We start from the raw sequence: 72,089 nt of genomic DNA on the forward strand, positions 1-72,089 counted from the left end.
TTATTTAATATTGTCACAGAGCTTGCTTCGTAAATTCACTTGTGGATGACCAGATCCAGTGTTATTGTTTTATTTTGACATGGGATAAGGGACACTAAGCATCGGTGAGCTATTCTGTTTGTAGTTGGCAGCAGCTGCTTGAATGCAGCCAGTGACTAGAGTTGGCTGCTACCATACAAGCTGCATCCGGACTGCCTTTGTTGTTCTCAGCAACAGTGAAGTATAATAATCATCGGGATCCCTATAAATTTGGACAGAGGATCTGATCAGCACCTTCGGAGAGAGCTGGCACACAGGAGAACATGACCAGCCACTCACAGGGAATCCATCAGCTTTTACAAGCAGAGAAACGGGCCAAAGAAAAATTAGAGGAAGCCAAGAAGAGTGAGTAAACTGGATTAACAGTGCATGAAAAATGGTTTCAATATAAAAGGAATCAAAGCACAAAAATTAGTTTATTGGAAGAAGATGTATTCAAGATGTAAATAATCAGAACATAACAATTGTACTAAAAACAAAAGAGTTGGCAAAAATGGTGCATTTAATTTCACTTCATTTAGGATCAAATTTAGGACTTGTACCTTTGTACTGGCCATAATCTGGTACCTTTTACAATGCTGCAGCCAATCCACTTGGGAGTGAAGTGAAGGGCATGTGAGAGGGGTGAACATGCCATGTCACTGATCCTGCAGAGAGCTGCACACACTGTGCTAAAGAAGGTATCGCAGACAATGAATAATTTAGGGATGAGCTCATTTTCTTTGTTAGCACTGCCACTGTTGGATAAATATGATGTGCACCTGCTGAAATTCTGCTTGCAGCAACCTTAGGTTAAGCTGCCGTATCCCACTTGGTTACAATTTACACATGGACCTGAGCCAGCATGGGATTGGAAAATCATTGGCTTCTGGATCGATATCCAGTATGGAAAACAGTATAAGCCTCAGTATTTTTCACATCTGGGGTACCCAGGTCACAAGACAGGTTTCCACACAGCACAGGCCCCAATTTAATGGTTCACAAGATCATTACAGGTGATGATTCTCACTTGGCCCTTCTGAATTCCTCCATTCAGAGAAATCCAACTCTCCCTCCATTTCAGCATCCAATTGTTCCTTAAATGATTCCAGGGGTTTCACATCCACCTACTCCATTTGGAAATCTATTCTGTGCATTTAGCCCTCTCTGTGTGAGAAGACAGTGTGGCATTTTATCCAGATTAACAAGGAAAGTGCTTTTAAAGTTCGAACCCTCTGTCATATTATTCTTTAACCTAAAAGCAGCAGGGATTTCTTCTTAAATGGTTTATGTGCCCCTAATTCAGGATACTGACTCCTGCTGAGGTTAGGGCTCTGTAGGTGCCAAGAGCCCAGCTGTACCTCGCTGAGGCAAGGCACTGAATGTTGGCAGGTTAGCTGACTATAGGGGGGAGGGGAGGAAAACACAACAGAGGCCGAACTTGCCCTCCTTAAACATCCAGGCAGCAGCATTTCCTTTTCCAGTAGGGTAGCAATCAGCAGGGAATTTCTGGCTCAGTTCCTCCAGCCAAAATTTCCCTGCTGATCGCTGTCCTGCTGGAAAATGAAATGCTGGTGCATGGATGTCGTGTGAGGCCATGATCCAGTTTGTAGCACCCTTACTGCCAGCTTGGCAGAGATCAGCCACCTCAGCAGCAACCACAAGTCAAAGCTCGGACCATCTGGTCTACATGGCTCCATTATTTGGCTGCCTTTACCAAATGAGGCTGTCAGGGGAAACACAGCGGAGATTTCCAAGTCGAGTTTTGTATAACCTCACAAAGTTATTGTGTTTTTAATCACATATACCTTTTATTTAATATTTAAATGTTGAAGATTTTTTTTTCTGAGATCCAGCTGGTTCCACCTCCCTCCAAGTCAAGCAGACTGAGAGTTGGAATGGCAAGTTATCACCTCTAGCACTGAAGCAAACCGAGTGTGAGGTCAGGCTGGAACTGCACTAAAAATATATTAAATACCAATTTCATATACATCGAGCTGTTAGTTTGTTTGTGATAGCACTATAACAGGCACTTAATGCAAATTCCAAGGAGTACTGTTTGCAGTCACAAGCATTAAAAATCTGTGTGTAAAAGTTAAAGTTCATTGCTAAGTATATTTGTCAGTGCTGAGAAACAACCCTGTGTTTCTGATCACAAAGGCCACTCTCACACAACACATTAAAAAAAAGTGGCAGCATTTGGAGGTTTGCACTCTTGTTGAAGGGAAACTAATATGGAGAGGTCATGTTTGGATAGTCCAATTCCCCTGGCAAATCTCTCCACACTTCCTCCTCACACCCCAGGTCTCTCACCCACCCAGCTCTGTGCTTGAGCCAGTTGATCCCAGGAGCTTGAATAGCTCAGGGCTCTCTTTTGCACAGTGCTGCATCCAAATAAATAATCATGTCAACATGCACAGGTGACATCAATTAAAACAATCCATGTATGTCAGATTAATACAAGAACATTTTTGTAGCAATGAAATGCACAAACATATCACAGAAAGCACATCGTGGGTCTGGATTCTTTAGTGAGATCTGTCTGACCTCCCATATGGATGTGTGGAGATGGGAAGGACAAGTCCAAAAGCCTGAACTTGAATGGGGCCATTTCAGATTAATTCCCAAACTGGATGGTTGATTGATCTGGACCACATTTACTACAAAGAGCAGGTTACCAGAGTGCAACACTTCCATGTTCTCTCATGGCTATTGGAATGTTTGCATGGCAAGCAGTGGGACTGGACTGGACCTGCAGCTCTGGCTTCATTTGAATTATATTAGATTCGAAGCTGAAATGCTAACAAGTCTTCCCCATGTGTGTCAAAAAGAGAGATCAAGGCTGTAAAAGCTTGCTGACTGTGTCTGTCAAAAAACAGGGAGTGGATCAGACAGAAAACGTGGAATGGAGAATATCTTCTTGTTCAATAATATGACATGTCTATCATTTCCACGATTTGTACAATGTTCATCTACAAAAGTTCTTTTTGAAAATTCATACGCATTGTTTTTCTTGGGATAGGTACTGTTTCCAAAGCTGGAGGTCAGCATTCTAGTGAGGGGAAAACTGCAAAAGTGGGTGTCCTGAATCAAGTACAATCTTCTTATTAACATCAGGCTGGGGAGTCTAGAACTGGAATGGGTGGGGGTTGGGGGGGGGGGGGGTTATAGCCTCAGAATAAGGGGTCAACCATTTATTTATTTATTTATTTATTTAGAGATACAGCACTGAAACAGGCCCTTCGGCCCACCGAGTTTGTGCTGACCATCAACTACCCATTTATACTAATCCTACACTAATCCCATATTCCTACCACATCCCCACCTGTCCCCTATATTTCTCTACCACCTACCTATACTAGGGGCAATATATAATGGCCAATTTACCTATCAACCTGCAAGCCTTTGGCATGTGGGAGGAAACCGGAGCACCCGGAGGAAACCCACGCAGACACAGGGAGAACTTGCAAACTCCACACAGGCAGTACCCAGAATTGAACCCGGGTCGCTGGAGCTGTGAGGCTGCGGTGCTAACCACTGCGCCACTATGCCCCCCTTGCGCCACTGTGCCGCCCTTGCACCACTGTGCCGCCCTGAGGAGAAATTTCTCAGCTCAAAGGATTGTGAATCTTTAGAATTCTCTGCCCCAGAGATGTGGATGTTCAGTCACTGAACATATTCAAGACAGAGATTGCTAGATTTTTGGATACTAAGGGAATTAAGGGATATAGGGATAGTGCGGGAAGGTAGAGTTGAGGTAGAAGATCAGCCATGAGCTCATTGAATGGCTGAGCAGGTTCAAATGACGTAATGGCCGACTCCAACTCCTGTTTCTTATGTTCCTATGTAGCAGCTTAACCACAAAATACGGCAGTAAAAGCTCACTGAACATTAATCAGGTAATAGTTTGTCAGATGTGACACCTTATCAGAATGCTTCTCAACTCACCCCCCACAGATGATCCTGAATTGCATAGTAAAGTTAGATGACAGTTTTAAATTGGATGGTGAGAACAATCTTGTTAATTCAAACTGGGCTTTGTCCCCCTGTGGAAGAAATAAGAATGTTCTAAAAAATCTTTATTTTATGACTTCCTAAAAAAAAGTCCTTCCATTATAACCAGTCCGCAACCAAGAAGTGGAAAATCGCCTTTCTTGGAGGCCCCTGTCAGTGATACTCTTGACTTAGGGCCTAGGAAGTGTATAAAAGTAGCGCACAGCATTCCCTCTCCTCCCACCCCAGGGCTAGGAAGTCATTGTTTGGAAAATGGCAGGAGCGAAGCCCCACCTTAGCCTGCTGTGGGGTATCGGACAGAAGTACTAAACTAATAAGCCACTGCAACCCCTGCCAGTTTGATGGGCTGCACACTTACCTGAAACACACTGATTCCTGCAGTGGTTTCTGACAAGCAGCCACTATTACTGCAACTGCTGTGCTGAACATATCATAAAGAAGACATAATGTTCCATCACCATCTCACGCTGCAGATTATTGCAGCTCAGAACAGCAATGAGAAATTAGAAAATAAACAGGCAACAACCTTCCATAGTTAGTACTATGAAACCTAATGAAAATCACGCACAAAAAATGGCTGGAGGTAGAATCCATGAAGAAAATCAATACATCATTGAAAAGAAATCATTCTAGATGTAAGACAACATCACTCACATGAGCCTTATTAATCAGTCCAGCTTCAATCGACGGTTTCATTTTTTGAAATCCATTGATTCCTTTTGTGTGCTTTCTGTTTATTAGATTTGTGGCACGATTGTTGTGAAACACTTTGGCATTTTCTTTGTGAACATTGCTTCTAGGGAAAGGAAGACGGCTGAAACAAGCAAAGGATGAGGCTCAAGCTGAGATAGATCAATATCGTCTGCAAAGGGAGCGAGAGTTCAGACAAAAGCAAGACTCGGTGTGTATTAATGCAAACAAGTAGGCTTCTTTTAATTGCTACTTCCTTTGTAAAACTGGGTTGAACAAACCATATTGTTAGAATCAATGGTTACAAATTAAAAGTCCCTGCACAGTGATCCTTTTTAAATAAATGCTGCAACGAGCAATGGCATATATAATACACTTCTTTACAATCATGACCCAATAACTGATTTGTGGAGTTATCCTCAGCTTCACAAGTGGAGGCATTACTGAATCTCACTGCTGGCCATGAATCACAGCCCACTTTATTTATGCCATGATTTTATTTTTCAATGATATCATAAATGTGTAAAAAAAACAAAATAGCACACTATGGCCTTTAAAATCCATAGGCTATGATCCCGATGGATACTCCAGGATTGTGCAAGTTTGTGCCCCCTAGTGCTAACCCAATTGGTTTATGTAGGATCAGTGTGCGGGCAGCTATTCTACATGGGGTCGACAGGCATCTGTGTCACTTATAAGCACATCCTTGGTGCCTGCCTGCTTTGTGGAGCTGGAAAATCCAGCACCTGCTGGCCATTTTGTGTGGCCACGTGTGTGTGTTGGAGGGTGAAATAAGTGGGGTTAGTAGAGGGGAGGGAGAGGAGATGCCAAGAAGTTCACTGTGCCCTCTCAGCCCCCTGCGCAAGGGCCCAATCCAGTGAGAATTTTTAATTAACAAGAAAATTCTTCACAGATGAGGTACATTGGGCCCCACTTATTACCATCTAGAGTATAGAATGCTTCATTTTGTTTAACGTACCAGCTTCCAGTCCCTTCTGAGACAGTGAGAATCTAGGGTGTCGCTTCCACAGGGCTCATCTTGACATCAGTGACCATTAAAGGGACAGCTGGAGTTTACAGCAGGTACAACTGGATCCCTGAGTTTTCTGTTACATTTTGCTGGAGCTATGGCAGGAATCCAGCAGGAACTCCCAAGGAAACTCAGGGCATGCGTGTATCAAAAAAAATGTCGAAAAGGACACACCCCTGATTGTCCATCGGGTAAAAACTCTGTGTGTTGCAGTATGAGGCCAAACTGTTCAAGGTAATATAAGCCAATCTATGCAGTGCTGTGGTAGGTGTGCCACACCAGGACTCCCTGGACTAAATTTTGTTGAGGTTCTGACGTCGGGAACCGTGGCGGGGTGGGGTGGGGGGGGGGGGGGGTGGTTGAGGGGGAGGTGCCGGAAGATCACATTGGCAGCAGCACACCACGGAGCCTGACGCCAGGAGTGCTGGGCCCGATCTTCCCAGCGGTGGCAAGACTCCATGGCAGCTGCCCTGCCGCTGGGTGACGGGACCCGACTTTAAATATTTAAATCAAGTAAATGAATAGAGTTAAATAAAATTGACAGCAATCTTACCGGCTGCCCAGGATATTCCATGCGGTGGCCGGCACTCACGTGCCTTCACTTTCCTGTCCAGGGAAAGGTGGCGCCACAGAGGTGGGGAAGGCGGGAGCTTAGGGTTTTTAGTGTGGGGGGGCGGGGGTGTAAAATCAGCACGTATAGTGTAGGGAAGGGGGGAAGGAGTGACTTCTGCACTTTGAACTGTTGTTGGGGGGTGTTGGTGGCAAGGTGAAATCTTCCATGTAAGTGTTTTGGGGGGGTAGAGTGAAACTATTACATGTAAGTGTTATTGGCGGGGAGGAAAGGGGCAATTTTTTTTTGCAGTGTACCGGGTGGGGGGGGGGGGGGGTGGGGGTGGGGGGGTAGGGGTTTCAATATTTAAATTTAGCGTCAGGACTGGATGCCCTTTAAAAATGGCAACAGCGCCTGCGCAGAGGCAGCTGACACCGTTGCCAGCATTGCAGAGCCTGCCCCCAGCACATGACTGGGGGGAGCAGCCCAACCGGCGTATTATCTTGAGCTGCCGTGCGCCAGACCGCGGCGGCATAGCGGCACGCAGCCCACACTTATGGGCCGCCATTTTTCTTGCCCACCGCCACTCGCAGTGGCTGGAACATTAAATCCAGCCCCCTGTCTCTGCTGGATATACAAGGCAGGCCGCCAATCAGAGTTTTCACTTTACATGGCTGCACACATGCCAAAGTACATCTGTGTAAATTCTGGGTGAGGACAGGATCAGGTTTGGCTCTGATAGAGTATTTATTATAGGGCATGTGGAGCTATCAATTGCTATTCAGGCTGAACAATGGAGCAGGCTAATTTGTGTGAGGTAACAGAGGAATTCTGACACCCCATAGCTTCTTATCCCAGTATATTCTGGAGAGGAGTAAGAGGAAGGGGCAAGTCAGATGGGGAATAAAAATTAAATGTATATGATGTTAACATAGCAATTCCAAGAAATGTTTTCAAAAAGTTTGAAGGGAAAAAACCCAGTGACGTGGCCTTCCGTTTACAATAAACATGTCTCTGTTTTATCTTAGATCATGGGATCTCAAGGTAACCTTTTAGTCAAAGTGGATGAGCAAACCAGAACAAAAATCAATGGCCTCGTAAGCAATCATGAACAGAATAGTGAGAAGGTCCTGCAAGAGCTCTTGGGGATGGTTTGTGAAATCAAACCAGAAATCCATATTAACTTTAGAGAAGCTGGCTCACATTGACTGGCAAGTCAGGGATGAATTAAACTTTATCAAACCAAAAACATGGTATCACTGAAGTTAACTAACATTAGTTAATGTATGTTTTTAATGAAAAGAAGTGTTGACTTTATCTTTTTTATTGTTATTTTTTGGGTGAGCGCCTTGGGATGTTTTCCTACATTAAAGGCAGTTCCTACCTTCACCCCTTCCCCTGCAGTTAGTCTCAGGATAAAACTTGTCTTTTAGTCGGTCTACCCCCAGGTATTTCAACTCATGCTACCTATGTTGCATTTCCTTTATCCAGTAGAAACACAAGAAGGAACATAGGAACATGCAGCCCCTTGAATCTGTTCCACCATTCAATTCGAGCATTTATATCCAGAAGGCGCCCTGAGTGGTGCTGAAAGAAATCTGCCAGCCCCAAACCTGTTGATCTTTTGTTTGGCCTTAGAGAACCTGACAGAAACCAGCAAACACATTTACGAAAGGAAAGTTTTGTTTTATGTCATTTGAGATTCAGGTTCGAGTTCTGTTTCAATTTTAAGACTGCCAGCACTAGTGTATTAAAGTTAGTAGATCACAATATTGTCTGTCTCTTACAATAGTTCACCTGTAAAACTGAATTCACTGAACAGTTTAACTAGACGTAGTTAACACGGGGAGTTACTGTTCCAATATGTCTCATCCGCATTAAAATATAAGAACTATGTGCCTCAGTCTTGTGCCTAATGATTTTGGTTCATATTTACATCCAATAAATAGTCATTTTAAAATTGTAAGTATCAATTTTTTTTTTAGGTTCGTATTCCAAAATTTAAATTTGATTCTCTTTAGTTGTTAGTATTATTGGCATGACACCAGGTTCAGTTCCCAGAATTTGTGTTATCCTCTTGCACTTAGAGCCACGCTTTCAACCAGTGACAGATTGTACATTTTCTGTGCTCTGCGTGATCACAGTTTGACGCATTTGACATCAGCATGACAGGGCCAGATTTTCATGTTTGTGGTGCTGTCTTGTTATAAGCCAATGGGCAAACTTTTAGGGAAGTCACTATATTTCAGGCTTTAAAAACATAGTATTTCAGCTAAGAACTTACAACATCTCTTTTGGTACTTTAAAAATATTTGAAGCCACTTTTATATCAGTGCTTTTCTGGTTTAGATTTCTGGGAGACCGGGGTCTCCCACAGCTCTGTTTTCCAAACTGTAGGCCCCACTTTATCGGTGGGCCAGGGAGGGGTCGGGGTGGAAATTGCGAATGGGTTCATTATATCTGTCACTGAGAAAAGGGAGCAGAAATAGCAGTTTAATTGCCATGAGGTTCATGGGCACCAACTCCTTTATGCTAAGACAGTGCCAGGATGATCAAAGTGGTTTATACCTTATCTGGCGTATTTTGAAAGACTTACGTTTACAGTCACCAGTTGCCCTGGTGACATCCTCTCAGTGGCCCAGAGATGCAATCAGCAGTTGCTGGTTTTAATTTGCTTGCATTTCAACCTCTCAGGTGACATTTTATTTCCTTGATAGCGGGGGAAAAGCTCCACTTTGATGTGAACAGGACACAAATAGCCCATCCACGTCAAACCCACGATCTACATATTAATTAGTTATAATATGGAGCAGGGGATGGACTGAGAAACTCAAGTGCTTGAGAATTGGGGTTCTGCTTTCCTGCTTATTTTTTGTCCTTTTATTTAAATATCAGAAACATAAATGCAGATGGCTACAAAAATAGCAAAAATGTAAGCCTTTGAGAATAAACCTCTTTGCCTAGCAGGTAATTCATTTTAACTGCTTGATATATTAAGACAGGCTTTTGCAATGAGTTTATTTTTGAGCTACTTGGAGGCAATGTTAAAAAATAGGATACAAATCAAAATGTCACAGCCACAACTCATTTGTGTGTTTTAGTTTCATTCTCTTAATAACCCAGCATAAAGGATACACAAGTCTGTATCGAGGAGATGGGAACCATATCAATTCTGTGCCTGGTTTATCTCCTAGCAGAACAAAGTATTAATTTGTGACCTTCCACTGGAATGCAGTGATAATTAGTGAAAATGTGTGAATTAAGTTATCTTAACAGTCTGCTAATGTTCACATTGAGCAGTAAATTACCTTGAAGCGCTTCCCAAATGCTGGTTTATTTCTGTCAGGCAAAGGTGTACTTTGAAACCCTATTATTCTTGTTTTTGTTAAAGTAATTATGTTTATTTTTGTGCATAAATCCCCAGATGACATGACTGAGGTTCAACTTCATAATAAAAAAAGAGAACATGATCTTTATGCCTCTTTTTTTTTGTAACTCGATCAAACAAGCCCCTGCAAAATCTAATTTGAAGCTATCCCTTCAAGAATTCCTCTCGCAGTGCACTAGGACGGTACTCAGTCCTGTAACAAGTGTCATCTGGCCTCACCTCCCAGAACTTTCACCTCTGAATCAGAAGGGTATGGGCCAAAGTCCCACTTCAGGACTTCAGTGCAAAATCTAGGCTGTACTGAAGAGGTGTTTCACTCTCTGAGCTGCCATCCACCAGATGAGATATTAAACTGAGGCCCCAGCTACCCAGCTCTGCGCTTCAGTTGGATGTTAAGGACCCTATGAAGATGAGCAGGCGGTTCTGCTGATGCCTTCATCAATATTCCTCCCCCTACCTTCATAATCAGAAACAGATCAACTGGCCATCAGCTGGCTGTGGGATTTTGCCATGTGCAAAAATGGCTGGCACATTTGGCTATGTAACAATCGTCACTGCCCTTCAGAGATCTTTGATAATGGGCTATATTTTAACAGTTCACCACCGTTCTCAGTGGCAGGCTTCAAAAAGTGAGCGGCGCACGCATGTGTACTGCGGAGCTGCCACGATATTTCGCGTGGCGGCTCATTAATATAGAGGGGGCTGAATGACCACCTCAATAACATAGAGGGGGCAGCCGCCCCGGCAGAGGCATCCGATACCACCCTGCAGGCCCCGGCACCATTTTTAAAGGAGTTCAAGCCCTTCACTTACATTTGAATTTTTAAAGCTCCAGGAAATAAAAATAACATTTCATTGCATCTTTGAATTCCCTCTCCCACCCTCCCAATGAGTGATCTATATATAAATTGCCCTCTCCCCCGAGAAATTTTTTTAATTCATATCCCGAACTTAATTTCCTTTGACCCTCAACCCCTTCCCACCATCCCTGCAACCAATCACATTTGGTTTTGCCGCTCCCCCCCACCCCCACCACAGCCATGAAAAATCACTCTTCCCCCCTACCCCCCCCGCCCCCCCACCAGTGTCATGCTTCGGATCTCCAAACAGAGATCCAAAGGCACGGGAGTTCCAGCCACTGGCTGGAATATCAGCCTGGTATGGCGTCGGGACAAGGAAAGTGCTTTTGCATGTATTTAAATTTATTTAAAAATGTAAATGAAGGCTCAGCTGCCGAGTGGCGGGGGGTGGGGTGGGGGTGGGGGTTGGGGGGGGGGGGGTGTGGTGCGCACTGAGGCCTTGCCGCCGCCAGCATCAAGGCCCGTGGCGGGCCTCTCCTGAAGTATTTTCCAGGCCCTCCCGCCACAACTCCTGACGTCGGAGGCTTATAAAATTCAGCCCACTGTGTCTGTAAATGCAATTCCTATCTTAATGTTGGGCTTATTAGAGATGCTATATGTATTAGGTCTCACAGCAGAACTGTCCCACCTTAAAGTGCACTTTGGTTACAACAGCAGACAGCAGTGGTCAAAAACATGACAAGTGCCAGGTTGACTGGCTCAGCCATGCTGCCTGTTGAATGTGGTTTTTAAAATACCTTCCATAAATGCATTGCCTTGTACAGGGCTGACAGCACCAGAAAGTGATTCGAAAAATACTTGAAATTAATTTTCAGGAAGGAAGCATTGCTGGCAAGACTGGCATTTATTACCCATCCCACTTGCCCTTGAGAAGATGGTGGCACACAGCCTTCTTCTTGAACTGTGGCAGTCCATGTGGTGAAGCTGCTCCCTCAGTGCTGTTAGAGTTCCAGTATTTGGACCCAGCAATTATGAAGCTGAAGAGTGAAAGAGAAGCAGTCGGCATGGTGACAGTTTCATTTTTTTGGGTAACTTCTGACTTTGTTTTCACCACAGTTTATCGTGGCAGAAAAGCAAAGTCAAAAGTTGCATCTGCTGCCACTGATTTTTTGGGAACACACCAGAGAGCTGGGATTAGTTTACATCAGCTTTTTTCTTTGCCTTTCTAATACTTGGAGTGCCAAACAGGAGTTGAACAGTACATTCATTTGGCTCCTGTTAGCTACTATGAATGAAATATTATGCTGTGCTTTTGATGTTGGAATTCTCTCAGTGCCTGCAATTATCTGTCATTTATTCCATTAAACCATCCAATTTCTAAATGTCCAAGTTTTGAGCACAAAGCAATATCACTTCAGGGACAAGTCTTATGAGGAAGTAAATCTGGATGCAATGCAGTGTACACTGGGCATGAGTTGGTTACATGATGTATCAATGCAGTAACAAAGGGATTTACTGTTAACAATACCTTACAGTTAGTGTGCACAGTAAATGAAGTCAGTCCGCTGAATTCAGACCATTGGATAAGGAGGAATCTGTATCAACATGGTTTAAATCAGTCTGAAGACTATTTTCTTCAGTTAGTTCTGCACTTCATTAGTACTTCATTACCTGTAAAGTGCTTTCGGATGTCCTGAGGCAATGAAAGGTGTGAAAAAAGGAAAGTTCTTTCTTTAACTTACCAAACTATTTTAAGATACAGATTGTAGGCTTTACATGGATGTGCAGCTCAATCCGTTGAGGAGAATTATCCAAAACTTTTTAACCAGTAACATTCTATCCGGAGAAACCAGCATTGAAAAAGAAAATGGAACCTAACCAAACAGTCATAAAGGAAGTGCTTTAATTGCTCAGATGGTTGATGTGGTAAAGTAGCTGAGGCAAACAGGCCAGAATGATCTCAAGTTGATCCACTGTCTGCTGCACTTCTGATCTTAGCCAGGCCATCAGATGAAGCTCTTGTCCTGGCTTAAGGAGGAAAACTGTAACCAAGGTCCTTGCTTTGGATGGCTACCAGCTGTCCCTGTTTAGGTGTTTGGGAAGCAGGGTACTTGTGTGTGCACAGTGGGTATGGACAGTTCCAGACTCCACTGGTATGCCAACTCTAGTCAAATAACCTGCTGCCATTCGCAGTCTGGCCTCACACGGTAAGTGGGTATCAGAGGACACCTGGTACCACTAGAGCCATGCCCAATAAATGGTCAATACACTCAGCAGAGAGGGAGGGGGAAAAACTGTAAGGAAGAGGAAATTATTTTTAAAAGCAGCCACTTAGAATCAATCTAATTAGTCGAGTGATACATAGTGATAACAGATCTTGTATGTACACCATTTTCACACAAGCTATACTAATTCTATTTACACAACACCCAGCTCCTGATAAACAAATATGAACATTTTTACACAGCAGAGAGTAAAATTATGTGCCCACACATTGAGATGCCAGCGCTGTAATATTTGTTTACTTTTTGGAACTAATATCAAGATCATTAAATGAGGCAGGTATAGAATGTGAGGATACTCATGTGGAGTATAAACACCAGCACAGAATAGCTGGGCCAAATGGCCTGTTTCTGTGCTTCTACTCAATGCAGTCATGAGTTTCCCAGTCAGTAATGTCACAGGTGAGGTACAAGGTGATGCTGTTCCTCTACCTTGTCCTAACAATCTACTATAACCCTGAGATAGAAGAGGGTCCACTGCTGCACAATATGATGCTCTTATTCCACCCCACCCACCCCCTCCAGCAGCTATCCTCATGGTTTCCCAGAGTGAGATGCCCAATTAGTGTATTGAGAAATGGAAATGCCACCCACTGTGTTGATTCCTGGTCCCTGGATGTTCTCTGTAAACACTTGTCGAGTATTTTTCACTGTTGATGGCTCAGAATGCATACAGTCACCTTCTACATCAAATCATGAATAGTGCCTGTCAGATATGTAGATTTTTTTTTTGTTGGAAAATTTCTACCAAACTAAAACAAATCAAAAACAACACAGTGGTGCCTCATTATAAGCACTGCGTGATATGCATCAGCTCTATTATAGCACACCTTACAGAGAGCATTCTGGGCAATAGAGAAATCCTCTGGAGTATTTCAGGGAAAATCTCACTGAGTAAAAAATGTTCTTTCTATGGCTCTCAAAGACAGTGAAAATGTGAGGTTCTGCTGCATATAAAACAATACAAATTTGAAATAATTGATATATAACAAACGTATGTATCCCTGGCGTTTTCTGCTGGACAGGCAAGTTCACACTGGGTCTTGTGAACCCATGATATGCCAATCAGTAAAACAACGTTTTGTTACAAGCAGGTTATTCAATCAACTCTTATATCCATATTATTGTAGTAAGTACAAAGACTAGCTATGAATTTTGAACTCAAAGCAAGTCAACAGAGAGCAAAATCAGGTGAGGTATGAAAAGGAGGCTGATCTAATCCTGTCAGTTTCCAGACATATTGGGTTAAATTTACTCCCGAAGATGACTGACATTAAGAGCTGTCCCTACTATAATAAAAATAATCACTTTTTATTTTTCAGTTATTTTCATTTCTACCCAAAGTATAATGCCCCATCCACTTTATATGCCTCAATCACCCCCTTCATGCACACCCTTAGATTGGGAGGCAGAATAGTCAGGGCTGCAGACTTTGCCTGACGTCCTATCAATGCCAGTTCATAGGCTGAAGTTGCAAATACTTCGGCAGTGAGGTGAATTTGTTTCTGTGATGGAACCTTCACATCGCCAAGAGCTGTCCATCTATCAATTAGAATATTTTCCAAAACCCATTCGCATGCAGCAGGCAGACAGTGAAGCAGAGTTAACGTTTCAGGTTAGTGACCCTTCATCAGAAAAAAGTTCTGATAAAGGGTCACAGCCCTGAAACGTTAATTCTGCTTCTCTCTCCACAGATGCTGCCAGACCTGCTGAGTATTTCCAACATTTCTTGTTTTTATTTCAGATTTCCAGCATCAGCAATATTTTGCTTTTATTACAGCAGGCAGATAGATTTGAGGAACAAACTTCGCAGAGAACCCCAAATCCCTAGCTAGGAGGGTGCTTTCCTTAACAATTCCTTCACCTTTTTAAATTGAAGCATCATGCTTTCCCCTTTTTTCTTCCTTGTGGGCGTTCACGAGCTCCAAGATATTTGGACCCCTCATTCGTTATGAAAATTAAAGATAGAACTATTAATGTCTTTGTTTCCCTTAGATAAACAGGATTGCAGAAGGTGGAACAATAAAGATATTCCTGCTGATAGCCTCCTGTCACTTCAGATGAGAACAGTCTCAAGTTACATATTGGTAATAAAAGCAATGGTGTCACAGTAAGGCCTGTTGCTAAGCAGGTGATGTAATGGTAGGCTCATCCCTATTGGTAAGTTAATTATAATTGGCTAAGTTAATGATGTCTTAAGGCTCCCTTTTTAATTGGCTATAGCTGCTACATGTTCACAGAACAAGCACAATATCTATAAAGGATAGAAGCTACTGCATTTTGATTGCTCTCAAAATCAGAATTGTCTGCAGCTGGAATGTATGCTCCTGCTTCTATTCCTTTGCCAAGTTCCATCCATCTCAGTCAAATACCCCGTTTTTAGAAATCTAAACAGAAATTATGTCTATGTAGAAGAAATGGGGGAGGGGGGGAAGGCTGGGGACAGCATTGTGGCAATCCTTTCATGTCTCTTTAATTAAAGGATTCTGGCTGCCACAGAAACACAAAGCAATGTGGTGAAGGCACTCGCAGGCTGAACTACATGGCCACATTTAAGGTAACCCAGGGTGACAAATTGTCCAACTTAACTAATTGGAATAGGGCATGCTGAGAAAAATTGACAGCTTTCACAAACTGCAGTCTAGGCATCCTGACAGTTTAGTCCAAAAGCTCAGTTTTGCCAAAAGGATTTGATATCAGACTGAAAACCACACATTTGACATTAAGAAGGTATCAATTATATTTTTATGTCTGTGCAGGTGTTAGTGATTTTTTTGTATTACGAAAGTGACACGGTTATCGAGATTAAGTGTAGGTAACAAACATTCCCAGGTCAGGCATAGTAGAGGCCAGAGGCACAAGAAAGGTCCCTGTACTCTACCCAACAACCTGCCTCAAGTCCATTATCAGAAGAGCATCTCACTGTGATTTTCCTTCCCCCATTTCTCACACCAGCAGTCTTTATGTCTCTGAGTTAATCAGCCAGCCGGTAATCCTTACAACCAATTCAGCACCCAAATTTGTACCAAAATATTAATACTTTTGCACTCTGTAGACTCAGACACTTTGCACACAGAATCCTGATAGCCTGCAGAGGAAACTTTCATCTCATCACGTTAACTCTGCTTCTCTTTTCACAGATGCTGCCAGACCTGCTGAGTGGTTCCAGCATTTCTTGTTTTTATTTCATCTCATCAGTCTGGACCTTGTTCAAAGGTGAAAAGATAATGCAACACACTAAGCCTCCCTCCTCCCACCCCCCAAAAAAGTTTAATTCTTTTTCAGCGTATAACGTATCAGAATAGGTTATAGTTAATTATCTACACAGTTAATATATGCCATCAGTCAGGAGTTATCCTAATTGCCTCATTTATAATAGTAAGGCAGATGAATTGAGGGCATTGATTAACACATGGGATTATGATATTATTGCTATCACAGAGACATGGTTGAGTGAAGGGCAGGACTGGCAGCTCAATATCCCAGGGTATAGAATCTTCAGACGTGATAGGGGAGGGGATAAAAGAGGAGGTGGTATTGCACTGTTGATTAAGGAGTCAATTACTGCAGTAAGGAGGGATGATTTAGAAGGTTCCTCTAATGAGGCCACATGGGTAGAACTTAAAAACAAAAAGGGGGCAATCACTTGGCTGGGAGTGTACTACAGGCCTCCAAACAGTCAGGGAGAGATGGAGGAGTAGATATGTAGGCAAATCTCAGAGAGGTGCAAAAATAATAGGGTAATAATAGCAGGGGATTTCAGCTTCCCCTATATTAGAGGGGATAGTATTAGCGCAAAACACTTAAAGGGGACGGAATTCTTAAAGTACGTTCAGGAGAGCTTTTTGAGCCAGCACATAGAGAGTCCTACAAGAGCAGGGGTGGTACTGGACTTAATCCCAGGGAATGCAGCCATACAAGTGGTAAAAGTGGCAGTGGGGGAGCATTTCGGGGATAGTGAACATAATTCTATAAGATTTAAGGTAGTTATGGAAAAGGACATAGAGGGACCGGAAATAAAAGTACTGAATTGGGGGAAGGCAGATTTCAATATGATAAAACAGAATCTGGCCAAAGTCAACTGGGAGCAGCCAAGTCTACATCAGACCAGTGGGAGTCATTCAGAAAGGAAATAATGAGGGTTCAGGTCCAACATGTTCCCGTAAAGGTGAAGAGTAGGACCAACAAGTCAAGGGAACCCTGGATGTCAAGGGATATAGAGGATTGGATAAGGAAAAAAAGGAGGCTTATGGCAGATTCAGAGCACTGAAAACAGCGGAGGCCCTAGAGGAGTATAGAAAGTGTAGGGGGGTACTTAAAAAAAGTAATTAGGAGAGCGAAGAGGGGACATGAAAAATCACCGGCAGACAGGATAAAGGAAAATCCCAAGGCGTTTTATAAGTATATTAGGGCAACAGGATAACCAGGGAAAGAGTGGGGACCATTAGGGATCAAAGAGGCAATCTGTGTGTGGAGCCAGAGGACATAGGTGAGGTTTCAAATGATTACTTTTTATTTGTGTTCACTATGGAGAGGGACACTGTAGGTGTAGTGATCAGGGAGGGGGATTGTGATATACTTGAACAAATTAGCATTGAAAAGGAGGAAGTATTAATGGGCTTAAAGGTGGATAAATCCCCAGGCCCAGATGAGATGTATCCCAAGCTGCTATGTGAGGCAAGGGAGGAGCTAGCAGGGGCTCTGACACAAATTTTCAAATCCTCGCTGGCCACAGGAGAGGTACCAGAGGACTAGAGGGCAGCGAATGTGGTACCATTATTTAAGAAGAGTAGCAGGAATAAACCAGGTAATTATAGGCCTGTAAGTCTAACATGAGTGGTAGGGAAATCATTGGAAAATATTCTGAGGGGCAGGATTAATCTCCACTTGGAGAGGCAGGGATTAATCAGGGATAGGCAGCATGGTTTTGTCAGGGGGAAGATCGTCACAAGGCACCAAAACAGGCCCTTCAGCCCACACTGACCATCAACCAACCTTTTATACTAATCCTACATTAATCCCATTTTCCCTCTCACATCCCCACAATTCTCCTACCACCTACCTACATTAGGGGCAATTTTATACAATGGCCAATTTACCCATCAACCCACAAGTCTTTGGCATGTGGGAAGGAAACCAGAGGACCAAGGGAAAACCCACACGAGAACTTGAAAACTCCTTACAGGCAGCACCCAGAACTGAAACTGGCTTGCTGGAGCTGTGAGGCTGCGGTGCTAACCACTGCGCCAACCTACCAAATGTGCCTAAAAAAATGTGATTGAATTTTTCAAGGAGGTAACTAGAGGTGTAGCTGAGGGTAAGGCAGTTGATGTAGTCTACATGGACATCAGTAAGGCTTTTGATAAGGTCCCGCATGAGAGATTGGTTAAGAAGGTAAGAGCCCATGGGATCCAGGGCAATTTGGTAAATTGAATTCAAAATTGGCTTAGTGGCAGGAAACAGAGGGTGATGCTCGAGGGTTGGTTTTTTGAATGGAAGCCTGTGACCAGTGGGGCACTGCAGGGATCGGTGCTGGGACCCTTGCTGCTTGTTGTGTACATTAATAATTTAGACATGAATATTGGAGGTATGATCAGTAAGTTCACAGATGACACAAAAATGGTGGTGTCATAAATAGTGAGGAGGAAAGCCTTAGATTACAGGATGATATAGTTGGGCTGGTAAGATGGGCGGAGCAGTGGCAGATGGAATTTAATCCTGAGAAGTGTGAGGTGATGCACTTTGGGAGGACTAACAAGGCAAGGGAATAAACAATGGATGGTAGGACCCTAGGGAGTACAGAAGGTCAGAGGGACCTTGGGGTTCTTGTCCATAGATCTCTGAAGACAGCAGCACAGGTAGATAAGGTGGTTAGGAAAGCATACGGGATACTTGCCTTTATTAGCCGAGGCACAGAATATAAGAGCAGGGAGGTTATTTTAGAGCTGTATAAAATGCTGGTTAGGCCACAGCTGGAGTACTGTGTACAGTTCTGGTCACCACACTATAGGGAGGATGTGATTGCACTGGAGAGGGTGCAGAGGAGATTCACCAGGATGTTGCCTGGGCTGGAACATTTCAGTTGTGAAGAGAGACTGGATTGGGTGGGGTTATTTTCCTTGGAGTGGAGAAGGCTGAGGGGGGGCCTGATTGAGGTATACAAAATTATGAGGGGCATTGATAGGATAGATAGGAAGAAACGTTTTCCTTTAGCGGAGGGGTCAATAACCAGGGGTATAGATTTATGGTAAGGGGCAGGAGGTTTGGAGGGGAGTTGAGGAAAAATGTTTTCACCCAGAGGGTGGTTGGAATCTGGAACACAATGCCTGAGAGGGTGGTAGAGGCAGGAACCCTCACAACATTTAAGAAGTATTTAGATGAGCACTTGAAATGCCATAGCATACAAGGCTACAGGCCAAGTGCGGGAAAGTGGGATTAGATTGGATGGGTGCTTGATGGTCGGTGCAGACACGTTGGGCCAAACGGCCTGTTTCTGTGCTGTATGACTCTATACAGAAATATACATCGTAACACTTATCAAAACATTTCTTGCATTAATTCAAGTATGAAATCATGCACTAACTCTTCTCATCCAGCTACATCCAATTTTAAATTAAATATGACGACACCATCTTATGGTCATCTAGAATAATACCAAAATAGAGTAACCACCAAGTGGATACAGATAAAAACAGCCAGCATCAGCTGTAGTTCATTGTTGTGCAGATTGGACAGTGCCAGAAGATCTTGCTTTAGATTTAGCCAATTGCTTGACCAGACTGCCAACTTGAATCCTGTTTTATGAAAAGCTTTTTGTACATGTTAACAAACTTACATTTTTAAAATGATTTTTATTGTTATGTTTTTCCATCGAGATTCAGTTGTTATAGGATGTTTTTGTTTGATCCTTTTTAGAAGCAACGTGATCAGAATAAATTAGCTTCTGAAACTGATGCTGTAATAATACATCCCCTGTAGAAGCTTGTCATGCTTCCTCTAACTAGCAGTATGGGTAATGCTCCTTTAACTTACCTTCCTAGCAAAAAAAATATTTTAGATTACTCAGAAACTGTGTAAGTTTCCAAGAGAAGCCAAAAGGTACAAATAAAATTTCTTTCCAGTTTGAACACTGCCTCTGCAGTGAATGTGTTGTGTTGATTCAATTGATTCGTCAAGTTGGCAAATCGTCCATGGACTTGAGTACCATCTTGGATGCCAATGGCATCTGCGCCTCAATGAACAGGAGATGCATTCACTGCATGACAGCATGGGTAGGGTGGCAGATACTACTTCAGAGCCAGCTCCATTGTGAACAATTACTAGTGCTATATTTTGCTTTCGTTTCCAAAGTCATTTAAATATTTGCAATTTTATTTTTCCATTTCTAATGACATGGGGTTAGAGCACTATGCATATACATACACACCATTACCAAAGACATGGGGAAGAATTCTTCTCATCCCCATGTATCGCGACACTATACATACATGTGATTTCCAGTATATTCATAAACAGATTTTTCTAGAACATGGTTAAATAATGATTCCCACATTATCTTAATTTCATTAATCTGTGGAATAGAGTACCACAAAATTACATTCACATGTTGGCTATGTTGGCAGATACAAATCTAGAGCATGACTAGCTTCTCTAGGGGAAACGTTACTACAGTATCAGTTTCAGAAGCTAATTTATTCTGACCACATTGCTTCTAATAGGGATCCAACAAGAACATATGATCAGCTGAATCTTGATGGAAAAAGATAACAATCAATTTCATCTTAAAAATGTAAGTTTGTTAACATGTATAAAAAGTTTTTCATCAAACAGTATTCAAGTTGGTAGTCTGGTCAAGCAATTGGCTAAATCTAAAGCAGGATCTTCTGGCACTGTCCAATCTGCAAAACAATGAATTATAGCTGATGCTGGCGCTTTTTACCTGCATCCACTTGTTGGTTACTCTATTTGACAATAAGATGGTGTCATCGCAGATTTTAATTTAAAATTTGATGTATCTGGATGAGAAGAGTTAGTGCATGATTCTTCAATTAATGCAGGAAATGGTTTGATATCAGATCTTCAAATATGTTTTCCAAATTCCACCAGTTATCTTTACTTATGCAACCCCAATTTTAATCACTCCACCATTGACAGCCATGCCTTCAGTTGCTAAATCTCTAAGTTTTGGATTTCTGTCCCTAAATCTCTCCACCTTGCGAGCACTTTTAAGACACTCCTTAAAACCTACCTCTTTGATCAAGTTTTGGTCACCTGTCCTAACATCTCCATATGTGGCTTGTTGCCAAATTTTGCTTGATAACAGTCCTGTGAAGCATCTTGGGATGTTTTACTGCATTAAAGATGCTATATAAATACAAGTGGTTGTTGTTGCATGCTACTGGAATATATTGAGATATCGAAACTTGAAGATAATGCAGCGTGCAACAGATCTAGTCACTCCTTCAAATGAATATTGAAGGTAGAGGTGCACTTCCATTCCAGATCAGGATGATAACATTTACGACATTGTCAATACAACCAGAACCAAACAGGAATATATTTTCCTGTTAATTAGCTCACTTAATTTGATAAATGACATATGGCTAATCATTGTGGATAGCTGGGAGTAGAATTTCTCTGGGAGTTTATCCAGATCATCCATCATAATGGGGTCTCTGCCAATTATCCAATGAAGTTACATTGAAAGATTGGGAGAATCCCAGTGGAAATTATGGGCACTGGTTTCCATACAGTTGATAGGACAGAGTACTCAGCTGTGCTTGAACTGCCATGCATCACAGTAATTTCACTTCGATTCATGTGATGACAAACATTTTGAAACACCACTGCTCTGTCCATATTAAACCCCTGTCGTACCTAAATGGAATTAAACATAGAAGGTCATTTTAACATAACCCGCCTGGTGGGACACTGACAGGATCGGATCAGCCACCCATATTTTCACCTTGCCTGGTTTAACTTTCCAGTGAAGACAAGGAACAATAAAATCAGGTGGGGTATTAAATGGGCAACCAATTTGAAAAGGTCAGTTTCCCATTGGGCAGATCAGGTTAGAATGACTCCCACAGAGTTTGTTTTGTCTGTGTTTCAGTTCTTAATAACTGTATTATCCCTGGTGCATAACAATAGTTCAGAACTCTTTGTATTGAACAAACAGTAGGGTGAAGTGGATTAGTCAACGTTTAACATTTCCCTTGCAATAATAAAGAAATTGAAGGTGCAATATGTAAGTCCTCTTTCCAAGTCATATTAATAATAAGTTCTGTGCAACGAGTTTTATTCCAGTGAAGTAAAATTATTGGTTATCAGTTCTTGTTTTCTTTCACCATCAATTAACATCCTCATTGATCATAAGCTGCACATTACACAACCATGCTATTGCAGGGCTACATATGTTATGAGGGGAAAAATCCCCAAAAGATTCCAAACAACAAAAGATTCTGAATGCAAAGAAAATAACACCACACGTATTTCAGTCCTTAACGTAGCCTAATTTCTTTTATCATAAAGGACAATTTAATAGATACCAATAAGAATTAAACATAATTCAATTTCTTAGAGATTTTCCAGGTTCCCTGGTAGAAATTTCTTGTTCTGAAGGTGGAGCCTGATAAAGGCATTGTTTAAAAATGTGTGTTAAATACATTGAAACACTATCACTATGCTGTTGCAAGAAAGGCTTACATTAAAATGTATACAGGTTCCTGCTATTTTCATATTCGTATGCAGCTTTGCAAGCAACTCATTAAATAAAAATCTGATAAGACTTCCTGAGGTTCAGCAGTAGGTGGCATCATGTTTCCATGAGTCGCTGTAGTACAGTAATATCATTGGATGTGGGTCAGGCATTATTTTCCCATGCTGGAAATACTTTCTGGATAAACACAGACTGCAGCATCATCTCAGCTACTGGTTACCTCCTGCCTTTATTGGTCACACGCCCTTACTCATGCTACAATTTAAACACCAACACAGAACAGTTGTCTATGTGATTCTTGCATCCTGAAGGCTATGCCAGTGGCTGTGAGGCCCTCTGGGATTTGGGGCAACTGTCTGGGAATTTCTTTCTGCTCCATTTTTATCAGTTTCTTCATGTCCCTCCAATATCTGTGATGACATGGGGTTAAAACCATACCGTGAGATATTTGTAATAAATGTGTTCATTTTAAATACCTTTGTTAAAATAGCAGGATGAAGAATTTCATACAAATGCATTAACACATTTGCTACTAAAACCTCACAGGTTATTTTAAACCCACAAAAAAATTGGAGTATTTGTATTCCGTTTACTTGAAAATCCCTTGAATTAAACCTAAATTTCAGCTGTTTCAAAGATGACCATCACTGAACAATGAACTAGGCCACATCTCCAAAATTCTAGTCTAGTGCATGATACATCGATGGATCAAGGCACCTAACATATGTCTGCAGAATGGTCACAGTCACTGCTGTCAATCTTGTTACACATGCTCATTTATCATCACTCTTTTCTGCAACTCTGATACCTATCTTCTCTGTTGTTGTAATTTCTGACACACTGTTATTAGGCCTCTCTTTCTTCCTATCTTTCTTTAACTTTCTTCATTCCCTATTCTCAGTGACGTTCCTGTAGTAAATCTTTATTTCCACTTCTCTTCTCACTGTCCTACTGACAATGTTGCTGCAGTGAATTCATACGGTTTATAGTTTCCTCACTCAGCTCAGAAATGGACCAACTGTAGATCTTCCCGAACCTTTTTCTATTCATTCATGGTATGTGGGAATTGCTGGCAAGGCCAGCATTTATTGTCATTGAGAAGGTGGTGTTAAGCCACTTTTTTGAACTAGTGCAGTCCATGTGGTGTCGGTACACCCACAGAGTGCTGTTAGAGAGGGAGTTCCAGGATTTTGATCCAGTGACAGTGACTTGTTCCAAGTCAGGATGGTGTGTGGCTTGAAGGGGAATGTGGAGGTGGTGGTGTTCCCATATGTCTGTGCCATTGGCACAGGTGGTAGAGATTGAGAGTTTAGAAGCTGCTGTCAAAGAAGGTTTGGCAAGTTGCTGCAGTGCATCTTATAACATTTGTCAATGACCATCTCCAACAAGAGAATCCAAGCATCTCCTTTTGACATGCAATAGCATGACCATCGCTGAAGCCCCCACCATCAACATCATGGGGTTATTATTGACCAAAAAATTAACTGGACCAGCCATATAAATAGTGTGGCAACACGAGCAGGTCAGAGGTTGGGAATTCTACAGTGATCAACTCACCTCCTGACTCTCCAAAGTAAGTCCAACATCTATAAGGCACATATCAGGAGTGTGATAGAATACGCTCCACTTGCCTGGGTAAGTACAGCTTCAACAACCCTCATGAAGCTCGACACCATCGAGGACAAAGCAGCCCACTTGATTGGCACCCTATGCACCAACTTAAACATTCACTCCCTCCACCCCCAGTACACAGATGCACTGCAGCAATTCGCCAAGGCTCCTTTGACAGCATCTTCCAAACCTGTGACTTCTACCACCTAGAAGAACAAGGACAACAGGCACATGGGAACACCACTACCAGCCACACACCGTCCTGATCTGGAAATATATTGTTGTTCCTTTACTGTAGCTGGGTCAAAATCCTGGAACTCCCTCCTTAATGGCACTGGGATGAACATACACCAGCTGGACTGCAGCGATACAAGAACGCGGCTAATCACCATCTTTTCCATCTTCTCAAGGGCAATTAGTGATGGGCAAAAAATGCCAACCTCTCCAACAACGCTCACATCCCAAGAATAAATAAAAAAGGTACACACTGCAGCCATGGTGTGCCTGTGGTGGAGGTAGGGAATATTTAAGGTGGTGGGGTGGGTGTCAATCAGGCAGGTTGCTTTGCCTGGATGGTGTTGAACTTCTTGAGCGCTGTTTTCAAGCTTTGTGAAAAAAAAGACTGTTACTAAACAGGAGAATTATCTTCTAAAATGGTCTGTCATAAACTGCAGGTATGGATTGGTCGTTGCTGATCCCATCCAATCAAAACATTAAGAAGTGAATCACAAGTAAACAGCTGTTTCTTCTATGGGGACGGTCCTAACATGAAGAAGTTTGTAATATCAATAACTTCTCATGAGGAAAGGGTCTTAAGCGAACTATTAACTTTTACCAAAATATCACTCAATCCCAACACAACAGGAACCCAAATTTTGAATTTGGGCAGTCGTATAAAACAAGTGATATCAGATCAGCTGCCGGTTTTTCATACCCACTGAGAAGTTTTCTTTCTTTAAATAATAGAAGGAAAGGGTTAATTTTGCACATAATGGACTCCATCCCACTGCTTCCCCCCCCCCCCCCCCCCCGCCCCCAAACCCCATAGCTTTCCCTTCTAAGTACTATTTTCTCTACAGTACAATAAAACATTCAGCACTAAATAATGCAATTGAAAGTCTGGTACCTTCTTGTTGTGGGTTGTTGTATTTCATCTTAAAGCTGTCAGTATTTTAAATTCAGTAATGGTGCTGGTACATGAACACTTTATCGACACGACCCACACAAATTTGAGCTGGCTATTGCTTCCTAAAATGGTACAGTACACTGAGGAGAAAAGGAATAGGACAATGGATGAATGCAAGTGACTCACAAGTAATTGAACGAGTGTAATGGCATCATAAACCATAAGAACAAAGCACTTAACAGCAGAACGTTGAGACTGAACTACAAGCCTTGAACTCATTGGCTTACGTTTTTTATTCTTTACAATATACAGTCTACCATTGCTCTGTTTTTGAATAAAGTTAGTTCCCAACCTCTCTTGGGCAGCAAAACTCTACTGCCTGTATCCTAACTCACACCATCCCATTCACTCATGACCCCTGTGCTCGCTACCCTACATTGGCTCCAGATTCACCAATGCCTCAAATTCAAAATTCTCATCCTTGTTTGCAAATCTCTCCATGACCGGCCCCCATCCTATCTTTGTAACGTTCTCCAGACCTACGACCCTCCGAGATCTCTGCGCTCCTCCAATTCTGGCCTCTTGTTCATCCCCCATTTTAATTGCTCCACTATGGGCAGCCATGTCTTCAGCTGTCTGGGCCCTAAGCTCGGAATTCCCTCCCTAAATCTACCTCTCTCTCCTCTATTCAGATGCTCCTTAAAACCTACTTTCTCAAGGGCAATTAGGGATGGGCAACAAATGCTGGCCTTGCCAGTGATGCTCACATCCCAAGAACAAATAAAAAGAAAATCTCTTTGACCAAGTTTTTGGTCACCTGTTCTAATACCTCTTTATGTGGCTCAGTGATCAAATTTTGTTCTATAATCAATCCTGTGATGACAATGGGTTGTTTTACTATGATAAAGGTGCGATATAGATATGTTGTTGGTGTCTTACCTGCATTTGATATTTGAGAACAGTGATGTGGTACTTGATGATTTATATTCATATATGACTGTTACAAATTTCATTTTAACAATGGGTAACCACAAACTATATAAATCATAGTGGAATATAGAGAAAATGTTACTGTCAGAGATACTAGAATCATAGAAGGGTTACAGCACAAAAGGAAGCTCACTGACTCGATGCCTGCTCTACAAGAGCAATTTAACTAGTCCCATTCCCACAGCTCTCTCCCAGTAGCCCTGCAAATTTTTTCCCTTCAAGTGCTTATCCAATTTCCTTTTGAAAGCCATGATTGAATATGCCTCCACCACCTTTTCAGGCAGTGCATTTCAGATCATAACCACTCGCTGCACTAAAAACGTTTTCCTCATGTAACCTTTGGCAAAAGAACCAATCACTTTAAATCCGTGTCTTCTGATTCTCAACTTTTCTTCCAATGTGATCAATAGAACCCTACACTACTCAGTCCAGACCCCTCATGATTTTGAACACCTCTATCAAATCTCCACTCAACCTCCTCTTCTTGAAGGAGAATAACCCCAGTTTCTCCAATCTATCCACATAACTGAAATCCCTCATCCCTGGAACCATACTCGCAAACCTTTTCTGCACTCTCTGAGTGCCCCCTAGTCACTGACCTCTCTGCTAAGGTAAATAGGCCCTTCACATCCTTCCTAAAGTACAGTGCCCAGAATTGGATACAATACTCCAACTGAGGCCAAACCATTGTTTTATATACGTTCATCATAACTTCCTTGCTTTTGTACTCTATGACTATTTATAAAGCTCAGGATCCTGTATGTCAATTATCCACTTTGTCAACCTGCCCTGCCACTTTCTACGAATTCATAGAACCATAGAAAGTTTATGGCACAGAAAGAGGACACTTGGCCCATCGTGTCTGCGCCGGCTGAAAAATGAGCCACCCAGCCTAATCCCACCTTCCAGCATTTGGTCCATAGCCCTGCAGGTTACGGCACTTTAGGTGCATATCCAGACACCTTTTAAATGAGTTGAGGGTTTCTGCCTCTACTACCCTTTCAGGCAGTGAGTTCCAGACCAGTACCACCTCTGGATGAAAAAATGTTTCCTCATCTCTCCTCTAACCTTTCTACCAATCATTTTAAATCCATGCTCCCTAGTCACTGACCTCTTTGCTAAGGTAAATAGGCCCTTCACATCCACTCTATCCGGGCACCTCACAATTTTGTACATTTTAATCAAACCTCCCCTCAGCCTTCCCTGTTCCAAGAAGAACAACCCCAGCCTATCCAATCTTTCCTCGTAGCTGCATTTTTCCAGTCCCGGCAACATCCTTGTAAATCTCTGTACCCTCTCTAGTGCAATTACATCCTTTCTGTAATGAGGTGAACAGAACTGCACACAGTACTCAAGTTGTGGCCTAACCAATGATTTATACAGTTCCAGCATAACCTCCCCGCTCTTACATTCTATACTTCGGCTAATAAAGGAAAAGCTTCCATATGCCTTCTAAACCACCTTATCAACCTGTCCTGCTACCTTCAGGGATCTGTGGACATTCACTCCAAGGTCCCTCACTTCCTCTACACTTCTCAGTATTCTCCCATTAATTGTGTATTCTTTTGCCTTGTTTGACCTCCCCAAATGCATCACCTTGCACTTCTCCGGGTTGAATTTTATTAGCTGTAGGCTGCCCATCTGACCTTTCCATCAATATCTTCCTGCAGCCTACAGCTATCCTCCTCTCTATCAACCACATAGCCAATCTGTGTGTCTGCAAACTTCTTGATCATGCCCCCTGCATTTACATCCAAATCGTTAATATATACCACAAAAAGTGGGGGACCCAGTATTGAACCCTGCGGAATGCCATTGGAAACAGCCTTCCAGTTATTAAAACACCCGTCAACAATTACCCTTTGTTTCCTGCCACTAAACCAATTTTGTATCCACCTTGCTGCATTTCCCTGGATCCAATGGGATTTTATTTTTTGAACCAATCTGCCATGTGAGACCTTGTCAAAAGCCTTGCTAAAATCCATGTAGGCCACATCCACTGCACTACCCTCATCAATCTTCCTTGTTACTTCTTCAAAAAATTTGATCAAGTTAGTCAGACAAGATTTTCCCTTAACAAGTCCATGCTGACTATCCTTGAGTAATCTGTGCCTTTCGAAGTGACAGTTTATCCTGTCTCTCAGAATTGATTCCAATAATTTGCCCACTACTGAGGTTAGACTGACTGGCCTGTAATTATTCGGTCTATCCATTGCTCCCTTTTTAAACTGAGGTACAACATTAGTAGTCCTCCAATCCTCCGGCACCACACCTGTATCTAGTGAGGACTGGAAAATGATGGTCAGACCTTCTGCTATTTCCTCTCTGGCTTCTTTTAACAGCCTGGGGTGCATTTCATCTGGTCCTGGTGATTTATCCACTTTCAAGGATGCTAATCCCATTAATATTTCCTCTCTCCCTGTGTTTATCACATCCAATACTTCACAGTCTTCCTCCTTAATTACAATATCTGTATCGTCCCCCTCTTTTGTGAAGACAGACGCAAAGTATTCATTAAGAACCAGACCAACATCTTCCGCCCTACACATAGGTTACCTTTTTGGTCTTTTATGGGCCCTACTCTCTCCTTAGTTATCCTCTTATTCTTAATGTATTGATAAAAACATCTTTGGGTTCACCTTGATTTTGCTTGCCAATATTCTTTCATTCCCTCTCTTTGCTTTCCTCATTTCCTTTTTGATTTCACCCTCCACCTTCTATAGTCCTCTCAGCTTTCTGTACTATTGAGTTCTTGGTCTGACGTAAGCTTTCCTTTTCTGCCTTATTTTACCCTGTAAGCTCCTTGACATCCATGGGGCTCTAGATTTGGCCGTACCACCCTTTTTCTTTGTGGGAACATGTTTACTCTGAACCCCTTGAATCTCCCCTTTGAATGCCTCCCACTGCTCTGACACTGATTTACCTTCAAGTAGCTGTTTCCAGTCCACTTTTGCTAAATCACTCCTCAGTTTAGTAAAATTGACCTTACCCCAATTGAGAACTCGAACTCCTGTTCTATCTCTGTCCTTTTCCATAATTATGTTAAAACTGACTGAATTATGATCACTACCACCAAAATGCTCTCCCACTGCCACTCCTTCCACCTGCCCAGCTTCATTTCCTAAAACTAAGTCTAAAACTGTGCCCTGGATTTGCTACATACTGGGCAAAAATGTTCTCCTGAATGCACCTCAAGAATTCTGCTCAATTCCTTTCATACTAAAACTATCCCAGTTAATATTGTGTAGTTAAATCCCCTACTATTACTGCCCTATTGTTTTTGCATTTCACAGAGATTTGCCTACATATCTTCTCTTTTACCTCCCTCTGACTCTTTGGGGGTCTACAGTACACTCCCAGCAGTGTGATTGCCCCTTTTGTGCTCCTTAGCTTGATCCGTATGGCCTCATTTGATGAACCTTCCAACATAGCATCCCTCCTCACAGCTGTAATTGTTTCTTTGTCCAAAATTGCCACTTCCCCTCCTTTCTTATCCCCCTCCCTATCACATCTGAAAACCCTGTAACCAGGAACATTGAGCTGCTATTCCTGGCCCTCCTTAAGCCATGTTTCTGTAATAGCGATGATGTCATATATCCCCAGGTCTCTCTGCTCCCATACCCTCTTTGGAATTGTACCCTTCAGTTTATATTGCCTCTCCTCTTTCATCCTACTGAAATGTATTACTTCACACATCTCTGCAATAAATTTCATCTGCCGTACGTCCGTCCATTCCACCAGCCTGTCCATGTCCTCTTGATGTCTATCAATATCCTCCTCGCAGTTCACAATACTTCCATATTTTGTGTCATCTCCAAATTTTGAAATTGTGTCCTGTACACCCAAGTCTAAATCATTAACATAGGTCAAGAAAAGCAGTGGTCCTCGTACCAATCCCTGGGAAACCCCACTGTATACCTTCCTCTGAAAAACAACCGTTCACACTACTCTGTTTCCTGTTACTCAGTCAATTTCGTACCATGCTGCCACCGTCTCTTTTTCTTCCATAGGCTTCAACTTTGCTGATAAGCCTGTTATGTGGCACTTTATCAAACTCCTCTTGGAAGCCTATGTAAACCACATCAACCATATTACCTGTATCAGCCCTTTCTGTTACCTCATTTAAAAGCTCAATCAAGTTAGTTAAACACGATTTGCCTTTAACAAATACTGTCCACAGATGGTAGCTGCAAGAGTCTAGCAGACAGTGTCTGCAGTCTCCTGTTCTAGGTACAAACTTGTACATATTTTATCCAACATGGAAGGAGAATTAGCTGGAATATTGTATTTAATTCAGTTATGTGGGCAGGCGAGAGAAGCTGGAGTTGTTATCTTTAGAGCAGAGAAGGTTAAGAGGAGATTTGATAAAGGTGTTTAAAGTCATGAATGGTTTAATGGAGTAAATAAGGAGAAACTGTTTCCAACGGCAGAAGGGTTAGTAACTAGTGAACACAAAGTTAAGGTAATTGGCAAAAAAAGGAAACATTTTTTACAGTAAAATAAAAGCAAAATACTGCGGATGCTGGAAATGTGAAATAAAAACAAGAAGTACTGGAACCACTCAGAAGGTCTGGCAGCATCTGTGGAAAGAGAAGCAGAGTTAACGTTACGGGTCAGTGACCCTTCATCGGAACTCTGCTTCTCTTTCCACAGATGCTGCCAGACCTGCTGAGTGGTTCCAGCATTTCTTGTTTTTATTTCACATTTTTTACAGGGTGAGTAGTTGTGATCTGGAATGCACAGCCTGAAAGGCCAGTGGAAGCAGATTCAGTAGTGTCATTCAAAAAAAGAATTGGATAAATAGCTGAAGGAAAAAAATTACAGGGCTACGTGGAAAGATCAGCTGAGTGGCATTAACTGAATAGCTCGACCAAGGAACTGGCATAGGCACGATGGAGCGAATGGCCTCCTTCTGTACTGTTACATTCTACGAATCTATGCAAGAGTGACTCAAGTCCAGCACTTGGTTATCTGAACTACCTGGTTCTCAGAACACTTGAAATCTAGATCGACAAAATTAGAACAAAATTATTAAAAATTGTTTTTGACCCTCCCATTATATATTTTGTCCTGATACATTGTTTATAAATTACTAAATTTCACTCTATAAGTGGTCCTTCATTGCCTGCGCTGTTTTATAGGGAACAATCATGATCTTTTCAACCCTCATTTTGATTATCAGTGCAATACTTACTATTATTTATTATATATTGTTTTGTGTTTGTTGCTGGTACTTATCACTATGTGATAATGTGTTTTTATCCTTTTAAACAAATGCACTCTGTGCTTAAAACCAAATGTTCATATGCAAATTAAGCAACAGCACAGCGAGAGTGAAACAGCATAAATTAAATCTCCATGACATCCTGCCACATAATTGTTGTGTTTGTCTGTTTGCTTATTTAAAGGGATTAACACTTTCAATAGAATATTAGGCAAATCCATAGTCTCACTAACCTGACTGAATTCTTAGCATCAGTTTACATGTAAGGAAGGATAAATTAAATGCCCTTTAATAAACAATACCTAGAAGGACATAAGAGAGAAAAGATAATCCTTTTTGAAGTAGAGATGGGACTTCTACTTCAGGGAGTAGAGCATTCCAGACACGGGCAGCAAAATTCAGATACATAATGGCCATTTTCCATTGCTATGGGTGCCATTTTGTGTGCAAAATGGTGCCTGCATCGCACGTGCACACTTCTGGTGTGGGACGCACCGGACACCATTTTGGTGAATGCGTCAGCATAGGTGGGAGGCGCTTGCACCGCAAGTAAGCCAAGTAGGCAGATCGTGACGTCAGTCAGCATGTAACACTGATTTGACTCTCGCAGTGCCATTTTTAAGCTCAACGCTCCAGCTAATACCCTCTCTTAATCTCACACAACTAAGCATGTGCTCAGCAGATGTAAGGTCCCCTGCCAGTGCTACTTAAAGGTATCATTAACTACTTTTAGGTTTGTTGCTGATTGATTTCTACTGGCTGCTGCTGAGTTAGTAGAAGTGTTTGGTGGTTTGTCCTGTTATTCATAGTTGGTGGAGTCTGCAGGGAGTGGTATTGCGCATGGTGAAGGCGCTGGTTCTCAGTTCAAGGGTTCTATTCACAAAACTTGCTCTCAGTCATGGGTGCTGTAGTTACCATTCCCCTTGGCCTGCAGTATGACACAGAAATTGAGTAGAGGCAACACAGAGGAAGACAAGCTGCTCAATGAGGGAGGAGGAGAAGGGGGAGAAGTGATCTCAGCAGGAGGTCATATCTTCAGGGAGCAATTTCTTACCTCAACCTCAGTGAAGAACATTGTGTACACTGTTCCTGTTTTACAAAGGAGATGCTCACTGATATCTGCCACTTGTTGTAGGCAGACCTGTAGCCTCAGAGAAGGGCAAGGATGGCATTGCCAGTGACTGCAACAATGACTGTGAGCATGAGCTTCCTTGCATCGAGGTCTTTCCAGGCTGGAGCAGGTGACATCTCTAATATCTCGCAGTTCACTGTTCACTGATGTATAGGGAAGGTGACCGATGCTCTGTATGCCAGGAGTTGGGAATATGTCCTATTCTGTCTTTCCAGACAGAAGCAGGTAGAAGGAGCATGTGGCTTCACCAGGATAGCGGGCTTCCCATGATGCACAGTGCCATTGACTGCACACACATATTGCTTTGCGGGCACCGCATCTAAATGCAGGGATGCATCGCAACCGCAAAGGGTTCCACTCCCTCAATGTGCAGCTGCTGTGTGACCATACTCAGCACATCATGCAGGTCAGGGTCCAGTATCCTAGCAGCAGTCATGATGCCTTTATTCTGCATCAGCCCACTGTACCATCAGCATTTAGATCAGATGGTGGCTACTGGGTGACCAGAGCTGTCTGCTGACCATCTGGTTCATGACTCCAGTGCACAGCCCACTCACACATGGACAGGAGGCAAATAACAAGAGCCACGCTGCCTGATAAGATTCATTGAGCCAATCACTGGGGTGCTCAAACAATGCTTCCGGTGCCTGGACCGCTCTGGAGATGTCTTGCATGTCACAATTCATCGTGTTCTGCTATAGTCTGTACAATCTCGTCATCATGAGGGCACAGCCCTTGCCACCAGGTATATGCCAAGCAACTGAGGGGGAGGAGGAGGAGGAGGAGGAAGAGGAGGAGGAAGCAACCAATACATCCCCGGTCTGACTGGGCTGTCTGTGATCTGCCCATCTGACTGCGGTACCAGTGAACACAATCCCAATTCCCCATTCAACAATAGTCGCGCACCTTACCTTCCCTCTGTTACTGACCATCACTGTGTCCTCTTGGCCGCAATGCTGAAATAAAAGCCACCACAAAACAAACATTCCAAACCAACTTTATTAACCAAACCATCCAATATTGAAAAAGATCACTCAGAGGATGCACTGTCCCATGACCCTTTCGCACCTTCCACCAGTACAGATACTTTCATTCATAATCGTTCAGCATTAGAATCAGGGTCACAAACTGGTGAATGCACCACACACGTGCCCCAGCAGCTGGCTGAGGTTGAGACAGCTGAGGCCTCCAACAGTTGGAGGTCTGTCGGCGGCCAGGCCCATGCTGAGCCCCAGGCTGATGATGAACCTCTGGTGCTGACAGCCCTGGCATGCTGGAGTTGTAGAGAGAGAAGTAAGGCAACAGCGGGCAGAGATGCCAGATATGTGCACCATGAGCAGACGATGGCATGGCATGGATGGAGTCCATGAGTGCTGCCATGACTGGGGCATGTGAATGCATGGCTTCCTCCACTGAGTGGTTGGCAACCCTCATAGACAGTCTTATCCCACAGATGCACACAGATCTTCACACCATCACCTTGGCCATGTGCTCAACGCAGCAGTGGCAAGGCGAGAGAAGGAATAGGAGCCCGGAGGCTTCTGCAGCTCCTGATCCTTCTCTGATGAGCAGGGAGGCTAAAGAGAGCCTTCAAAGGGGAGAGGAGAGACTGACAGCTGCATCTGGGGGCTCGCCTCAGGGCACTTCAAATGTGGCCACCAGCTCCTCAGCCCCTCTGGCAGTGAGCCCAGTTCCAGCAGCCGCGATGCACTAGTCCAGGAGACCCCCAAGCAAACGGGACCTTCCTGGCCTCAGGCAGCCAGAGGACGCCCATCAAAGTCATCACAGGCCAAGGCGCAGCCTGATCAGCAGCCTGCCTCCAGCCTAGCTGCTGTCGCAGGGATCACAACGCACAGGAGCACCCACAAACGAATTAAGAAAACCAGCAAGTCACACTTTGGGTTTCACGGTGTAGCATTTTTTGTGTTAATTAATTAAAAGAGCCTTTGTTCTAATCATTAGACTTCATTGTCTGAAAGCCATGTGCCATTATGTCTTAATTGTGAGCTGTTGACTTCCCCCTTCCCCCTTAGGGCTATGCCAATATGACCACAGCCCTCATTAACAATGCAATGTGATGAGAGCCCTCGTTGATAAATGATCTCCCATGGACACCACCACACATTCCATCCGACTGTAAGACAGGGACCACAAATTGAAAGGATGTGACAGAATTCAGGCATTAAAGTGAGACTTTATTTCACTCTTTGTGAATGGACACCAGGATGGCTGTAAATGAACCATTATGAGATTGTCTCTTGCCTCCTTGACACGTCGCTCAACCCATCTGGTCTCCTGCCCTGGCACCTGAGCATGTGCCAATACTGTCGGCAGAATCGCTGACGGACCTCAGAGACCAACATCAATGAGGCCCACCCTCTGTTCCAGCAGTGTGAGCAAACTGACCCATCACACAGCAGTTTGCCAACCCTATATTCACGCCCAACCCCCAACTCCTCCAAACTCACACTTAGCCCCATTACAGAAACCCCCGGTACACCAGACCCCCTTGTAGAGCCCCCGGTACGCTGGACCCCTGATAGAGCCCCCGGTACCCCAGACCTCCTTGTCAAGTCCCTGATACCCCAGACCCCCTTGCCGAGTCCCTGGTACCCCAGACCCACTTTCAGAGACCCCTGTACACCGGACCCCCTTGCAGAGCCCCGGTATGCCAGATCCCCTTCCAGAGCCCCCAGTACACTGGACCCCCTGCAGAGTCCCCAGTATGCCAGACCCCCTTGTCAAGTTCCTGGTACCATAGACCACCCTGGCAGAGCCCCCAATACGCCGGAACCACTTGCATAGCCCCTCCTTACCATGGACCCACTTGCAGAGCCCTCAAACCCACTTGCAGAGCCCCTGATAGCACAGACCCCCTTGCAGAGCCCTTAGACCCACTTGCAGAGCCCCCGGTAGCACAGACCCCCTTGCAGAGCCCTCAAACCCACTTGCAGAGCCCCTGGTAGCACAGACCCCCTTGCAGAGCATGCAGCAATGCAGACGCAGTAACCCAGTCCCGCAATGGACTCCAAACCCCTCTCTTCCCCTATGCAGCAATGCTCCAGGCTGCTTATCGTCATGGCAAAGTGGCCTCTTACCTCAGTACCGCCAGGTTTTACTGGTTGTGAATCCAGAGGCATATCAGTGCCATCTGCTGTTCACAGAATTGCTCACCAATCATTAAATCACTTTTAATTATATTTAAATGCATGTTAATCAGTATTTCAACAATTTAAAATAGGTTTCTGCCATGTTATGGTGGCAATGCCGCCACTGTGCTTTCCCGCCACTGACAAAATCTGGAACTGATGTCACAACGCCAGATTTGCTGGCAGACAGTTGTGCTGCAATTCTCTGCAATTACCACCCTCGACGGCCTTGTTAAATTCAGCCCAGCGTATGCAAACTGTGAGATGTGGGTGTGAGGCTTGCAGCAGTGTTAACTGTGCAAGGGTGAGCTAAAGCTACAAATGTTAGGTATGAATCATGATTGATAGAGATTGTTGTTAGGTCAGGGATGGGGTGTGGTGCATTGAGCAGTGTGTGAAGCTAGTGGTGCAGTTGGTGGGGTATGGCATTTAAAGATGCATTCACTGACCTAGACCACTCATGTGAGGTCATTGAACTTCTTGCTGCACTGTGTCCAGGTCCTCGTGTCTACACTGCTGGCATCAGTGATCTGCTCATATTGCCTCCTCAGATTTTGTATGGAGGGCCTCCTGGTCCCCTGTGGTACCTCTCTCATCCTGTTGACCTCCTGCAACAAGGTCTCCAGTGCAGCATCTTTCAACGATGTTGTGCCATTTCCCAGGTCAAAGTCACTTGTGCAATGAATTCTAGCAAATGCTCCAGCCAAAATGCATCTCCCCTTTAAGAGGTGTGGGTTGGCTTTACGTAGCACAGGCTAGCTTGAACTTGTGCTAGCTTCTCACAATTTTACATAGAAAATAGGAACAGGAGTAGGCCATTCGGCCCTTTGAGCCTGCTCCGTCATTCATTATGATCATGGCTGATTATCCAACTCAGTAACCTGTTCCCGCTTTCGCCCCATACCCTTTGATCCCTTTAGACCCAAGAGCTATATCTAATTCCTTCTTGAAAACATACAATGTTTTGGCCTCAACTGCTTTCTGTGGTAGCGAATTCCACAGGCTCACCATTCTCTGGGTGAAGAAATTTCTCCTCATCTCAGTCCTGAAAGGTTTACCCCATATCCTTAGACTATGACCCCTGGTTCTGGACTGCCCCACCATCGGGAACATCCTTCCTGCATCTACCCTGTCAAGTCCTGTTAGAATTTTATAGGTTTCTATGAGATCCCCCCTCACTCTTCTGAACTCCAGTGAATATAATCCTAACCGACTCAATTTCTCCTCATATGTTAGTCCTGCCATCCCAGGATTCAGTCTAGTAAACCTTCGCTGCACTCCCTCTATAGCAAGAACATCCTTCCTCAGATAAGGAGACCAAAACTGCACACAATATTCCAGGTGTGGTCTCACCAAGGCCCTGTATAATTGCAATAAGACATCCCTACTTCTGTACTCGAATCCTCTCGTTATGAAGGCCAACATACCATTTGCCTTTTTACCACCTGTTGCACCTGCACGCTTACCTTCAGCGACTGGTGTACGAGAACACCCAGGTCTCGCTGCATATTCCCCTCTCTCAGTTTATAGCCATTCAGATAATAATCTGCCTTCCTGTTTTTGCTACCAAAGTGAATAACCTCACATTTATCCACATTATACTGCATCTGCCATGCATTAGCCCACTCACTCAACTTGTCCAAATCACCCTGAAGCCTCTCTGCATCCTCCTCATAATTCACCCTCCCACCCAGTTTTGTGTCATCTGCAAATTCGGAGATATTACATTTAGTTCCCTCATCTAAATCATTAATGTATATTGTGAATAGCTGGGGTCCTAGCACCAATCCCTGCGGTACCCCAGTAGTCACGGCCTGCCATTCTGAAAAAGACCCATTTATCCCTACTCTTTGTTTCCTGTCTGCCAACCATTTTCTATCCATCGCAATACACTACCCCCAATCCCATGCGTTTTAATTTTACACGCTAATCTCTTATGTGGGACTTTGTCGAAAGCCTTCTGAAAGTCCAAATAAACCACATCCACTGGCTGCCCCTCATCAAGTCTACTAGTTACATCCTTGAAGACGTCTAGTAGATTTGTCAAGCAGGATTTCCCTTTCGTAAATCCATGCTGACTCTGCCTGATTCTACCACTGTTCTCCAAGTGCTCTGCTATAAAATCTTTGATAATGGACTCATTTTCCCCACTACCGATGTCAGGCTGACTGGTCTATGATTCCCTGCTTTCTCTCTACCTCCCTTTTTAAATAGTGGGGTTACATTAGCTACCCTCCAATCTGTAGGAACTGTTCCAGAGTCTATAGAATCTTGGAAGATGACCACCAATACATTCACTATTTCTAGGGCCACTTCCTTAAGTACTCTGGGATGCATACCATCAGGCCTTGGGGATTTATCGGCCTTCAATCCCATCAATTTCCCCAACACCATTTCTCTACTAATACTGATTTCCTTCAGTTCCTCTCTCTCACTAAGCCCTGTGTTCCCCAACATTTCTGGTATGATATTTGTGTCCTCCTTTATGAAGACAGAACCAAAGTATGCATTTAGTTGGTCAGCCATTTCTTTGTTCCTCATAATAAATTCCCCTGTTTCTGACGTACTCAAGTCAGGCATTTTCAGTCACTCAACAGCGTGCTTAGTGCATGCTGCAATTATGTAAATGAGTAGGCAGCACGAAGTTTGCATGCTGCCTGCAGCAGAAGGAATGGGGACGAGTTAAATGTGCTTCCCAATCTCCAAGCCCGTTCGCAGGCCTTATTCAATTTTTTTCTCCCTTCTAAGTTCCAGGATAAGGCTGCAGTTATTTCAATACCCGGGACAAAGACTATCCTTGCAGAACTGATATTCAAGGCTAGCCACAACATATTTACAAACAGCATTTAGAAAGCACAATACCATTTTTTGAAAGTATATATTTAGTGAGCAGGTTCAAATCTTAATTTAAAATAGTGGGTTCTTTTGGCCCTAAAAACCTAAAGACTGGATACTACATCGCAAACCAAATCCCTCAATTTATAGCGGGCCGCTTACTAAAACAACAGATGATTTTTGATGCGGGTTCTGCGCATTAATAAGAGTGTATTTTTTCCCTGAAATAAGTTGACATTAAATAGCATGAGTTATAAAAGGAAATGAGCTACTGAATGCAAGCTCATTAAAATAACACTTGGCAAATGCCAAAAATTATTTACAATTAGCACATGTCCATAATTCAGTGTATGCCGACAGCATCAAAGGTTCTCTTTTCTCAGGGCTCCATTCAGTGTGGAGCTCATATAAAGCATTCCAAGCAGAAGAATAATATCTTTATAATCTCAGTCCCTTTAGAAAGACTCTTATCACCTCATTAGAGCCACAAATTAACATTTCTTCTACCTGGATCTCAGTGAGGTAGACTTGCAGCTATGGTGAATCTTGGCTGTGGAATGCAATAGATCAGCCAAAGCTAGATCTTTTTTTTTAGAAAAAAGCGACTTCATATGAAGCCTTTTATAAGACACCTGACTATTTTGTCAAAAAGTAGATCGTGGCTTATATTATGTGAAGCAGAGATTGATTATGCGAAGAATTAACATTTCATGAGGTGTTCATTATGGTTTTTCTACCACCACACTTCTTTTAAAAATTGACTTCTGAATAAATGTTGGCATTTCTAGTATAGTGCACTGACTGGTTGCAATGCAACCTACATGAAGGAGCAAAGATAAATTGAACAAGGTAGTGAGTGGTGCTCATGAATCAATGTTAAACGATCACTGGGTCTATTTCGGTACCATCAATTATTTTATTGCTAAGGAAAGGAATACAGGGTGATCTTTAATCTTCTCCTGCACCCACAGATCATATACATACATCCCCAGGGTTATAACTGTGCACTGCCATATCACCTTGATGTGGATAGAACCATAAGGGTGACAATGATAGGTCTGTGGTAATGTTGCCCCCTGCAGTGAAGATTTCCTCTGTGCTAAGCAAATTTACAAACCCCTTCCTAATCATCATCTTTAACATTTTTGCGACAACAAACACATGGAGAAATCTCCCAAATCACTCCTGGTAGCTGCTTAGCTCCAAATCTACTTTTAGTATAATAACCAAGTTTTTTTTCCTTACTGAATTGAACATAAAATTATGGATCACTAAAGTACTAATTGAATCAATATTTGAGACAAAGACTTAGCTGAAATAAATTAAACTTCCATTTTGTGCATTTTCTGTGCTAAGCATGCACCCCGTAAGGGCTGTTTGAAGGAGGGGTTCCATTCCCCCCAGCCCAACCACCACCACAATGTTAGATAATTAGTTATAAATCGTCTCTGTATTATGGAACATATGGAATTAGTTTGAATCGCAAATGGACTGTATTATACCATTCTCACTGCTGCTTTCACATGCGTTCAAGTCTTCTTAAGAAGGAATTTTCCTCCACACAAGATCAGGGGCAGGTTGTTCAACCTTGCCCGTCTAAGAGCGAAGTCCAAAGTACGGAAAGTCCTCATCAGGGAACTCCTCTTTGCTGACGATGCTGCTTTAACATCTCACACTGAAGAGTGCCTGCAGAGTCTCATCGACAGGTTTGCGGCTGCCTGCAATGAATTTGGCCTAACCATCAGCCTCAAGAAAACGAACATCATGGGACAGGATGTCATAAATGCTCCATCCATCAATATTGGTGACCACGCTCTGGAAGTGGTTCAAGAGTTCACCTACCTAGGCTCAACTATCACCAGTAACCTGTCTCTAGATGCAGAAATCAACAAGCGCATGGGAAAGGCTTCCACTGCTATGTCCAGACTGGCCAAGAGAGTGTGGGAAAATGGCGCACTGACACGGAACACAAAAGTCCGAGTGTATCAAGCCTGTGTCCTCAGTACCTTGCTCTATGGCAGTGAGGCCTGGAAAACGTATGTCAGCCAAGAGCGACGTCTCAATTCATTCCATCTTCGCTGCCTCCGGAGAATACTTGGCATCAGGTGGCAGGACCGTATCTCCAACACAGAAGTCCTCGAGGTGGCCAACATCCCCAGCTTATACACACTACTGAGTCAGCGGCACTTGAAATGGCTTGGCCATGTGAGCCGCATGGAAGATGGCAGGATCCCCAAAGACACATTGTACAGCGAGCTCGCCACTGGTATCAGACCCACCGGCCGTCCATGTCTCCACTTTAAAGACGTCTGCAAATGCGACATGAAGTCCTGTGACATTGATCACAAGTAGTGGGAGTCTGTGGCCAGCGTTCGCCAGAGCTGGCGGGCAGCCATAAAGGCGGGGCTAAAGTGTGGCGGATCGAAGAGACTTAGCAGTTGGCAGGAAAAAAGACAAAAGCGCAAGGGGAGAGCCAACTGTGTAACAGCCCCGACAAACAAATTTTTCTGTAGCACCTGTGGAAGAGACTGTCACTCTAGAATTGGCCTTTATAGCCACTCCAGGCGCTGCTCCACACACCACTGACCACCTCCAGGCACTTACCCATTGTGTCCCGAGACAAGGAAGCCAAAGAAGAAGATTATACCATTACTGAAACCAACTGGGATTCTACAACAAAACTAAAGGCAGGTAAATAGAGTTGAGGTACAGATCAGCCATGATTGAATTGAATGGCAGATCAGGCTCAAGGAACTGAAAAGTCTACTCCTGGTTCCTGGTCAGATGCGGGGAGGGGCGTCACAGCAGAGCCCAATCCTTTTTGAATGTCTACATTCAGCAGCACACACTAGCATAGGTCACTGAACAAGGGCAGGAATAAAAGCAAAACACTGCAGATGCTGGAAATCTGATACAAAAACAAGAAATGCTGGAAATACTCAGCAGATCTGGCAGCATCTATGGAGAGAGAAGCAGAGTTAACGTTTCAGGTCAGTGACCTTTCATCAGAACTGATGGGCAGAAACCCTGACTGATATCCTCACGTCACCCACTAATCCAGGGGTACTAAGGGAAATTGTAGCGCCTTCACTGCCACAGTGCTGAGACCAGCGAACTCAACACAGATCAGAGATCAGATTTGGAACCTTCCTGGTCTCCTTAGCACATCATATTATGCATTCACCCTTGGAACTGAGGAAGCTGCATTACTCATGGTGAGTCAAGCTGCTTTTACATTGTTCTCCAACTGCTGACTCCTGGAGGGTGGTTCCTCAGCAGCCAGTGACCACATCAATATAAAACTGATAGGTTTCTATATGCCAGCAACAGCGAAGACCCAGTTTGTTGCTGGATTCTCCAGGCTGCTTGTTAGCCTTACTAGGGTCAGTAAACATGTTGCTACAATGGAAGCCATGCATTTCACCGGTTGCACAATTGCATTATCCAACCAGAAGATATCTGCTAATTCTGTGTTGTGCCACAACATCAAGATGTTGGCCAAAATGTCATAGTCAGTCATGGGCAAGCTCCTCCCCTTAGCCAGCACTGTAATCTAAAAGTAAAAGACAAGCACTCTCCTGAAACTTGTAAATACCCTTTGGTCATGCAATGACTTTAACACATGAAGAGTTATTGAACATATGAAAATATTGCTTTTACTTTTCAATGGTGTGAGGCACAATAACAACAATAACGTATGGACAATAAAAAAGTCACCACATCTGTGATATGAACAGCATTTTACCATATGTATGATTTGGAAACTATGGAAATCTCCTTCACATTTCCATGCTTTTATAGGCATGATGTGCAGCTGTGCAGGCAGGGAATGGGCCTTTTCAACAGTCCCAGAATCATCACTATAAAAAATTTTCATCATCCTCTACCCTATCTTCCTGAGGGCTCCAAATGTGCCCTATCTCTGCTCCATGTGTCACTTGTTTCAGGAAAGCATTACAGAGCTGGTGGAAATAAGTTAGCATTGTAACTCAATGCATATAGAAAAAAAATACATTCATCTTCAAATTTACTATCTGGTACTGTCAGGTATAAATGAACCCTTGCTCACCACTTTAGCTTTATAAATCAGGCAGTAAAGGCAGTACTACTGCTGTAAAAGTATCTGATACAGGCAGAAGAGCAACTACATCCATGCTTGGTTTCTGGGAGTGTTGCTGTTACGACCAAGTGAAGAGTGGGGGGGGGGGGGGGGGGGTGGTGTCACAGTTGTCCCTTTTGCCTTTCCTCTTATTTGACCGCAACTTGGGGTTTATTCCTTTTCAACAATGGTTGTGCTTACCACCTCACTGAGTGTATTACCTTTTTCCTTTAACGTGATCATGAAAGAACCAATTGGACAGGTTTTCTTGAGTTTAAACAAGAAAGAGGTAAGTTTATTATACTTAACAATTTAAAAATAATAAAAATACTATATGCATTCATGCACACATTCACATGAGAATCACACACACACAAATAGATTACAAAGTGGAAAGTAGGTTTTTTGGTTGGATTAAAGTCCAGAATAAATAAAAGTTAAATACACCATTGGTGGGGTTGGATGATTCAGTGGTCTTCCAGCTGAAGTTGTACTCTTGAAGTCTTTGGTTGGTGAAAGTGCAATTTGTGTCTGGCCTGCTTTGCTCAGGGTTTTCTTGAAGGCAGGCTGGTAGTTGGCTCTCTTCCCCTGGTCTCTGGCTGTAGCAGTCTGTAGGCTTGGGGAGTCCACTGACGCAGACGGTTTTCAAACTTGATGTTTTCTGGGGAGAGAGAAAGAAAGAAAGGAAGGCACACAGCCTGCTTTGCTGTTGCAGTCTCAGTTATTGCTTGTTTCTTTGACCAAGGGAAAAAAACAGCTTCCCCCCATGATGGTCAGACAGTCACATGGCTGCTTCAGGTTTTCTAAAACTTTCTAATGAAATTCAAGTTTAGGAATTGGCTCCACAGGCACCAGATGCCAATTTACACATGGAGGGGATTTGCTCTTTCAACGTCAAGGTGTTAGGATTGCCTTGACTCTCATGCTAATGAAGCAATTTTAGGTAATTCAATCACTTACAGCAAGGCATTGGTCCATGCTGGGTCAATGCTGCTCAAACCTCTGGCTCTGGGTGGATCTTTTGAATATGAAAAGGTATTTCAGATGCAAATTGCGATGGCCATCATGGCTGCCAGTTTTTTAAAAAGTTAACTGCAGGGGTGTTCCCATTAAAAGTTTAATGTAGGTTTCTCACCGATGAATTAAACATTCCTCATTTGGCATATCGGGTTTTCTTGACAGTTGTGCTATGAAAAAATGTTTTGTGTGCTGGCTGATGTCTTGGCAACTCTGGAATTAAGAATTTTACTTCTATAAATGGAAGACCGTAAGAGATATTACAAAAGTAAGTTTTTAAAAAAAATTATATATCCACAGCAGTGGTGGGTCTTTCATTTCAGAGTGGGTCAAAGAAACACTTTTGCAAAGTAAAAGGGATGAGGGAGTATTTATCCAGGATTTTCCCTCAGAATATAAATTAGGTGAGGTAGAATATGATTTGGGTTGATTGTGAGTATGTGGACGCAGAATGACCAGACTTGTGGAGCATGTTTTCTTGTTCCATAGGTTTTTCCTGTTTCAAAGACTCAGGTACTGCTCAGAGGTTAGATAGTCTTACTCAGATTGTCCAGCTTACAGCATAAAAGGTTATTCGGCCCATCACTGCTGTGCCTGCTCTTCAAAAAGGTTCCCAGTTAGTCCCACATTCCCACTCATTCTTCATAGCCCTGCAAAGCTTTCAGTTTCAAGTATTTATCCAATTCCCTTTTGAAAGTTACTATTAAATGTGCTTCCACCACCATTTCAGTCAGTGCATTCCAGATCATAACCCATTGTGTTACCACCTGTAGAATCAGTTTCTCCTAGAATTATAGAACCATAGAATGGTAACAACACAGGAGGTCATTCGGCCCATCGAGCCCATGCCAGCTCTCTGAAAGAACAGTTTAGCTAGTTCCACTCCCCCACCTTTTCCCTGTCGCACTGCAATTTTCTTTCCTTTAGGTACTTAACAAATACCTTTTGAAAGTCACAACTGAGTCTGCCTCCACCAACTTCTCAGGTAGTGATTTCCAGACTGTAACCACTCACTGCATAAAAAAGTTTTTCCTCATATCACAGTTGCTTCTTTTGCCATTCACCTTATATCAGTATCCTCTGGTTCTTGACCATTCTGTCAATGGGAACAATTTTTCTCTATCTATTCTGTCTAGATATCTCATGATTTTGAATGCCTCTATCAAATCTCCTCTCAACCTTCTCTTCTCTAAGGAGAATAACACCAGCTTCTCTAGTCTTTCCAAATAACTGAAGTCCTTCATCCCTGGTACCATCTGAGCAAATCTCCTCTCCACCCTTGACATTCTTCTTAAAGTGTGGTGTCCAGAATTGTACATGATTCTCCAGCTGAGGCCTAACCAGTGAGTTATAAAAGTTTTAGCATAACTTCCTTGATTTTACACTCTATTGGGGTCTTTTACCAGACCTTTGGAGGTGAGCAAAGTTAAAGAAACATGTGTCAGGCCAGTTTGTCAATGTGTTCCTGCATCCGGCTGCTTTTTCCATGGACAGGCTGAGTCCCATGTCAGCTACCTATCTGGCAATGGCAGGAAGCCATCTGAGGTGGATAGTTAGGCAATTAGGCCCCACACTACCAACACATCAGCAATTCAGAACGGATGTTGGAGCAGCATGAAAGTTCAAGGCTCTCTAACCTTTAATGGAAAAAAATGGCAAGGCTGATGTCTGCCACTGGCAGAGGCTTGTCATTGTGTGAGTAGCTCCTGAAGATTGATGTCTCCAATAGTGCTGGGGGTGTTGCAGTGACAGCGCTCCCATCAGAATGATCGCACCTCCATTGTATCCCTCCCATTCCTGCTGCAATCCCCTCAGCAGCACTCTCACTGCAGACACTGAAGGTTGCTGGCCACCCTTGCAATGGGCATGCTGAATCGACATCCCACCTCCTCCGGCCACCCGCTGTCCCTAATTGGATATCGATCCTGGAGGCGGGTTCTTAATTGACCACTTTTTGGAAGGTTGAAGTGGAAGGTGTGCCACTGCTGTGAATGGGGTCAGGACCTGATAATGGTCCCAACCATTGTAAATTTTCTAAGACAGGAAAATTCTATCCTGTGCCTCTCTTTATCCCATTTCCCATATGCTTCTTTTAACATTCTTCTCAACTTGTCACCTTCAAAGATTTGTGTATGAAGGAAGAAACAGCATGGTGTGTTATATTCCAGAAAGTCAGTTGATGAAAGCTGGAGCCAATCTTTACTCAGTCTAGCTTTCATTTACAGAGTGAAACATTACAAGCATACACTTCCGAACTCAACCACACCACAGTTTTAGCAAGTGTCTCTTTATACGTGTTCAAGTGAACCCCAGTTAATGCTCTCCACCTGCATATAATTAAACACAATTGATGTACAATTAACTGATTCCCTTTCTTTCTCTTTAAATAAAAATTAAAGTGAATATGCACAAATAAAATTTCAAAACAAATGAAAAAAATTCCCATATTCTGTACAAAGCATTAAATTGTGAGACGTCCCTCCTCTAGGACCCCTAACAATTTCTTCATACAAGCATTTCTTTTTGTAAAACATTCCATTTAATTTTAGAGATTTCCTTTCTCTCCAGCATTTGTTTCAAGCCAGCAAGATCAATCTGTAACCTTTTCACACTCACACTTTTTGTAGAGCGTACATTGCCCCACAAGGAACGATGATCTTCATAACATTCAATGGGTATATTATCTGCAGTACGTCCCTTGTGTAGAATCTCACTTAAAATATTTGACAAATAGAATCCCATATCCACTGCCTCCATGAGAGCCAGTGTTTTGGCAGCTGAAGTACTTTTTAACAATCCATTTTATTTTCATAGCTTCCCAAGCTAAAGGACAAGATTTCTCATTCTCAGCCATTAGAAATATTATGAAACCAGCTGCAATCAAATACCCATCAGGAAGATTAGCATGTGAAGCATCAGTAAAAATGACAAGTTTCATCTTCTTTCATTCATGTAAGGATGGGAACTTAAGTATGTATTTCTTCAGATTTAATTTTTTCAATGCTTTATTTGCCCTTAAAACTTTGTTGACTTTAGGGTGTTTCATCATAGGACTTAACTCCAACACATCAAAACGAACATCTGAGTGCATAACCAGTTCAACTGACCAAGCAAGCTTCACAATTGCTCTGTCTTTTCTTTCGGTATACGTGACCTTTCCCTGATGACCTAGTATGATTAACTGGGATGGGAGTAACACTCTCTAAATAGGATTGCTGATTGAAAGTTATTCCAGACCTACTCTGCTTCATATCTAAACCAATATATTTAAAAGCTCCACAAGCCTAACTCCCAATCTACTCAAATCTCATTAATAACATATTTCTCAAATTCTGCCGTACCACCCCGTAAGAAATCATCAACATGCATCATGAAAGTACCTGAAAGTTTCCCTTTATGATACCAATAAAACATTGCGGGATCTGCTTTTATTTGAACACTATCTATTTTTAGCAAAACAGCAATCTATTTTTAGAGATCACCGAAACATGCCACACCCTGGAAGCATCATTCATGCCATAGATGCATTTGTTTAGTTTCCATAGTTTCCCTTCTGCATCTGCCGTCTCTTTGGGCGGTTTCAGGAACACAGGGCGGCACAGTGGCGCAGTGGTTAGCACCGCAGCCTCACAGCTCCAGTGACCTGGGTTCAATTCTGGGTACTGCCTGTATGGAGTTTGCAAGTTCTCCCTGTGTTAGCGTGGGTTTCCTCTGGGTGCTCCGGTTTCCTCCCACATGCCAAAAAGACTTGCAGGTTGGTAGGTAAATTGGCCAATATAAATTGCCCCTAGTATAGGTAGGTGGTAGGGAAATATAGGGACAGGTGGGGATGTGATAGGAATATGGAATTAGTGTAGGATTAGTATAAATGGGTGGTTGATGGTCGGCACAGACTCGGTGGGCCGAAGGGCCTGTTTCAGTGCTGTATCTCTAAACTAAACTAAACTTCTCTCTGAAGAGTATTGCCCTGCAGAAAAGTGGCTTTTATGTCGATTGATCTGCACTCCCCTGAATATATAGCCAAAAGATTTTCAAGATTACTTTTCCAGCTGAATCCATTCTAACATCTGTATCACCCAGTTGCTCTTGAAAACCCCTAGCAACTAGCCTCACTTTAGCCTTACAAGTCCCATCTCCAAGGACTTTTTTTCAGTACAAATCCACCTATGTGACAAGCTGCCCCTTATCTGAAACCTCAGAATAAACTCCGACTCTCTCCAACTATCTAACTCCTTTTGTTTTGCCTCTTTTATTAGTTTATCCTCAAGTTTATTGGCAGCCACCAAAAACTTCACAGTCATGAGGACTTCTGCTTCTTTATCTGTTCCAAACCTGCTCTTTAGCCTTCATTTCATTGTGTAATCTTTCAACTATGGCCTCTACTTGCACTTTGATGTCTGTTGGGACTACCACTGTGAGATTTCCATCTCGCACTATCAGAGGCTCTTCTGTTGGTATGTGATTGTTTTCTGATGCAATAGTCACTTCCGGACCCACTATTAGAACTTGCACTGTCCTTTCTTACTCTCCACTCTTTAACCCATTCTGCCAGTTCATGGACTGCGCTTCTTGGCCATCATCCTGAACGTCCAACCAATATTTAAACTTGCCAGTAGCTTTTATTGCACGTCCCACAATTGTTGCATCCCTCCTTCATTAGACCCCTCTGGAATATATGCCACCTGAGTATCCACTCTGGACAATTGGCCTTTGCACGTGATAGCTCTATCCTAAGTGTTATGGTCAATCACATTACCACTATCCAACCCGTAATCTTCCGTAATCTGTTCTTCAGGACCTTCATCACAAAACACATGAGCATTTGAGGTACAAGGTGCCTCGTTTACTTCTATCAGCTGCTCAGCCCAAGATTTTGTAATTAATCCTGATTAATCATGAATAACAGTTTGATTGTCATCTTTGATAAGTACAGTCTTATCATAACCACTATTACCTTACCCGAGCTTTCCATTCCCTATGACCCTCTCTTTTATAATGTGTAAATCTCCTGAATTAAATTTGACTCAGGTGGCCTTATATAATGTCTCAGAGTTCTCCGAATTTTCTTAGAGACCTCAGCCTTGATGAAAGTCCATCTCCCTGCATGTAAAGCATCCAAATGTGCAGAAAAAATGGAACTAATTGTAGTACCTTCCAGAGCAGGAGGGGTATTGCACGGAACAGAAAGCAATTGGAGATTTTGTCCATAATTGATAGGAACTATACCCTGCAACATCTGAAGCAAATTTTTGCATGAACTGCCAATGCCTGGGCAGTTGTCAACTTGCAGTCTGGTTGATCAGCTAAGATTTTATGCAGCATTTCATTGATCACAGCATGATTCCTTCCATAGACTCCACTGCTAAAAGGACTTTCAGCTGCAGAATTCATGACTGTTATGTTCATGCTTTCACACATGTCATTGGCAAATTCCCTTCTATTATCAGTCAGAAGCTTAGCTTGAAGTGGATTATAATCCTAGCCCCTTTTTGAGACTATCCCAGATCAGGTTTACTCCCCAGATGATCACTCTCACTTAAAGCTGAGAAAGAAAGATCCCAGACACTTGAATGGATCTGAAGAACTGATCTAACTCTCCCAAAGGAAAGGAACCAGCTGAGAATATTACCGTCCTTCAGATAGTCTTTTTAAGAAGTTTTAGCCAGATTATAATACCCCAGATAGTATAAGGGTCTGGGCATCTCATCTCAATAATGTACCTAACCACTGAACAGTGTACAGAGACGGGTTCTTGAGTTTGTGCTACAGGAGACTATATGAAGCAATATCTTTTTTAATTCATATAAAAGTTTATTAAAGAACCGAATATGCAATTCACATGTGATGGGGAATCAATCGCAACATTAATAGTTCCAAAAAAAGGAAAGTATAATCTTATTTCTAGTAGAGGATTCAAGTTTCAAGTCTAAATATTGTTACAGCAAAATATTTAAGATATCCATCAAGATTTAAAGTAGCATTTACCTTAAATCCCCAAGTAGAAAGCTACAGAGTTTAGTATCCGCTTTTATTTCCCAAATAAGGCTATATAACTGTTAATTTCTGGTTAAGACCCACTTTCTTTGATGTATAAGAAAGGTTAGGCCAACAGCAAGGTGGCAGCCTCTCATGACGGTCAATTCCCTCATGGTGTTTCAAGATTATAATTTAGTTTTTTGGGTTTGGTCAGTTTTGTCAAAATTTCAGTTAACTGTAGTTTCGGGCTGTCTGCATCAGACCATTTTATCAACTATTACACTTTGGTAGCTTACGCGATCGGTTGCAAACTGTGTTATTACTGTTTTATGGTGTGATGAGGTTTGTGACTTTTTAGGAGTGAAGAAGCTGCCTCCATGCTCTAAGATGAGGCAATCCCTTCACCACAGAGGCATGTCCGAGGCATACCCAAGAACCTTTTAACCTTTTAGGAAGAGGAACCCTGCTTTAAATTTTTTAATTCCTAATTCATAGGAAAATAGCTTTTGACCTTATATCCCCTTACTATGGCTGGATTCCTTTACAAGTTGGTGCCCCAAGTCCAGTGCATATCCATTTCTCCATGATTTTGTCTATAATCACCTTTTTGTCCTTACTATGTATTATTGTCGAAAGACTAACTAGGGTTGCCAGGTCTATAAAGTGTAGAATGAAATTATTTCTGTCTTTGTACAATATCTTTGTTTGCATGGCCACAACCTGATTAAATCCCATGCCAATGGAAGGCTTACAATAGAACGTGGCAATGTCCAACAATACGTGCTGTATCTCTAATCTAATCTAATCTAATACTTTTTACAGATTTCACTTCTATTAGCCTCATGCACTCTTCATCAGCCACACCTGCATTCTTTAGCAAGATTTTTAATCTTTGACAAGTTGGGTAAGCAAATTGTCCATGTAACTTTTAGGTAATTTGTTTATTTCTCTCTGATTCTTATCACCTGATGTCATTAATACTTGTCTAACACTCTGATGAGAAACATTAGGTTTTGTTAAGGGGATACAATAATGTCCTCATCTGGTAAACTGCAAATCCACTGACTTTCCAAAAATAATTGCCTTATCATGCACCACGCCAAATTTCATGTGTGCCTTTTTCAGAGAAGATTTACTCAACAGCAAAGATATCTCACTAGAGACTACATCAGTACTGATAAAGCGGCCTATTCCAGCTATTTTATATAAAATCACAACTCCCTTTAGTGACTACAATGTGTTGTCATCACCAACCTAAAGTAAGTAGTATTTTTATATTCCTTAACATTGCAATGATCCTCACTACTGAATGAATCTAGATAACATCTAACCAAGCTGTACCACATATTGTAGAAGTGCAAGCACTATCTAGCACAACACAGGTGAATGAGTCTGTGACTAAAACATTCATCACAGGACTAAAACACCTCGTGACTAGTACAATTCATATGTTTTCATCTTCTGCCTCAGAATTCTTGGTGTCATATATCAGTTTGAGGATCCGGCCTCTCTGCTTTGGGCAGTTCATCACATACTTTGAGTCACACCTGAAGCACCTATTAACTGTTCCTTGGGCATTCCTGGGATTCATTCACCTATTATTGATGGTACAGTTCTGTCTTCTGCGGTAATAGCCAGATCTGCTAAAGGTGCTTTCATCCTCATTCCGCCTGTCAGTAACTCTTCCAGTGTACTGATGCCTGCCTCCAGTGCATGGACCTTTTTGAAACCTGGCAATCACTGAGTCCTCCATTATTTGCGTTACTGCTAAATGAGTGTTTCCCCAGGAATTCTTTCAAGACTGCTGACATCTGATCCAGCAGGTATTCTCTCTCTGAGAACTGAACACCAATTAGAACCAGGAGCCTGTACATAAGCAACACTTTAGCACAATCCAGCAATTTAAATGCTAGCACTAAACAAGGTATCTCTAAATTTAATTTCTTCAATCTTTTATACAGTCTGTTAAAGTCCATGATATATTCCTCCATTGAATAACCATCTGTTTTCTGAAATCTATCAAAGTCTGGCCATGCCTCATAGGCATTTAACAGATAATCTTTCTAGTAAGTTCCATCCAAAGACTCTAATAGAAGATCCAAACCTTTATCAGTATCCAACTGCTGGCCATCCAATTCATAAAATACTTTATTTCTGATTTTACTTCTGGTGGGAAGCGACTATGCCAAGACCATACCTTGTTTCCTTTGTGGTAGGGACATAACCTGTGTCTGCATGTCCACTTTGTCCTTCCATTGGTCATATGGTTCAGACTCCAAGAACATTGGAACATAATCATATCTCAACAATTTACAATTGCCTTCTGCCATTTCTCATAATGGCTACTCAAATTGTAGGTTTCTGCCTGAAATTTCTTTATCTTAGTTTGCAACCTTCACCCTTAGGCAACCAATCTCTGCTACCATGTTATATCCCAGAAAGCCAGTTGGTGAAGCGTAGTACTGGAACCAATCTTCACTCTGTCTAATATTTATTTACAGAGTGAAACATTGCAAGCATACACCTCCTAACACAACCACACCACAGTTTAAGTAAGTGTCTCTTTAAATGTGCTCAAATGAAACCCCAATTAATGCCCTCCACCTGCATTTAATTAAACACAATTGATATACAATTAACAGGTCACGTGGGGATTTGAAGCTGGAACCTCTCACATTTTAGCAAACTTTCATACCAAGTGAGAATCATACCCCGAGACCGACAAGCCACTCTGTACCACTGATTACAGTGTTGCCCTTTTCCCCACACATTATTATCCTTTGAATAATAAACTCAGTGTAATAAAATCAGCAGTAAATAATATCCTTCTCACAGATCAGTGACATGGTGAATTGGTGCCACATTTTACTGCATAAAAGAGCAAGAGTTCACAGCTTTCATCCCAAGGTGTCCAAAATGATATGCCAGCAGAGGGAGATGCTGAGCAGGGTTGAGGAGTTTTGTCACAAGAAGGAAGGGACAAATTCGGATGCTCGCATGCCTGCTGATGAGCAGCATTGGCAGAAACCTGGGAGTGAATGAGTTATCTCATTACAGAGTTAAAATGGTGTTGACTTGGCATTTAAAAACATCAGTGGGTAGGTACCAAACCTCAATTTGCTGAACAGCACCCACTGCTAGCAACCTACAATCTAACAGTCTGGTAACTCCTTGCTGACTCTAGCTGGGTCTGACAGAACACTAGCATTTTGCATCGTGACAGCACATTCTGAAGGACATCACAACCTCCCCATACCTGCCAACCAACTAATGCTGAATATTACTGAGATGGAGCCGGAGACCGGGGTGGGGGGGGGGGGGCATGGAGAATTGTGATGGGTGGCGGGGGACGGAGGGCCCATCCCCTCACTGTCGCCAAGTGATCTTCCGGGGGTGAGATAGGCCGACGATGGCCTTCCTACCCAGTGGCCAATTGAGGCCTTAGGTGCCATATTAATGGCCAATTAAGGGCCTCTTCATGCTGGCGCTGGGATCTTAGCAGTGGCAGGGGGGCCTCTGCCACATAAGGAAGTCACCTTGTAACACAATCTGCGGCGCATGGAGGACCCCCGCCAGGAACCACCACACCCCTGGGACCCCCCTCCTCCTGGACTCCACCTCCCCCAGCAACCCCGCCCCCCTCCACCCCACCTTGCCAGGGCTACTAGCCCCAGTAATCCCGCCTCACCTACCTCTGGTCCGGGGTTCCAGTGCTGGGCTTGGATGCAAGACTTTTGCAGTACCGGCAGTGGCCACCACTCCCAGTGGAGCTGCCTATGCTGCTGAGCTGCCAGCCCTCTGATTGGCCAGCAGCTCATGGAGGCGGGATCCGCGCTCCCACAATTTAGATGGAAAAAGACCAGAGGATCACTTTGTGGGGGGTGGGGCAGGGAAAGGCAGAGGAAGGGATCCCCTCGCCTTTTCAGCCCAGTGCCGGGAGCCCTACCTCCTACTCAAAATCCAGCCCGATGTGCCACTCCATGATTTGGAGGAAAGTTAAACACACGGTATGTGTACCCATCTGGGCCTGACCAGGTAGGTCAGGCAATATCACAGAATACACCTTAGCAGTTAAAGATGATATAATATATAGATGAAACCAAATTATTATTCATTGTATCAAATCATCATCTTTCCACTAGGGCTGATGAAAGTGTAAAATCGATCTTGCTGGAAAAAGTAAATGTAACAATTTAATACCACAATTACATTGGTCATCTGCTCTTAATTGGGTAGTGCAAAGACTGTGGACTGTTATTTCTGTTTAATGATGGGGATCAGCTTCATCTGCTAATTTCTTTGCATGATTCAATCTATATCCAAGGCGCTATTTCTAAAGGAAAGTGATGGAATGGCACAAACTAGAGATAAAAATGAAGCAAGTTCAACTTGGTTTATTTCTGTGCTTTGAGCATTTGTATCTCACAACAAAACACACTCTCTCAGATCAGCAGAGTGAGATGAAAGTAGAGGGACATATTCAATAGCATTTCTCGCTTTTGCTTGGAAGTTGTAAAATTCTCCCCTTTTTCTGTTTGTTGTTGGCACTCATCAATTAGGTGCTTCTGGGTATCCAAGCAGTGGATTCATTCTGTTCCCAGTTACCTACACTGGGATAACCAGATTTACAACTATCAAGGGAAAGTCAAATGAAAAATGAAAAATTCAGCTGCTTAGGTAAGGGTAATAGAGAGCTTTATCAATAACAAAACCTTTGCAAACCTAGGTTGCCGTCAGATCTGACGTAATCTCAGAGACAACCTAAGCTCTACACCGTCAGATATGGCTTTGTTACGAGTTTGGGTTTGCTGTAGATACCGTCTCAGGTTCAGTGGCATTAGTCATTCCAAGTCACATTCTGAGTGGCGTACTTTTATGGGATTTGACTCACACTGACTCAAGAGTGTAACAATGAACGGTCCGAGTGATCTGGATCAGATGTCCTTCCCTACTACTTGCATGCTCATGATAACACAGCTTTGCTTCATCACCACCTGTTGTGACCCATCCATTGCCTTTGATATGTCACCCTGCTTGTCTGAAATCCAGTCCTGAATAAGCAGATATTTCTTCCAATTAAACTTTGGGAAGACAGAAGCCATTGTCTTCTGCCCCTACCACGAGCTCCGTTCCCTAGCCACTGATTCTAACTCCCTCCCTGGCCATTGTCTCAGGCTGAAGCAGACTATTTGCAACCTTGGCACCCTATCTGATCCTGAGTTAAGCTTCTGACCCCCATATTCTCTCCATCACAAAGACCACCTAATTATACTTCCATAATATTGCCCATCTCTGTCCCTGTTTCATCCCATCTGCTGCTGAAACTCCCATTCATGTCTTTGCTACCCTCAGACTCAATTATTTCAATGTTCTTCTGACTGGCCTCCCACATTGCATCTTCTGTAAACTTGAGGTCATCCAAATTGTGGCCTAACCCACACATTCACCCATCATCCCTATGCTCACTGACCTATGTTGCTCCTGGTCCCCAAACACCTGCATTTTAAAATGATCATGCTCAAGTCCTTCCAAGACCTTACCACTACCTATCCTTGTAACCTCTACCAGCCCTACAACCCTCCAAGATCTCTGCACTCTTCCAATTCTGGCCTCTTCAAAATCCCTGACTTCCTTTACATCAGCATTGGCTGTCATGCTTTCAGCTGTATAGGCCCTAAGTTCTGAAATACCCTCGCTAAACCCCTGTGCCTCTCGCTCTTCCTTTAAGAACTGCCTTAGAATCTACTTCTGTCCAAAACTGTGTCAATATCTTCCTTAGGCTCGTTATCAAGTTTTGCCTGATTACATCATGGATAGCACCCTACCAAATTCACAGTGGTGGAAAATGCATCATGGACTGTGAAATCTCAGGTCCTCCATGAAATTTCGTGTCCTCTGTGAAATCGGCCATTTTGCCAACTTCACGCATTTTACTGATTGACACAAGGATCACCTAGCTGATTGGTAGATGAGGGAGGGCTTCTGGTGCAATTTTGAGAGATACAGTCTCATGTATTAGCAGACAAGTGAGAATACCAGAATGAGCAAATCAAAAACAGCCACAACCATTACTGCAGCACATTGAGTGAAAGAATTCGGAAGCCAAATTCTGCATGCCAATGGTGGAATACTGTTTTGTACAAGCTGCAATGTTTCACTGGATCACACACAGCGGGTAATGGTTCAGTGCTACTTACAGTCCAAAAGCCATCGTAGCAGAGAGCGTCCGACACTGCATTGCTGGAAAACGAACACGCAAAAAAAACAAGGAAGGATTTAATCTTTTTTAAGAAGTCGACAGAGAGTTCTGAAAATCGTCAGTTGGTTACAATGGAACTTGTGGATGCTTTTGCAAGCGCCAACATACTGTCGCGAAATCATGCTTTATGTTGAATGATGATTTTTGATCCACTGGCTGGAAACCTGAATTGATTTTTTTTTAAAATATTAAAGGTACCCAACAACAATGGCTACCCAAATTTGCATCACTGTACTTTCCACATTCCAAAACATTGAGATGGAGACAGCATGTCTGCACAGACCCATCAAGGACAATGACCTGGGGAATCTGAGTGAACCACCTATGCTGTTCCCATAAGCAAGGTGTCAAGGCCATTACCTGAGGTATTCACCTGTAGAAACGAACCACTCAAACCTAACCACTTCAACAATGGGACCCTAGCTGTAAGAAGGGGATTCCTAGATATGGACTAATTAAGGTGCAGGAGTAACCACCATGCTTGAATTACTGGGTGATGGTCATGTGACAGGCCCACCTTTGTGTGCTTAAGTTTCTGTTTTCTCTGTAGTAAGTAGACAAGCAGCTAGACACCGACGAGGCTCGACCCGAGTGGGGTACCTCTTTCCTTTCTCTCTCTTCAATCCACCTTGCAAGCTTCGAACCCTGTTTACTGACCATGTCCATTCCGGGATGCCCCTGTTGCAGACAGAGACTCCTTGAAGGAAACCAGCTACACACTGTCTCCAGGAAAGCGGCCAAATCAGCCATGCACATCTTCAAATTGGAAGCCTTAGGACCACCAAAGGAAAGTTGCACGACCACTGAATTCAGCCTGAAGTCAGCTGAGTCACCAATGTCCACAGATTGTGTACCGCTTTGATTTCTCTGGACGCTGATTTCACCAATCTATTCTTCCCCACTCTGTTGCTTATTTGTGTCTGTGTGTGTGTGTGGGTGAAAGTCAGAGCATATTTTGTTATTTTACTTAGATTGGTTTAAGTACAATAAAGCTAACCTCTTTCTTTGTTAAACTCAAGAAAACCTGTCCAATTGGTTTTCTTTATGATCACAGCGCGTAAAAGGCAAATATATCCTTTTCAAAAAAGTAGTAAACTTGTTGCAGTCAAACAAGGGAAAAAAGGGGGAACCATTCAACCCCTCCTCACCTGATTGTAATACCACTGGAAAAACTTGATCACCCAAAGCTGTGAATATTCATTCAACGTAATGTGCAAGATGGTGGTTGCTTGCCAAGTGTAAATAAACTACAACAGGACTACCTACCGAAGGTTTTTGCTACACATTGTGAGGAGATGAAGTCTCAGATTAACGCATGAGTCTTTTGCAATTATTTATGATGAGTCCACCAACGAGTAAGACAAATATGTGCTGCAGGTTTTGTTTGATTTAATGTCTGGTAAGGCCGAAGATGTCTTCCTTCTTCTTAGGCAGTCCATCGGCATCGAGGATGACTTGCTTGCACTTTGGTTCTATGGGTTCTGAGATGGTTGATAAGTCCAAAGTGTGATCTGCAGACTCGGCCACAGGAGGGGCAGGTGGTGCTTGAAGGGTCAGGTAGATGAGTCGTTTGGAGGTTAGTCCACTCCCTCCTTTGCCTCAACTTTGCCTCCTCATGATTCTGACGAAGTCCCTCAATGTGTACGATGCCTTCCTGAATGAGATTTGTCCATCTAGGATGGTTATGAATCGACAGGGATGTTTGATTTCTTCAGGGATAATTTGAGGACATCTCTAAAGCGTTTCCGCTGTTCTCCTGGGAGTCTCCTGCCGCATCCAAGTTCTGAGTAGAACAGCTGCACGCGGACAACATGGCATTGGTGCAATAGTTAGAGATGACCTTGGTTCAGGAGATCAGGATTTAGAATCGGTTGAGTGGAGATGAGGAATAGTAGGAGAAAGAAGTCACTAGTGGGAGTGGTCTACAGGCCCCCTAACAGTAACCACAATGTAGGACAAAGTATACAAGAAGAAATGGGTGCTTGTGATAAAGGGACGGCAATAATCATGGGTGATTTTAATCTACATATAAACTGGAAAATGCAGATTGGCAATAGCAGCCTGGATGAGGAGTTCATGGAATGCTTTCAAGATAGTTTCTTAGAGCAGCACATTCTGGAGCCAACCAGAGAGCAGGTTATATTAGACTTAGCATTGTGTAACGTGACAGGATTAATTAATGACCTCAGAGTAAAGGCACCGCTAGGTAGAAGCAACCACAATATGATTGAATTTTACATCCAGTTTGAAAGAGAGAGGAGTGGGTCTAAGACTAGTATTTTAAACCTGAATTAAGGGCAACTAAATGGGCATGAAAACCGAGCTAGCTGAAGTGAACTGGGTTACTAGGCCAGGAGATAGATCAATAGAGAAGCACTAGCAGACATTTAAGGGGATATTTCAGAATACTCAGAATAAGTATATAACTACTATTTTAAAAAATTCTAAGGGAAGGACCTACCATCCATGCTTAATTAAAGGAGTTAATGAAAGCATCAAACTTAAGGAAAAGTCATATAATTGCGCAAAGATGAGTGGCAATTCAGATGATTGGTCAGAGTATAAAGAACGACAGAGAATGACTAAAAGGTTAATCATGAGAAAGAAATTAAAGTACGAAGGGAAGCTAGCTAGAAATGTAAACATGGATAGCAAGAGTTTCTATAAGTATTTAATAAGGAAAAGAGTAAGTAGTGAGTGTTGGTCTTCTAGAGAGTGGGAATGGGGAGCTAATAGTAGATAATAAGGAAATGGTGGATGCAATGAACAAATATTTTGCTTCTATCGTCACTATAGAGGATACAAAAAATATTCCAGTAATATCTGTAAATGAGGAGGTGGAAGGAAGAGAGGAACTTGGTGAAATTACAATTACCAGGGAAAAGGTACTGACTAAACATCTTTATGGGGAAGGTGTTAGAGTCAATCATTTAGGAGGTTATAGCTGGGCACTTAGACAAACTCAAGGTAATCAGGAATAGTCAGCATGGGTTTGTGAAAGGGAAATCATGTTTAACAAACTTTTTGGAGTTCTTTGAAGGAGTGACATGCGCTGTGGATAAAGGAGAGCCCGTTGACGTACTGTACTTGGATTTTCAGAAGGCATTTGACAAGGTGCTACATAAAAGGTTATTGTGTAAAGTAGGAGCTCATGGTGTATGGGATAACATATTATCATGGATAGAAGATTGGCTGGCTGGCAGAAATCAGAGAGTATGCATAAGTAGATCCTTTTCTGATTGGCAGGATGTGACGAGTGGAGTCCCGCAGAGGTCTGTGCTGGGGCCTCAACTTTTTACAATTTATATCAATGGCTTAGATGAGGGGAGCAATCATATAGTACCTAAATATGCAGTTGACACAAAGATAGGTAGGAAAATCTGTTGTGAAGAGGACATAAGGAGGTTGCAGACTGACTTAGATCGGCTGAGTGAGTGGCAAAAATCTGTCAGATAGAGTTTAATGTGGGAAAATGTAAAGTTGTTCACTTTGGCAGCAAGAATAAAAAAACAGAGTATTACTTAAACGGAGAACGACTGCAGAATTCCGAGGTGCAGAGGGATCTAGGTATTCCAGTGCATGAGTCACAAAAAGTTAGTATGCAGGTACAGCAAGTAATAAAGAAGGCTAATGGAATGCTATCCTTTATTGTGAGAGGAATTGAAAATAAAAGTAAGGATGTTATGCTTCAATTATATAGGGCATTGGTGAGACCACATCTTAAATACTGTGTGCAGCTTTGGTCTCCTTATTAAGGAAGGATGTGAATGCGTTGAAGGCAGTTCAGAGGAGATTTACTAGATTGAGACCTGGAATGAACAGGTTGTCTTATGAGGAAAGGTTGGACAGACTGGGCTTGTTTCCACTGGAGTTTAGAAGAGCAAGAGGAGACTTGATTGAAGTTTATGAGATCCTGAACATTCTTGACAAGGTGGATGTGGAAAGGATGTTTCCTCTTGTGTGTGAGTCCAGAACTAGGGGGCACTGTTTTAAAATTAGGGGCCGCCATTTTAGGACAAAGATGAGGAGTAATTTTTTCTCTCAGAGGATTGTGCGACTTTGGAACTTTCTGCCTCAGAAGGTGGAGGAGGCGGGGTCATTGAATATTTTTAAGGCGGAGGTAGATAGATTCTTGTTAGACAAGGGAATCAAAGATTATTGGGAGTAGATGGAAGAGTGGAATTCGAAACACAAACAGATCAGCCATGATCTTACTGAGTGGTGGAGCAAGCTCGAGGGGCCGAATGGCCTACCTCTGCTCCTAATTCGTATGTTTGTATCACCCCCAGTGAAGTTTATTTTGGGTGATTAGCGCCCCAATGCTGGGCAGGTTGGTTTGGAAGTGGATGCTACTGTTGGACCACGTTTCTTGCCACTGGATTTGGAGGATCATGCAGAGCCACCTCTGGTGGTATTTCTCCAGGGTTTTGAGGTGCCTGCTGTAGGTTGTCCAAGTCTCCGAAGCATATAGGAGCGCAGGCTGAAGATGTACAGTCAGGAAAGCTAACAACAGTGCTCGCAGATTGCATCTACTTAGAAGCTATTAATTATACCACAGTTTCCCAAGCGATAACACTGTTTTAAAATATGGTGCAGATTTCAACAAAGTGTTTGCTTTCATTAGTGACAATGCAACTTACATAACAAAACCTTTCAAATCTGTGCTCCAAGGTGTAATACCGAATGCTATCCATATTTAATGTAATGCACATATAATTTCTCTTGCCAGCGAGCTGCGGAAAAGTGAGTTTTCTAAAGTCGACAGGCTGGTCACTACATTAAAAGGATCTTCAAACATTGCCCTAGCCGCAAGCTTCGATACTGGCAACACATTGCAAATGCGGCTGAAACGGCTGAAATTGGGGAACAAAACATCGCCCTTCACAAGAGGCAGTAATTACATGTCGGAATTCTTGGTTTCAGGCAGTACAGTATATACTACTCAGACTTCATCTCAGAAGAGCTCACACTGACACCGAAAACAGGTTTTAACAGTGATTGTAACCCTTCTAAACGATGCTCAGCTTAATGAGGAGTATTGCGTGCAGTTCTGGTCACCGCATTATAGGAAGGATGTGGAAGCTTTGGAAAGGGTGCAGAGGAGATTTACTAGGATGTTACAAAAACAAGAAATGCTGGAATCACTTAGCAGGTCTGGCAGCATCTGTGGAAAGAGAAGCAGAGTTAACGTTTCGGGTCAGTGACCTTTCTTCGGATGCTGCCAGACCTGCTGAGTGATTCCAGCATTTCTTGTTTTTGTTTCAGATTTCCAGCATCCGCAGTATTTTGCTTTTATTACTAGGATGTTGCCTGGTATGGAGAGAAGGTCTTACGAGGAAAGGCTGAGGGACTTGAGGTTGTTTTCGTTGGAGGAGGAGAGGTGACTTAATAGAGACATATAAGATAATCAGAGGGTTAGATAGGGTGGATAGTGAGAGTCTTTTTCCTCGGATGGTGATGGCAAACACGAGGGGACATAGCTTTAAGTTGAGGGGTGATGGATATAGGACAGATGTTAGAGGTAGTTTCTTTACTCAGAGAGTAGTAGGGGCGTGGAACGCCCTGCCTGCAACAGTAGTAGACTCGCCAACTTTAAGGGCATTTAAGTGGTCATTGGATAGACATATGGATGAAAATGGAATAGTGTAGGTCAGATGGTTTCACAGGTCGGCGCAACATCGAGGGCCGAAGGGCCTGTACTGCGCTGTAATGTTCTAAAAAAAAAAGTTTGTTGCCAAGAATGCTACACGACTGATGAATTTAATCACTTGGTTTGAATCTCGACACGTCACAATCCACAAAGCTTACAATAAAGTAATGGATGTACTGTTCTGGGTTGAAGCACAGTCAAATGAACAACACTCTGATGACGCTGAATTAAATGCCTGTGCTCAATAGATGTTTTCTTGCATGGCAAAGAAGCTCAAACAATATTATTGCTGCAAGGAAGAGATAAGCGGTGACAAAAAAGCAGCTCAGAGGTCTCAACAAGCTTCTGCGGCATTCCTGAAAGCTGTGCGTATCTTTGACCCTGCACAAATGCACCAGTTGATGGTGGATTTAAACTCATTTGATGTGATTCCTGGCTTTGAAAAACTGTAAGCTGGTGATTCCTGCTTATAAAAGCATTGCAGAAGAAGTGGATTGTACTTTGCCTGTGCTGCAGTTTTAGAACTCTGTGGAATGCAGAAACCCCACCTTACAATGCTAGCACGGCGCTGTCTGACAATTCCAACAACCTCTGTGGATGCAGGGAGAGCTGTGTCTAAACATTCACTGCACAGAGACACTGGAATGAAGAAAGAGACAGTTGCAGGTTGCTCCATGCTCACATTCAACCACTGACTTCAGTGAGTAAAGGCAGTGACCTGTTATAGTCAGCTTTTTACAATAATTTTTGAGTATACAAAATACCATTTCAAACCAGTAACCTCCTTTGTCTTTTTTGTTGTTTTAAATAGATCATTTTCATGGTTTATTGCGACACTGTGCAATTGACTATCTAAATATGTGAAATTGTGAAAATCAGGATTCTTAAAATGCCATAACCATGAAATTTATAAAGTTGATCATGAATTTGGCCCGAGTCATGGGACTTTAAAGGCTTTATATAAATGCAATTTCTTGTTGTAGTGCTGAATCTACTTGTGCTGTCCAAATTAAAGGGATTTGATTTGTATTTGCCTAAATACTCACAAACTGAGGTTCATTTGTTTGAATGGGTAATAGTAACAAATTGGCCCTACACTGTACAGCTTTGTACAATTCTTATGAATGAAAGAAATGCAGGGAATGCTTCCCACAAAATCAATGAGTGGTGAGGCCACAGTTCAGGTGTGCACACCCATAATATTACATCACATTAATTACTGAGGTGCATAATTTGATGTGAGTTAATGCCTTTGTATGGTGCTTTGTGAAAACAGTAATGGCAATTCATTTATGCAGTGAGCTTGGCACGGTTTTGTCAAATATCTGATTTAATGTCGAGGGTAGCTGTTTGGGCTGCAAAGAAGATCAAACAGTGTCTCCAGTACATTATATTCACTGGCAGTTGGTTCAGGCCAGGTCAGAGCTGATAGCTAGGGGCATGGATTGGTCATGATAGCAGAAGCAGGTCTGACAGCTCAAGTTTGGGGTGGTGAGCCAAGAGCAGGGGTTAGTCTCTAAGAGTCAGAGTCAGGTCTGAAATGACAGTGAGATCATCACCTCTATCAGGCCTAAATCTGCCACACTGCTTCTTTCTATGTTCTGCTGACTGCTGGACACTTACAGCTTCTATTCAATGAACCAGCATGAGGTCTGGCTGGAGGAAGATCTCCACTGTTTCCATTTAACTCTTTCCTGAGAAATCTTACCAAAAACGAATGGTTCCTTGTGAAAAATATTTCATCTTTAACAGTCTTGTATCCTGTGTCAAGGCAGTTGTATAAATATTTCAACCTCTAATTGGATGTTCAAATCAAAAGTGCCCAATCAAATAATTAGATGACCTATCATGTTGTATGATTATAAAAACTCAGTATGCATAATACAGCAGTAGTTTGAGTACCAGCACTATCTTTTTTGTGTGCTGTTCAAAATGAGGTATTTTACTGCCCAGGAATGGAACATTGCCCATTGTAGACACTCGCTGGGGGGAGGTGCGGGGGATAATTTGAAACTTTTTGGGCCCATGACTACTAGGAACTAGGTTTAGACCACCTAACCAGATCTGGGATGAGAACAGAAAGTGCCAGAAATGCTCAGCAGGTCTGGCAGCATCTGTGTAGCGAGAAACAGAGTTAACTTTTCAGGTCTGTGAACTTTCATCAGGTCAGACTTAATCTGGGGATATTCTGTATGTAAAGTTGAAGAAAAATTATTTTACTAAACTGTCAGCGGAAGTCTATAATTTCCTGCTGTATCTTAATCTTCAACTGTGAAGAGGAAATGTTATATTTGCCATTCTCTGGTCCTCCAGCATAATCTTCTTTCCCCTGATTCCTCCAAGTGATTCAGGTAATACCCATACTATGGACCTCGTAGAACCACTAGGTACTAATGACTACAGTGTGCTTGCATTTACAATTATCTGACAATCAGCACCAGTAAAGATCAGGATCTAATGTAGAAATGATTTTAAAAGGCATACTTCAACAGTTTGAGAATTTACTGAAACAAATTAACTGAAGCTTAAATACTTAAAGGGATAGGACAGGGTAGATGCAGGTAAGATGTTTCCCCTGACTGGGGAATCTAGAACCAGGGGACACTATCTCAAAATAAGGGGGAAGCCACTTAGAACCAAGATGAGGAGAAATTTCTTTACTTAGAGGGTTGTGAATCTTTGGAATTCTCCACCCACAGGGCTGTGGAAGCTCAGTCATTGAGTATGTTTAAAGCAGAGATTGACAGATTTCTGAATACAGATGACATAAGGGGATATGAGGATAATGTGGGAAAATGGCATTGAAGTGCATGATCAGCCATGATCATATTGAATGGCGCAGCAGGCTCGAGGGGCTGATTGGCCTACTCCTGCTCCTATGTTCCTATGCCCCTCTCTCCAAAAGATATCTTAGTTAAGCAAAAATGGAACACTTTTTAAAACAAACTTGAGCATTCAAGATAAGCATGAACTCTAGAAAAATAACTGTAGGCTGAGCAAGGATTCTGAAAACTTAATGGTTGATTAATGAATTAATTTATCACCATGGATAAATGATTAAGCCTCGGTTAGGTTCAGTGGAACTGGAGTGAGGCAAACAGAAAACATATTTAAAAATAACTACAGAAGTGTTTAGATGTCTAACTATACAGCCATTAGCCTAATATCAACACAGTTAAAATAACAGAATCTATTCCAAAGGCAGGCTGGAGGAGTAACTGCATAGTAAAACAGTACAAAACAGCCTGTGTCTATTTTGAAGGAGAGGATCCTAGCTGATAAATCCCAGAGTATTGTGAAGATGCTATTTTTAAGTATCTTTCTTTGGCCTCCTTGTCTCTAGAGACAATGGGTAAGCACTTAGAGGTGGTCAGTGGTTTGTGGAGCAGCACCTGGAGTGGTGATAAAGGCCAATTCTAGAGTGACAGGCCCTTCCACAGGCGTTGCAGATAAAATTGGTTGTCGGGGCTGTTACACAGTTGGCTCTCTCCTTGCACTTCTGTCTTTTTTCCTGCCAACTGCTAAGTCTCTTCGACTCGCCACTCTTTAGCCCCGCCTTTATGGCTGTCCACCAGCTCTGGCGATCACTGGCAATTGACTCCCACGACTTGTGGTCAATGTCACAGGATTTCATGTCGCGTTTGCAGACGTCTTTAAAGTGGAGACATGGACGGGCGGTGGATCTGATACCAGTGACGAGCTCGCTGTACAATGTATCCTTGGGGATCCTGCCATCTTCCATGCGGCTCACATGGCCAAGCCATCTCAAGCGCCGCTGACTCAGTAGTGTGTATAAGCTGGGGATGTTGGCCATCTCGAGGACTTCTGCATTGGAGATATGGTCCTGCCACCTGATGCCAAGGATTCTCCGGAGGCAGCGAAGATGGAATGAATTGAGACGTCGTTCTTGGTTGACATACGTTGTCCAGGCCTCGCTGCCCGTAGAGCACAGAGGTACTGAGGACACAGGCTTGATACACTCGGACTTTTGTGTTCCGTGTCAGTGCGCCATTTTCCCACAGCCTCTTGGCCAGTCTGGACATAGCAGCAGATGCCTTTCCCATGCGCTTATTGATTTCTGCATCTAGAGACAGGTGACTGGTGATAGTTGAGGCTAGGTAGGTGAACTCTTGAACCACTTCCAGAGCATGGTCACCGATATTGATGGATGGGGCATTTCTGACGTCCTGTCGCAGACCATGTAGGATGTCCATGAACCTCGTTTAATGCCAGAGCCGCTATGGGGTCACGTCGGAGCTAGAGCCACAGTGCCCGGACTGGGGCGATGATGAGCGCATGCCAAAGGCCCAGCGAGGCCTCGGCCCCCGCCCTCCTCCCCCCGCCGCCCCGCTGGTCTCGTACAGAAAATCCTTGATCGGATCCTGGGAGAAGAAGCTCCACATCACAGCCGGCCATAGCACTGACCCCCCCCACCCCCTTCCACTTCGCACCCCTTCTCCCCCGCACCACCTGCTCCCCTTGCACCCCCTCTCCCCTTCCCCCTCGCGCTCCCCCTTCCCCTTTGCACACCCCCTTCCACCTCCCCCTCACGCACCCCCTTCCCCCTCCCCCTCACGCACCCCCTTCCCCTCCCCTGCGCACCCCCTTGCGTACCCCCTTCCCCCTGCACCCCATCTCCACTTACATGCCCTCCCCCCCTCATTCCCCCCACTCCTCTTCCCCCTCCCGCACCCCCTTCCCCCCCTCGCACCCCCTCTCTCCTTCCCTCTCCCTCCATGAAATCGCACAGTTTACTTTTTAGGGCCCCTGCTCAGGGATAGGAGCTAACAACCCCACTGCCTTGTGCGCGTCTTGGGAGAGACCAAGGCTAAGGGAGTAAACCCTAACAGAAAGTCCAGAGCAGAACCCCTAAGGCGGTCATGTGTCACCTTTGGTATGTTTCCAGCAGTTCCTGCAGCCATACCGGTGCCAAACATCATGCTCTGCACTCCTTTGGACCCCACTAGGAAGGCCGAGAGGTGGGTTTTGACGCTTGGGCAACTCACAACCTCCACACATTCCGCCCAGGCATGCGCCATGGAGAGGTCACTCCATAGTCGCCTCACAGCGACCAAAACAACATGGAAGGCAGCAGGCCCCAGTCAGAAAGGTATTGTCCTGCCACAGCTCACCTGCTTCAATGGGTGATTGGAGCTCAGGATCATTGCCTGACAAGCAGACTGTAATACCGCACCAAACGGCACAACAAAAAAAGGAAAGAAGGTATCAGCCCTTCGTTTTGCAAGCTAGAACGTCAGAACGATGTGTCCTGGCCTGTCGGAAGACCTTACACAAATCAACGACTCTCGGAAAACCGCCATCATTAACAACAAGCTCAGTAGACTCAATGTGGACATTGCAGCACTTCAGGAGACATGCCTCTCTGCGAGCAGATCTCTAAGAGAGCAAGACTACACCTTCTACTGGCAGGGTAGGGATCCTAAAGAACCAAGACAGCATGGAGTGGGCTTCGCCATCAGAAACTCTTTGCTCAGCATGATACAGCCACCTTCAAATGGATTGGAACACATACTGTTCATCCGACTGTTCACTGCCTCTGGTCCAGTACACCTAGTCAGCATCTATGCTCCAACACTCTGCTTCCCACCTGAAATTAAAGACCAGTTCTGCGAGGAGCTCCATAATATCATTATCATTCCTAATACCGAACATTTGTTCCTGCTGGGAGACTTTAAGGCCAGGGTTGGGGCCGACCATGACTCATGGCCCTCCTGCCTTGGGCGCTATGGCATTGGAAGGATGAATGAGAATGGACAGAGACTGCTTGAGTTGTGTACCTATCATAACCTCTGCATCACCAACTCGTTCTTTCACACTAAACCCTGTCATCAGGTTTCATGGAGACACCCAAGATCACGTCACTGGCACCAGCAAGACCTCATCGTCACAAAGCGAGCCTCTATAAACAGTGTCCAAATCACACGCAGCTTCCACAGTGCGGACTGCGACACCAACCACTCCCTGGTGTGCAGCAAAGTTAGACTTAAACCGAAGAAGCTACATCACTCCAAGCAGAAGGTCCGTTCACACATCAACACGAACAGAATTTCTTATCCACAGCTGTTACTTAAGTTTCTAAATTCACTTGAAAAAGCCCTTCAAAACACTCCTGCAGGGGATGCAGAGACGAAGCGAGCCCACATCAGAGACGCCATCTATGACTCAGCAATGACCACCATTGGCAAACGTGTGAAGCAGAATGCAGACTGGTTTCAATCTCACATTGAAGAGCTGGAACCAGTCTTAGCCGCTAAGCATACTGCACTGCTGAACTACAAGAAAGCCCCCAGCGAGTTAACATCCATAGCACTTAAAGTAGCCAGAAGCGCTGCACAAAGAGCAGCCAGGCGCTGTGTAAATGACTACTGGCGACACCTATGCAGTCATATTCAGCTGGCCTCCGACACCAGAAACATCAGAGGAATGTATGATGGCATTAAGAGAGCTTTTGGGCCAGCCATCAAGAAGATCGCCCCCCTCAAGTCTAAATCAGGGGAAACGATCACTGGCCAATGCAAGCAAATGGACTGCTGGGTGGAGCACTACCGAGAACTGTACTCCAGGGAAAATGTTGTCACTGATACCACCCTCAATGCAGCCCAGTCTCTGCCAGTCATGGATGAGCTGGACGAATAGCCAACAAAACCGGAACTCAGTGATGCCATTGATTCTCTAGCCAGTGGAAAAGCCCCTGGAAAAGACAGCATTACCCCTGAAACAATCAAGAGTGCCAAGCCTGCTATACTCTCAACACTCCATGAACTGCTTTGCCTGTGCTGGGATGAGAGAGCAGTACCACAGGACATGCGCGATGCCAATATCATCACCCTTTATAAGAACAAGGGTGACCGCGGTGACTGCAACAACTACCATGGAATCTCCCTGCTCAGAATAGTGGGGAAAGTCTTCGCTCGAGTCATTTTAAACAGACTCCAGAAGCTGGCTGAGCGCGTCTACCCTGAGGCACAGTGTGGCTTTTGAGCAGAGAGATCCACCATTGACATGCTGTTCTCCCTTCACCAGCTACAGGAGAAATGTCGCGAACAACAGATGCCCCTCTACGTTGCTTTCATAGATCTCACCAAAGCTTTTGACCTCGTCAGCAGACGTGGTCTCTTCAGACTACTAGAAAAGATTGGATGTCCACCAAAGATACTAAGTATCATCACCTCATTCCATGACAATATGAAAGGCACAATTCAGCATAGCGGTGCCTCACCAGACCCCTTTCCTATCCTGAGTGGCATGAAACAGGGCTGCGTTCTCGCACCTACACTGTTTGGGATCTTCTTCTCACTGCTGCTCTCACATGTGTTCAAGTCTTCAGAAGAAGGAATTTTCCTCCACACAAGTTCAGATGGCAGGTTCTTCAACCTTGCCCGTCTTAGAGCAAAGACCAAAGTACGGAAAGTCCTCATCAGGGAGCTTCTCTTTGCTGACAATGCTGCATTAACATCCCACACAGAAGAGTGTCTGCAGAGTCTCATCGACAGGATTGCGGCTGCCTGCAACAAATTTGGCCTAATCATCAGCCTCAAGAAAACGAACATCATAGGACAGGACGTCAGAAATGCTCCATCCATCAATATCGGCGACCACGCTCTGGAAGTGGTTCAAGAGTTCACCTACCTAGCCTCAACTATCACCAGTAGCCTGTCTCTCGATGCAGAAATTTTTAAGTATACAGTGGATGAAAGTAGATCAGTCCAGCAAATCTTGTCAAACACCTTTAAAATCGATCATAGTATCCGATGTTTATGTCAGTTGCCACAAAAATGATATTGCCTAGAAATTACTGCAATGTTGCTGCTAAGGTAACGGACAAAGGAATGTATATGAACACAATGAGCATTGAGCAGCTAATATCGATTTTGATATTAAACCTTCATTAAAAGTGTACAGAAACGTACATCAAGATTAATTGCAAGCAAAGAAGGATGAGTTATAAGGAAAGACTGGAAAAGCTTAAGCAATAAGGCAGATAAGGAGAGTTCTCACTGGAAAAGATAAATATGAAACAGCATAAATAAGACAAAAGTCAAAAAAGGAAACAATGAAAATTAGTAAATAAATACATTTATAACATACAACATGAAAACTACTCAAAGAATGATAAATATTTGAATAATATTCTGGCAATAAGGGTAGTAAAGACAGACAAACATTAGAGTTGTTCAAAATACAAGTGGTGTCGTTATGGAAGAGTTTATATTCTGGATGAATAAGCATCAATTAGCCAAATAGTCTTTTTACATGGCGTATTTTCTTCATGTTCAAACTGATTTCACATAAGCTCCTTACAACCAGGAGAGAAAGGAGACCTGCATCCCATCGGCGGCACAGTGGCGCAGTGGTTAGCACTGCAGCCTCACAGCTCCAGGGACCCGGGTTCGATTCCGGGTACTGCCTGTGTGGAGTTTGCAAGTTCTCCCTGTGTCTGCGTGGGTTTTCTCCGGGTGCTCCGGTTTCCTCCCACAAGCCAAAAGACTTGCAGGTTGACAGGTAAATTGGCCATTATAAATTGTCACTAGTATAGGTAGGTGGTAGGGAAATATAGGGACAGGTGGGGATGTTTGGTAGGAATATAGGATTAGTATAAATGGGTGGTTGATGTTCGGCACAGACTCGGTGGGCCGAAGGGCCTGTTTCAGTGCTGTATCTCTAATCTAATCTAATCCATCAGCCTGGGTTTGATGTGATCTCAGGTCCTAGAGCTGCAAGTCTAGTTTGTTTTATTCTTTTTTCATCTCCTCTCCTGGAGTGTGACTTGTCAGATCAAAGTTCCACAAGTATCTCACCCATGAGAACCTTTGTCTCTGCTCCCTTTCCTCACTGTTCTGCATGCTCTAGTTCCATTCCCTCTCTCCCTCCCACACAGTAGTTTCAAGAGAACCCTATTCCCCCTGCTTTCCCTAACCCCATACTCCTCTCCCTGCCTCCATGGTGCACTCCCTAGCCATCTGCTTCCCTCCCTAGCCCTATAGTGGGACCAGAGGTAGGAAGGCCCAAAAACTGGCATTGGAGAGTGGCGGCCAGCATGTTCCCATCTCCGGGCTATTTTCGTTCCAGCAGTGGTGGTCGGTGACGGCTACCGGTCTGCGAGCAGCAAGTGGCCTATAAAGCTCTCTAAGCCGAAGCTGACTGGAAATTGCTTGCAGGACCCCACTGAGGCCAAAACATGGACAGAGGGGATTGGAGGCGACCTCCTGGCGGAAGACAGGGAAGGGGGGGACCAGCGATCCATCCTGTTAGGGATCACCTCCTCCGCATCCGCCATAGCCATCGGGTCACAACTGTGGCTGCTGACCATCCAGTGGAGAGGTTGCCCCTCCACGATGATGACTGAGCAGCTGTGGCCTTTATAAATTGAAGCTTTCTTACCTTCTCTTCAGCAGCCACCTCCATCATGAGGCACACTCTCTCTTTTACATGCATCGGCAGCTCCCACCTCCAGTGGTGGGGCTGCTGATGTGTCATTGCTGGAGGGCCTCCTATTGGCCCTCCAGCCTCTGCAGCCCACCCGCCATTCTTAATTGGATGGCAAGCTCACTCCCTGGTCACTAATTGGCCGTTCCGACAGAAATCGTGTCGGGTGTCCAATGCCGATGCAACACGGAGTCAGGACCCGGAACTTCACTCAGCATCGGGGTCACAACCCCAAAACAAAAATCTAGCCCAAAGAAGGAAAGAATTACAAAAAGAGGAAGCTGGAAAGAATGAGATCCATGGAGAGAGAGAGAGAGAGAGAGAGAGAGATAAAATGCAGAAGACAAACAGGAAGACACAGACAAATAATTAGGCCATAAAACAAAAATGGAAAGATAATTAAAGCACCAGAGACAATGTGTAAACATATTTGTCCAGCAGTAATAGCATGGGAGATCAGCTAAAATCCTACAGTATAGAAACAAGCTTTCAACCTTCCTGGACTATCATGTGAAAAATACTTTTTAATGACTAACAAGAGCATCTAGCATCATTATGTTTTGAGTGGTTGAGTTGAAATCCCTTTGATCGGTATTTGTTGATATTCCTGCAAGACACAAGCATATTTAACTACCACTAATTTGCTGCTGTATGTTCTAGATCCAAAGAATGATAGCACAATACCGCTTCACCCAGAATGTGAAATGCAACAGATATATCTATTTTACAATGCAAAGTTCTATTATTGTGTTTGCATATATGTCCATTCAGTATGCAGACCATAGAAATATGCTGTTCACTTGAAATTTTACACAATGAATATGTTTTTTAGAACAAATTAAAAGCATATGCAGCATGCTTTGGGAAGTACGGAAGAGATTTCTTTGTGGGGGAGGGGGATGGGTGATTGGGGGTAGATTAAGAGCTTCAAATTCATAGTAACTCTGGCTTTTGATAGGATCAAAGATTTAACCCAGTTACTGCAGGTTGGCTTGTTATTCTCCATTGACAACCAGTAACACTAGAAAATACCGACTCAGAGCCGCAGCCTCACCACCACGGAATTGGACTCAGGTTCTCTTGT

At 43.3% G+C, this 72,089-nt stretch overlaps 1 protein-coding gene across 3 annotated transcripts; it reads left to right on the top strand.

Moving 5' to 3' along the window:
* The first annotated feature begins 229 nt into the window (after positions 1-229).
* LOC137373004 (V-type proton ATPase subunit G 3-like) lies at positions 230-8,222 on the top strand. 3 transcript variants are annotated; one of them, XM_068037692.1, is made up of 3 exons: positions 230-384; positions 4,833-4,933; positions 7,331-8,222. In XM_068037692.1, exons 1-3 carry the CDS (start codon positions 303-305, stop codon positions 7,508-7,510), a joined length of 363 nt encoding a protein of 120 aa, XP_067893793.1. In that variant the 5' UTR covers positions 230-302; the 3' UTR covers positions 7,511-8,222. The 3 variants fall into 3 exon arrangements, with proteins under 3 accessions (XP_067893793.1, XP_067893795.1, XP_067893794.1); XM_068037694.1 differs by having other exon boundaries at positions 4,833-4,855; positions 7,373-8,222; XM_068037693.1 differs by lacking the exon at positions 230-384 and adding an exon at positions 4,615-4,667.
* Positions 8,223-72,089: the final 63,867 nt, after the last annotated feature.

This window comes from Heterodontus francisci, chromosome 8 (genome assembly GCF_036365525.1).
Source record: "Heterodontus francisci isolate sHetFra1 chromosome 8, sHetFra1.hap1, whole genome shotgun sequence".
Classification (NCBI taxonomy): domain Eukaryota; kingdom Metazoa; phylum Chordata; class Chondrichthyes; order Heterodontiformes; family Heterodontidae; genus Heterodontus; species Heterodontus francisci.

Excerpts from the sequence above, each read along its gene's own strand:
- LOC137373004 (XM_068037692.1), top strand. The coding sequence starts at position 303 with ATGACCAGCCACTCACAGGGAATCCATCAGCTTTTACAAGCAGAGAAA. Across the intron at positions 385-4,832 it reads ATTAGAGGAAGCCAAGAAGA|GGAAAGGAAGACGGCTGAAA; the intron begins GTGAGTAAACTG and ends CATTGCTTCTAG. Across the intron at positions 4,934-7,330 it reads TCAGACAAAAGCAAGACTCG|ATCATGGGATCTCAAGGTAA; the intron begins GTGTGTATTAAT and ends GTTTTATCTTAG.